General features: G+C 50.5%; 1 protein-coding gene across 1 annotated transcript; it reads right to left on the bottom strand.

Moving 5' to 3' along the window:
- Positions 1-5250: 5250 nt before the first annotated feature.
- On the bottom strand, positions 5251-26040 carry LOC128948354 (acetyl-coenzyme A thioesterase-like). The gene is made up of 15 exons (XM_054293037.1): positions 25737-26040; positions 25348-25417; positions 22927-22987; positions 21871-21972; positions 19193-19325; positions 17234-17384; positions 14463-14582; positions 13691-13847; positions 12525-12580; positions 12106-12166; positions 10737-10826; positions 8813-8946; positions 7021-7149; positions 5452-5578; positions 5251-5271 (listed from the first exon to the last, which is right to left on the bottom strand). Exons 1-15 carry the CDS (start codon positions 26038-26040, stop codon positions 5251-5253), a joined length of 1716 nt encoding a protein of 571 aa, XP_054149012.1.
- Between the last annotated feature and the right edge of the window lie 45219 nt (positions 26041-71259).

The following is a 71259-nucleotide window of genomic DNA, read 5'->3' on the forward strand; positions in this document are numbered from 1 at the left end:
CGGGGCTCTGGGCCCAGCACGGGGCTCTGGGCTTTGGGCTCTGGGCCCAGCACGGGGCTCTGGGCTTTGGGCTTTGGGCTCTGGGCCCAGCACAGGGCTCTGGGCTCTGGGCCCAGCAAGGGGCTCTGAGCCCAGCACGGGGCTCTGGGCCCAGCACGGGGCTCTGGGCTCTGGGCCCAGCAAGGGGCTCTTGACTCTGGGCTCTGGGCTTTGGGCTCTGGGCCCAGCACGGGGCTCTGGGCTTTGGGCTCTGAGCCCAGCACGGGGCTCTGGGCTCTGGGCCCAGCACGGGGCTCTGAGCTTTGGGCTCTGAGCCCAGCACGGGGCTCTGGGCCCAGCAAGGGGCTCTGGGCTCTGGGCCCAGCACGGGCCTCTGGGCTTTGGGCTCTGGGCTCTGAGCCCAGCAAGGGGCTCTGGGCTCTGAGCCCAGCAAGGGGCTTTGGGCTCTGTGCTCTGAGCCCAGCACGAGGCTCTGGGCTCTGGGCCCAGCACGGGGCTCTGAGCTTTGGGCTCTGAGCCCAGCAAGGGGCTCCGGGCCCAGCAAGGGGCTCTGGGCTCTGGGCCCAGCATGGGGCTCTGGGCCCAGCACGGGGCTCTGGGCTTTGGGCTCTGGGCCCAGCACAGGGCTCTGGGCTTTGGGCTCTGGGCTCTGGGCCCAGCAAGGGGCTCTGAGCCCAGCACGGGGCTCTGGGCCCAGCACGGGGCTCTGGGCTCTGGGCTCTGGGCTTTGGGCTCTGGGCCCAGCACGGGGCTCTGGGCTTTGGGCTCTGGGCCCAGCATGGGGCTCTGGGCTCTGGGCTTTGGGCTCTGGGCCCAGCACAGGGCTCTGGGCTTTGGGCTCTGGGCTCTGGGCCCAGCACGGGGCTCTGGGCTCTGGGCTCTGGGCTTTCGGCTCTGGGCCCAGCACGGGGCTCTGGGCTTTGGGCTCTGGGCTCTGGGCCCAGCACAGGGCTCTGGGCTCTGGGCTCTGGGCTTTGGGCTCTGGGCTCTGGGCCCAGCACCGGGCTCTGGGCTCCGGGCTCTGGGCTTTGGGCTCTGGGCCCAGCATGGGGCTCTGGGCTCTGGGCTTTGGGCTCTGGGCCCAGCACAGGGCTCTGGGCTTTGGGCTCTGGGCCCAGCACGGGGCTCTGGGCTCTGGGCCCAGCACGGGGCTCTGGGCTCTGGGCTCTGAGCCCAGCAAGGGGCTCTGGGCCCAGCATGGGGCTCTGGGCCCAGCACGGGGCTCTGGGCTTTGGGCTCTGGGCCCAGCAAGGGGCTCTGGGCTTTGGGCTCTGGGCCCAGCACAGGGCTCTGGGCTCTGGGCCCAGCACGGGGCTCTGGGCTTTGGGCTCTGGGCCCAGCACGGGGCTCTGGGCTCTGGGCCCAGCATGGGGCTCTGGGCTTTGGCCTCTGGGCTTTGGGCTCTGGGCTCTGGGCCCAGCAAGGGGCTCTGGGCTCTGGGCTCTGGGCCCAGCACAGGGCTCTGGGCTTTGGGCTCTGGGCTCTGAGCCCAGCAGGAGGCTCTGGGCTCTGGGCCCAGCATGGGGCTCTGAGCTTTGGGCTCTGAGCCCAGCAAGGGGCTCTGGGCCCAGCAAGGGGCTCTGGGCTCTGGGCCCAGCACGGGGCTCTGGGCCCAGCACGGGGCTCTGGGCTTTGGGCTCTGGGCCCAGCACGGGGCTCTGGGCTTTGGGCTTTGGGCTCTGGGCCCAGCACAGGGCTCTGGGCTCTGAGCTCAGCAAGGGGCTCTGAGCCCAGCACGGGGCTCTGGGCCCAGCACGGGGCTCTGGGCTCTGGGCCCAGCAAGGGGCTCTTGACTCTGGGCTCTGGGCTTTGGGCTCTGGGCTCTGGGCCCAGCACGGGGCTCTGGGCTTTGGGCTCCTGGCTCTGGGCCCAGCACAGGGCTCTGGGCTCTGAGCCCAGCACGGGGCTCTGGGCTCTGGGCCCAGCACGGGGCTCTGAGCTTTGGGCTCTGAGCCCAGCACGGGGCTCTGGGCCCAGCAAGGGGCTCTGGGCTCTGGGCCCAGCACGGGGCTCTGGGCTTTGGGCTCTGGGCTCTGAGCCCAGCAAGGGGCTTTGGGCTCTGTGCTCTGAGCCCAGCACGAGGCTCTGGGCTCTGGGCCCAGCACGGGGCTCTGAGCTTTGGGCTCTGAGCCCAGCAAGGGGCTCCGGGCCCAGCAAGGGGCTCTGGGCTCTGGGCCCAGCATGGGGCTCTGGGCCCAGCACGGGGCTCTGGGCTTTGGGCTCTGGGCCCAGCACAGGGCTCTGGGCTTTGGGCTCTGGGCTCTGGGCCCAGCAAGGGGCTCTGAGCCCAGCACGGGGCTCTGGGCCCAGCACGGGGCTCTGGGCTCTGGGCTCTGGGCTTTGGGCTCTGGGCCCAGCACGGGGCTCTGGGCTTTGGGCTCTGGGCCCAGCATGGGGCTCTGGGCTCTGGGCTTTGGGCTCTGGGCCCAGCACAGGGCTCTGGGCTTTGGGCTCTGGGCTCTGGGCCCAGCACGGGGCTCTGGGCTCTGGGCTCTGGGCTTTCGGCTCTGGGCCCAGCACGGGGCTCTGGGCTTTGGGCTCTGGGCTCTGGGCCCAGCACAGGGCTCTGGGCTCTGGGCTCTGGGCTTTGGGCTCTGGGCTCTGGGCCCAGCACCGGGCTCTGGGCTCCGGGCTCTGGGCTTTGGGCTCTGGGCCCAGCATGGGGCTCTGGGCTCTGGGCTTTGGGCTCTGGGCCCAGCACAGGGCTCTGGGCTTTGGGCTCTGGGCCCAGCACGGGGCTCTGGGCTCTGGGCCCAGCACGGGGCTCTGGGCTCTGGGCTCTGAGCCCAGCAAGGGGCTCTGGGCCCAGCATGGGGCTCTGGGCCCAGCACGGGGCTCTGGGCTTTGGGCTCTGGGCCCAGCAAGGGGCTCTGGGCTTTGGGCTCTGGGCCCAGCACGGGGCTCTGGGCTCTGGGCCCAGCATGGGGCTCTGGGCTTTGGGCTCTGGGCCCAGCAGGGCTCTGGGCTCTAGGCTCTGGGCCCAGCACGGCGCTCTGGGCTTTGGGCTTTGGGCTCTGGGCCCAGCACGGGGCTCTGGGCCTTGGGCTCTGGGCTCTGGGCCCAGCACGGGGCTCTGGGCTTTGGGCTCTGGGCCCAGCACGGGGCTCTGGGCCCAGCAAGGGGCTCTGGGCTCTGGGCCCAGCAAGGGGCTCTGGGCCCAGCACGGGGCTCTGGGCTTTGGGCCCAGCACAGACTTTGGGGTCCCAGCCCTGCCCCACAGCAGCCCCAAGGCTCCTCCAGAGCTATGCAGCTCTGCAGGTGGGGTCTCACCTGGGGACAGTGAAGGGTGACCTGGTAAATCTCCAGCTGTGTTCTCAGAGGAGGCCACTCAGCAGCTGAAATTGTTTATGAGCCAATGTGTGCAGTGCTGGGTGCGCTGCCCTGCTGGGGCTCAGCCCAGGCCGTGCAGGGGGCAGGGCTGGCCTGGCACCGCTCTCCTGTGCCCTGCAGAGCAGGTGACTGTCGGGCACTGGATCCCCGGCCTGAGCGCGGACCACGAGGATGTCATGGCCGCGCCGGCGCCGCAGAGAGCGCGGCCCAAGTGACCCAAGGTTGTCACTTTCTGAAGGCTCCGGCCTCTCAAAGAGTTCTCCTGTGCTGCTGCACTCCAGTGCTGACGACAGAGAGCGGATCCAGAAAATCAAGCGAGCTGCAGAGGAACTGTTGGTTTTCTGTCTCCCCTCATTTTCCCGGTTTGCCTCCCAAACTTGCCTGGTGCACTGTAAAGCTGGGAGCAACAGGAGCACAGCAAGTGGCTGCTTTATTAAAGGAATTGTGGGTGTTTTCTAAAGGCTCTTGTTGGATTCTGGTTTGGTTTTGACTTTTCCTTTTAGGAATAATGAACTTATTCCTCCATATGTTCCAGCTTGAGCAGTCTTGTGAAGCTTCAGATCAGCCCTGTGGGCTGCTGGGCTTGGGGTGCAGTTCCTGATGGTTGTAGTGGTAATTATCTGCGATTAACCTAATTGGTCATGCACACTGGGTCATTTCAGTGTGTTCACTAACAGAATCCAGCCCTTCCTCTGAAACCTCTGGTGAAACACACCCCTAAGGAATTGGAGAGCAAGTGAGAAGCTTTCTTAGTTTACTTACTTATTTTTCAAAGAAAATGCTCAAAAATCTGCAGTGTTTCCATGCCTTGGTGAGCTGGGAGTAAACTTTTCTTTGTAAAAAGAAAAAACCTGGTGGATATTAAACAGAAAAATTAAGAAACCAACTCCAAACAGAGTTCCTGCATCCACCAGTATTACTGGAGAAGTGCACCCTGACCTTCCCTCACATATTTTTCTTGCAGCAAAAAACAAATATGGGAAATTAAATTTTGTGGGGATATTTTATTTTATTTATTTGTACAGGTGATTATTTTTAATAAAATATTGCCAATATAGTGCCAATACAGTGATTAGAGGTCACATTTTAGATTTCTTGGTGCTGCTGTGGAGACTGAGATAAGGGGTGTATGTTCATTTAGTAATAATCAAAGCACATTTTTAAAAGGGGAAGAGGACTGCAGGAATTTCAATCACAATTATATCACACTGCTTAAACGTCCCTTCACAGCTCTTTGCGCCCATTCCTCCAAGTATTTCCCCTCTAAGAACTTGATACAGGCCAACGCAGTGTCTTTGACTGAGCTTGATGCGTCAGTAACCTTATCTGCAGTTAGGAAGGACGTAATTCGTGATGATAACGGAAGGAAGTAGCAGACCTGTTTGTACAAAAGTAAACGAAACAAAAAAGCCTATGGATTGCAAGCTAGCCATTTTTTTGCAGAGCCTGGATGAGTACCATAGCTTTCATGGATGTGAATAGAAGCACACAGTGCTTGTGAAACTGAAGGCAATAATTTGCAAAAAGCATGCCTTTTTACAGCACCCCAGTGATCTGGTTTCCTCTCTGCTCCCAGGCCCTCCAGCATCTGCAGGTAAATGTACAGAGCAGTGCAGCAAGAAACACTTGTGTATAACATATCAAATATGTGTGCTCTGTGAGCAAACCTGCTGCCCCAAAAAAGGAACTGCAGCCACCAAGCGCTGCTGAAAGTTTTCAGAAATGTGTTTTCTTAAATGGAAAAGTTTTAGCCTTCCCATGGCAAAGAAGATTGGCCATGGGTCCAGAGATGGGAATCAGATTGTGAGATTCCTGGCATATGAAAGTGCAAGCGATGAATTTAATTTGAACTAATTCCTTGGCCTCTGTAGTCAGCGGAAAGACAGACACACCGCCAGAGGCCAGTGCAATGCACATCCTCTAGGGGTGTGTTTTAGAAGTCTGGAGGGGTCGGGGTTCAGGGCTCATTTCTAACAGTCAGATTGGCCAAAGCTGGGCAAGGCAGACTCCACACACACCCAGACTGAACTCCTTTTTTGGAGTCTCAGCTCAGGCGAGGTGACAGCCCCAGGGCAGGGGGACAGGGCAGGGGGCACAGCTGGGCCCTGCAGGGTTACTCACAGTGCAGGAGCAGATGCCGGTCCTGTGAATCTGGAATCCAGAACAGACGTCTTGAGCCCTGTTGTACCCTAGGCGTGCGGGCATCGCCTTGTGCGTCACAGACTTCACCGCTACGATGTAGGGCAAGCTGCAGGGCGGGGACAAGCATCACTGTCACCGTGATATTTTCTGAAAAATCCCTTCACCAGGATTTCTTCTCCTGGGAAGATGAGAAACCTCAGTTTCTCCATGTTTTGCTCCTCTGGAATGTAGCTGGAGATTGTTTATCCAAACATGTGAATTGTTTTTAATTAATGACCACTCACCATCAGCTGTGTCAGACTCTCTGAGTCAATCACGAGCTTTCATTATCATTCTTGTCTAGCCTTCTGATGTATCGTTTCTCTTTTTTTAGTATAGTTTTAGTATAGCATTTCCTTTAATATTATGTTAATATTAAATTAATATTAAATTAATATTAATATTAATATTAATATTAATTTAATAATATAATATCATAAAATAATAAATCAGCCTTCTGAGAACATGGAGTCAATTCTCATCTCTCACCTCATCCTGGGGAGACCTCACAACACCACACATCACACCCTTCCTCTTGTTGAAAACATTCATGGGAGTGACAACAACACATCTTTTTCACAGGAGGGCAGAGGAGCTCGGGTGTTTTGCACGATCCTGGCTCAAAGCTGGGCCCCTGCTGAGCCTCAGTGAGGCTTCACACAGAGCCCAGTGCGGGAGACCTCTGTAGCAGCCAGAGAACAATTCCCCACCTTTTCTTTTTAATTTACCCTGCTCTCCTCAGCTCATGTTTACTGCATCAGGGAACAACCCTTACCCAGAGGCTTCACAGTGTGGCCACAGTAAAGGTATCCACACTCATTCAATCCCCTCATGGAGGGGGAAGGCAAGCACAATACAGAGTGCTGCCTTTTAGGGCTAACTGGAAGAATCACTGAATGTGAAAAAGAAACAGAATAGAGGAAGGTAAGATAGACCAAAACGTTCCATTTGCCCATGTTTCACTGTGTAAGAACAAAAGGAGATCTAATAACAATAATAAAACTTTAAAAAGCAGGATATGTTAAACTGAGCAAGGGACTCGGCAGAATTTACAGACACAACAAATGTGTGAGGTTTCAAGAAGTTCCTTGACTAAATAAAAACCCTATAATTACGTGGAATGGGAGTACAAAGTCACTTCAAACAAAGAACAAATAAACTCCCAGCTAGGTGCTTCAGCATACTGACATGCTCTCTGGGACATGAGTTTTTTTCTCCATTTGCCCTTTTGAAATTCTGGCCTATTTGCCCTCCTGGTAGACCACTCCCAAAGAGTCACTGTCAGGGAATCAATACTGGACTATGCTAAAAATTTGTGATGATCTGTATTTATTTCATTGCACCCTAACATTGCAAAGCAAATCTGGCTGTACAAACTCAGGCATCAACCAAGGAATCTCACTCCTTACAAAGCAAAATGCCCTTTTGTCACCCAGTGACAGCTCAAGGTGACAGCACCCCAGACTGCGTCCCCAAAGTGCTCAGAGTTAAAATCAGAGCCATACTCACTCTGCCTGCAACGGCTCCCTTAGGGATACTAGAACGACAAAATCCTTGGGCTGGCGGCCTGCCGTGGGGCCAGACGTGAGATGGTAAATCTTTTCGCTCTGACTCACATCCTCCACGACCTTACACGCCCTGTGAAGACATTTAGCACACACCTCAGGCCCTGTGTGTGCAACTGCAGCTCCTCCAACAAACTCAGTGCAAACAGGCTCATCCTGACACTGGACCGTTCATTTTCATGTTCCAGCAGCAAGGCGGAGAGAGTGAAACATTTAGGTTTTCTGCAACACCTCATCAGCAGGATTTCTTTAGGTTTTGTTTGTTACAAGCTGTAAATTCAGTAGAGTTTGCAGATTTTCAAATATCCCTGAAGTTCCACCCTCAGGTAAAAATCTTTCAGGATGGAATAACTAACTGAAAATGCTTCACCATATCAAATCAGTACAATTTCAATTCAACTGTCTCTAATCACTATTCTACACCATAAAAGGTAAATAAAAAACCCCAAACACCTTTTAGAGCCATTCCAAAACTTGTTTCAAATCATACAAACTTTCAAACATGTTATTTTTTGAAAATATGCATTTTGAAGGACCCCATTTCTTGATTTCTCATTTTGACTGTGAAATTGAGCATCAGTGTCTCCAACAGCACAAACATGAAGGAGTCCAGCTTTTCCCTAATTTTTAAAGCTAGCATGCACAATATATCCACCTCAGTTCTTACTTTAAACTTTTTCTTTTTTTTACTAGTTTTGGGTTTTTGTACAAAAACTTTTAACATACACCTGCCTAGGACTGGAGCAGTGCTTATTTAAGAAAAAGTTGACCTCTGTCCTATCCCTGCCTTTGAATGATACAGAGCATTCAATTCTTTTGAAAAATACAGTGCACTCTGTATTTTGGAACCAGACTAAGCACAAACCAAATTTTACTTCTACACTAAAAAAACCCAAACCCCATATTTTGATTAATAAATGTCTGATGTCAAACTCTTACAACACTTTGTTCCTAACAGGGCAGGGTCTCACAGGATGTGCCTGCGACAGAGGAGAGGAGAGGCCAGGGGGCTCAGAGCCCCACACAAGGGCAGGGTCTCACTGGATGTGCCTGTGACAGAGGAGAGGAGAGGCCAGGGGGCTCAGAGCCCCACACAAGGACAGGGTGTCACTGGATGTGCCTGTGACAGAGGAGAGGAGAGGCCAGGGGGCTCAGAGCCCCACACAGGGGCAGGGTCTCACAGGATGTGCCTGTGACAGAGGAGAGGAGAGGCCAGGGGGCTCAGAGCCCCACACAAGGACAGGGTGTCACTGGATGTGCCTGTGACAGAGGAGAGGAGAGGCCAGGGGGCTCAGAGCCCCACACAGGGGCAGGGTGTCACTGGATGTGCCTGTGACAGAGGAGAGGAGAGGCCAGGGGGCTCAGAGCCCCACACAGGGGCAGGGTGTCACTGGATGTGCCTGTGACAGAGGAGAGGAGAGGCCAGGGGGCTCAGAGCCCCACACAGGGGCAGGGTCTCACAGGATGTGCCTGTGACAGAGGAGAGGAGAGGGGGCTCAGAGCCCCACACAGGGGCAGGGTGTCACTGGATGTGCCTGTGACAGAGGAGAGGAGAGGCCAGGGGGCTCAGAGCCCCACACAGGGGCAGGGTGTCACTGGATGTGCCTGTGACAGAGGAGAGGAGAGGAGAGGGGGCTCAGAGCCCCACACAGGGGCAGGGTGTCACTGGATGTGCCTGTGACAGAGGAGAGGAGAGGAGAGGGGGCTCAGAGCCCCACACAGGGACAGGGTCTCACAGGATGTGTTTGTCCCATGTTGGTCGATGGTTGAAATCCAAGAGTAGAAAGGCGGCCATGTGAAATGGCACGTTGACCTCCATCTCCACCTTCATTAACCGAATATCACCCTCCTCGTCAGTAAAGACTTTTATCTGGGAAAAATAAAGGCAGCATGTATTAGAAACAAAGAATTATTACTGTAAATGTTTAGATACATAAATGTTACATAGTTAGGACTTCAGGCAGATTTTCTCAGGAGTTCCTGGGAAATGCCACACCCTTTTGTCCAGGCAAATCAGCCACACCTTGGCTTAGCCCTCTTGCCCTAGAGTAAACGCCCACTTCCCTTTCCAAAATATCCTTCTTTTTCTCCTTTGCTCTCTTCTGTGAAGCAGAGCACCCAGAACTAATGACACTCTGAATAACTACTTAAAATCACAGTTTTGCATCTCTCGTTCCCCACCTGTACTATCTTGCCTTGATTATTTTGGGTCTATTTCTATTCATAGGCCTAAACCCCAAAACAGAGAATTCAAAGGGAATAACCTGTACATCACAATGCACACACAAGAAGGGTTTGTCACCTCCCACAAACCCCATAAAACGGAAGAGGATGGGTACAACAGAGTGTTTAGAATTAGCGAATTTTACTCCCAAATTCATGTGCTTTATTGCCTCTCAAATCCTGAGAAGTTTAACAGATTTGCATTTCCAAGTGATGCAAAATTCATAAGGTTCATCATCACTTTTGAAGGTTTGTTGTTTTGGTTTTCTTTTTCTGCATCAAAAATGAGCAATGTTTTGTTTCTTCTGCATTTCCGCAACAACACAGATTTTGTATTTCTCTGGATTGTCCTATCTTGGAAGAGGAAATAAACCCCAACTTAATCCAGCAAGCACCTTTCTGAAGTAAAGTTTGGTGTAAAATTAAATGCTTAAGAGCTTTAAAAACCATCTACAGGAGGTCTGCATCAATATTCCTCTATGGCACAGAACAGAAATCATGTTGTTCTAGGAGTCTTCTAGACTTGAGAAATCACAAATAAAAGCAGGAGGTGCAGCTGTCAAAACGCCTCTCTGCTAAGTGAACATTGGCAAGGCTGGATTATCTCTGCAGCCTTACAAGCCTTGTGGCTTTGTGTCAAAGACACAAAGAATGCCATTTTTTACCTTCAAAAACTGTCAAGTCAGCTTGGGGTCATTCCAGTTGCAGGGAAAAGGGAACAGATCTGCACTTTAGGATCATTCCCCCTTGTGCAGTCCCTCTCCAGACTTCTGGTACCTCCCCCTTTAGGTACTGGGAGGTGCTTCAAGGTCTCCCCAAAGCCTCCTCTTCCCCAGGAGGAACAACCCCAGTTGTTGTCTCTGCCTGTCTCCAGGAGCTATTTCAAGCTTGCTTTTCCCAGCTCTAAATACAAATACAGAGTTGCTTGCTGTTTATTTGGCACAGCAGTATTTACTGAAATATTTAACCACTGGAACAACCTACACACAGCACTGGCAGCTTTGCCATCACTCGAATTCCTCATGATTTGTATCTGCCCTTATTAAGTATCCTATTGTCTACATGCAAGAGTCACTAAGCAATGTTCCATAGCCTGCAATGCACAGGAGGTCAGACTAAAATGCTGAAAAAGTCATTTATTGTCCCAAAACACCTCTGGGTTGACACGATCTGGAAGTAAACTGCCAGTCACTAACCCCATTTCAGAAACTCAGCCCTGGCAGACGCCAGGTGTCTCTCCATTTTCTGGAAAACATGCACTGCAACAGGGTTAACACCCTGTTTTCCCTTGCCCGTCTCCTGCTTTTCCTAGCAGCGTCCTCCTCTGCTAGAACTGGTTTACACAGGTGTCCTCACTGATTTTGGGTTTATAACAACCCTTCACAAACAGGGAGGTGCTCTGCTTTCAGATTTCTGTAATTTCTTTTCGGCACTTACATTATCCTCAGAATTGTCCAAGGCTATTTTCCACTTTGTTTTCTCTGCCACGTAGGTCAACGCGGCAATGTTTTTGTAATTCAAGTACGCCTGAAACACAAGACACGTGTCTGTAAATGGAGGGGTAAGGGTACATTTCACTGAACATTGCAGAAATGAGGTGCTCTTTTTCCCCATCATTATGCTTCAACTGCAAACAAATGTTTATTCTCCTTGTAAGGGAAAACACACTTCAGTAGTTTCTGAATTAAAACACTTCCAGTGGCTTCCTGATGCACTCACATGGCTGTTGGCAAAACAATCTTAATTAAAGGACAACAAAACACTATTTTCAGCTTCTCCAGTTATAAAGCTGTGAAGAGCAACTTTGACCACCAGGGAGACAATACAGATAACCTCTCAGACCGCCGAATTAATGGTTTTGTCCATCTTCCTCTTAAGCAATTAGAATCTACTCAAAAATTAACCTCTTCTTTGCTACCAAGCTGGGTCCATCTCGGCAATTGTTTTTCACAGCAGGCTCACAAGCAAAGAAAATGCAAATATAGCCATTCTTTGTGCTTGGCTACAGTGGATGGAGTTCTCATTTAACCACTCCATAAAGGGAATACAGCCTCAGAGTGTTTATGACAGGTTTTGATTTCACAGGAAATAAATCTTAACCAAGCGATTTTTATCATTGTGTGCATATTTACATTTGTTGCTCTGCATAAAAAAAAAAAAAAAAAAAAAAAAAAAAAAAGGAAAAGAAGCTGCTTTAGCTACAAAAACTGGACACTGAAACAGCATTTAATTTATTTATAAATCCACCTAAATTCATCATTCACTACAGGACATGGACACAGTCAGTGGCCCATCATGTCCAAACCAGAGACACTTGGTGCAGGGAATCTGGGAATGAAAATTATTTCCCCTATCTTTCCATTAAGCTATTCCAATGTTCATCTCGCTGGTGCTATCTCTCCCCCCACTTTTAGCACTTACTAAATGGTTTCCAATTTTTCAGACATTCTGTGGCTGGATAAAGACAAAAACCAAAACCCCAAACTACTTCCTCCACAGGAGAATTCAGCTTTTATAACAGCTGGGGATACTGAGGGATAAATCTGCAGGAGACCTTAAGGGACCACTTGTATGCACGCGTTTTAAAGACTATTTTATATCCTTCTATTGAACTCACTCTTAGAGCAGTAGTGAACCATCTACTCCCCCTTTTCAAAAGAGACATTTCACTGTGTTACACATCCATCCATTCCTCACGATTACCACAAAACTTCCGAGGGTCCACCTGTACTGCCACAGCCTGAACAGTTGCTTCACACACCCCAAAAGGTGCACAAATACAGCTTTTTATGCACCTACAGATTACCTTGTTTCTCTCCTCCCACATATCACTGGGCTCTTCTGCTCTGGCGTAAACGATGGACATACTAAAACATAATTAAAAAGAGACAGTAGCATAAACTGGTTCTTTACACATCTGTGTATGCTAGGAAAAATCACTTTCTATAGGTTTAAGTGTCTTTTAAATACAGGTACTTTATCAAGTTTTGGTTTGCAATAACTGCTTTTTCTTTCCAAGAAAGACAGTGAAACACAATAACCTCCAGAGCAAAGCAGCTTTGAGACAAGAAGCCTCTAACAATTTCAGTGCCATTGAAACAAAATTATTTGCAAATGTATGCCATATAACAGTCATATATATGTTAAGGGGAGTTCAATTACTTTATTTAGAGGATTATGAAATTAAGTTTTCAAAATCAAGACCTGCCAGTGACCCAGCTATACCTGCTGAACAGAAATCTCTTCCTCACAGCAGCTTCATAAAATCTTCTCTCATCATCCTGCAGGAAAAGTGAACCAGAGAGCAACAAATCTCATTATTTTAGAACAAAGCCTGAAAAAAGACAACTAAAAATTATTTATTCCAGATGGGCAAATGCCAGAGCAAAAATACAAGCAAATAAAGAGCAATTGTGCAGTGGCCTTTCCACAAGCTAACCCAGAAAACCAGTGGTTTACTTTTTGCCTAAGCAATATTCTCTGAAATTTGAAAAAAAACAATGGGACAGAAGAGTTGTATTATTGCAGCATCCTCCAGGTGCTCTTTGGTCCTAAAGCAGTTGCAGCTGGGCAGTGCACCACACATTCTGCTCTTTCTAAACGTGCCATCCACCAAATAAACTATTAACCTAATTTATCATCATCTGGTGTTCAAAGCACAAAGGGAAATTGTATTTTTCAAAGTCAGTTTCTTCTCTTGGACAGCCTGCAGTGCGCAGTAGTAAACTTACTGCCCCAGTGAGTACATAAGACACCTTGATTAATTTGTCTAGTTCCCATCCTATAAAAAATAAGGTCTCTGATGTTAAAAAATAATTTCATTTCTGCCTACACTGGCTCTCTAAAATTCTTGTAACTGGAGCAGGAGGATTAGTGACAGGTGTTAACACAGCAAATAATTCAACAATAGCAGTCAAACTGCTTCAAGTGCTTCACGAACCACTTTCAGGGAAACATGAACTGAGATCTCCATGTCAAAGCGACTGGAAAGCCCACCCACATCATGGGATTTGATTCCCACAGACTTCTTTATTCACTCTATTTCTCACCTTTGTTAAGGGTTTATAAAAATAACTATTCACCGAATACTTATAAATTTCATCTGGTCAGTGGAACTTGCACGAGAAACAGACAAGTGGAAAAATCTCCTAACACATCAGATTCTTCTTCTCTGTGGTTCTCTCCATCAACCACAGAATCTCTGTCATGAGGATTCTCCACGGAGCCTCTCACTTTTGGAAGACTAAAGCTGACAATAACAAAGCTCGCACTCGAGGGCAAGCACTTCATTTGGAGCTTTTCTCTCCAGCAAGAAGATGCACTGCAGTGCCCTGCTTGGTCCTTGCTTCCCCAGCAAGGCTGTGGTGCCCACCCCACTGCTGAGAGCTCACCCGAGTAGCGGGCCTGACCCTGGGGAAGGTGAATGGCTCCCCTTTTTCGTCCAAAGCAGAGAAAGTGAGGAATGCGCTGCAGATGCGCTGCGGTTCCGGGCGCTCCTGGGCCCACTCCTCAGCGCTGAAAGCCTCCACACGGACACCAACCTCCACACTGCAAGGACAGGTTAAATAAATCATTGAGCTGCTGCCAGTGGTGCAGAATCAGCCCTGAGACATTCTGGAGAGGACTGCAGTGCCTGCAGGTGTGCAGGAAGCCTGACTCAAATACCGTCTGTAGCATAGCAAATCAATTACTCAATCTGGACAGGCACACCTTTGAAATAAAATAAACGATGGCAGTAGCTAAATAGTGCTACCAAAAATAAGCAATAAATAGAATGCAGTCTGTCAATAAATGCCAAGATGGGAAGATCCTGGCAAGAAGCTGGAATCTTCTGAGGAGTCAGATCTCTGGGAGCAACTCAGCCCTTGAAAATCCCTGATTTTCAGAGGAATATTTATTGTCTGAATTTGCAGGAGTGGGATTTGGTGACAAATGATCTTTAAACTGAGAGTCAGAGAACAATTTCTTTAAAAAAACTTCCACTGATAAAAGTGAAACCAAAAAAAGGGCACATATAGGAAGTTACAGATACAGATACATGCCTCCAAGTCCCACCTGAAAAATAACTAATTGACTAATGAAAATCCTACTGATGAAACGTGAAACACACAGTGTAGGCTGGTGCTGGAGATGCCCAGGGAGACGAGAGATGAGGAGCCTTACCTACTCTTGAAAGTGTTGTTAACACTGGCCTTGAACAGCAGGCGGTCATACTCAACGGACTGCCGCCAGAATGTGAACCTGCTAATTTCCTTTAGGAATGGCTGTGACCGACAGAGGCGGCTGAAACAGAAACACAGAGAGACAGACCGAAACACAGCTGTGCTAAAATCACAGCCAGCGTGACTGACCACAGAAACAGGGTTTGCAGGACCTGGAAGGTCACTAAATTACACTGATCTACTCCATGCTAGCACGGTCAGCTCCAAGAGCATGTAACTCGAGCTTCAGCCATCATGATACCACTTATGCCATGCTGTTACATTTCCAGCACGTTTTAGAAACGCCAATTAATTCCCACTGCTTGAGACTGCCCTCTCTCAAAGCCAGACCACGAATCCCTTACCTACAGCGTAACCGCTTACCTCACAGTTTCATTGCTTTCTGCAGGACTGCATGGGGAGCAGGCCCCTGAGCAGTGTAAAAATGCCAGACCTTAAGGCCTTTAAACAATTAAAGAAAACCTGAACAGAAGGCTGAGCACCAGGGACAGTGTCCAAGCAATGCCATGTCAAGTTACCTAGTCTTAATATTAGTACTTTTCGCTTGGTTTTAGATGCTTTCTGCTAGTATGATATGAAATGAGAATTAAAAAACCGTCACATGGCTACCAGATGCATTCTGAGTGAAAAGAATATTGTTTCCAAGCTCTCTGGAGCAGGAAAAAATCAGGTTTCTTCATCAGTTCTGCATGTATTCAAAGCCCCTCACTTTCTACTGGGAAGTCTGCGCATCACAGGAAGAGGGGACAATTTACAATATATGACATTTATTTTTGGCAACACATTGCTCTCAGTAAGGAGCCCACGTGCACATCTAGGATAGACTGTTCCATGGTGAGGTTTCCTAAATTTCAAAATACAGTTTTGTAGCACTTCTAGCTTTTAACTCAACTGCACTTTGAAAACTAATGTACCGGTATTTTTAAATGCACACAATTATCTGCAGCTAATTAACTGGCTGGTACATCTCTTCAATAATACATTGGAATTACTTTGTAATTAAATTAAAATAATTTGCTCCTCTGATTTAAAATGCTAAGCGTTGATTTTATTTACAATGTTCACTCTAAAGATGCAAACACAATAATGATGAGGAGAGGAACAAGCCAGAAATCAGGCTTAAATATTAATTTCTTTCTGGAAAAGTACACCCTGAATGCTTTTATTGAAAATGTAAGGAATAAGAAAGTATCCATCAAGTTCAAGCTAATATTACTAATATTCAAATTGTTTTATTGCTATCTGCACAATTTTATGCATTGACCAAAAAAAGGTGGTGGGGAAGTGAGAAGGAGAGTGAGTAACCTTTAAAACGCCCTTAGAATTTTATTTTTTCAGGCTTATCCCTCCTCTCCTGTTCCTCCATCACTGTTTGTGGCCATAGAAACTCTTACCTGGCACCTTCAGAGGTAGGGTCTGAGTGGCCTCACAAAAGGTTCATAGTGAGAGTAGTTACTTCTCCAGCAAAAACTACAACATCTCTGCTTTCAACCAGCCTCTGACACCAGCTATTACTCCTGAAATTCTCAACATGAGTAATCATGTTTGACATGAATTAGTTCAAAGAAAATTTGTCCAGTACTCCATTTGCTGATGTCTCCGTTCCTTTTTTAAATCTAAATGTGACTCCCACAAGGTAAAACTTATCAGATGAAAACAGGTAAATATTCTGAGTCATATTACGGCAAAAATCTGCAGCAGTCCCTTCAAGCCACTGGAATTGCACACGGGGGTAGGGTCAGTGCACTCTGTTGTTACTAAAACAAGTTGTTTATCCAACTACTACAGAAAATCTGTTGTTATCAGTACAACCACTGGATACAAATCAAAACCACAGGAATAATGAATGGAGAAGTCATTTGATTATTAAAGATAAAAAGGGAAAGCATATCTAACGTCCCTGCAGTGCATTAGGTCACTCGGTATGCAAGGAGAATTCAGACTGAAACTTGAGTGCTGCTTCCAAAGAAGTTTTGTGCAGTGCCCAGGAACAGGAAGGGAGACAAACAAGGGTTGGACTCCAGGGAAGAGGAATTAAGTGATTATGTGCCTGGGTCACACTGGCAGGCAGCGTCACAAAATATATTTTGTTCTCTTCACCTGAAGATGCCCGAGCTCTTTAAACTGCTAAAATTGTTGCAAGCCATAGGATGTGCAACTCAGAGGGACAGAAAGGTCAAGGGACTTGCTGAGGGTTGTGCATCCATTCTGTGCACACACCAACCAAACAGAGCCTGTTTATGTGGGTCCTTTTTCTCTGACTTATTTGTCTTCTGGCATCACGAGGATCTGCAGACTAAGTTCTGGCAGGCTGTTCCTTTTTGGATGCCACTTGATGCAGGGTGAGCATTGGTTTGATCCTGGTTAAACAACTAACTTTGTTTCTAAAGCACTGCACCAGGCACAAGGAGAGCAGGTTTCCGTTCCTGTATCCAATGTTAGCCTTCTGCAAAGATTCCCAGAAAGGTAACACAGCCTCTTTTGCCTTAGGCTCTGTATGTGTAACAGAATAATGCCTGAGTCTCAGTGGCATGGCATGCTGTGGGAGACGGACCACTTAAATAGTTCAAAGGCCTCCTGTCATGTGAGGAGGAAGACAAGTCACAAAGGCCTGGGTCTGTATTCTTCATAAAATAAATCCCTGTGAAACCTTGAACGTTAAAAGCACATCCACTTAGAACCACATGCAGAGACAATGCTGGAGGAAAGTACCTTGCTGAGATGCTTGCCACCATCTGTATCCAATCCATTATCTGTCCAGCAGAGGTGTTCCCTTGTTGGGTTGTGTGCGAAGGCAGGACAAGCTCCATGCTCTGGACATAGGTGTGCTCGGTTGAAATGGCCTGTTCATCTTTAGAAAGATCTGAAACAGAGCAGCAATGAATCAATGAATGCTTTCAGAAGAAAGCACACCCAGTGAAGAGAGCAGCTTGTTCAGACTCAGCAAAAAGACGACAAACAGAAAGGCACAGAAGAGCCTTGTGGTTTGCAAGGGAAGCAATAAGAAGCTGGACGTTTTCTCTGTTCTCCCAGGAGCTGCTACTGCCAGCCCTCAGCGCATGCCCACATCCCTGTACCAGGGGCAGTTCTGTGCCATTTTTGTCAGGGGCAGTTCTGAGTCCCTGTGTCAGGACAGTTCTGTGTCCCTTTGTCAGGGGCAGGTCCTGCAGGGGAGCAGCAGCTGAAGCCCCAGCGTGTGCTGGCTTTCAGGGGCTGTCAGAGCAGTTCAGCACCAACTCAAATGTCTGTCAAAGACTCTGCACTGTGTTTGATGGGCACCCCTACAGGTGTGTTGAATTAAGACTAGAGCAGGACTTATTTCACCTTCTTACAAATTTTTAATTGCCTGAGATAACACCTGCGCGAAATGACTGAAATGAGGATCTGAACCGCCTTGTATTACCCGAACAATTCTGATGTCACTTTCAAGTGTTCAGCCTTGCATCCTCACGCTAATCTCAATTCTTCTCGGTCGTGTTTCACAGGAAAAGATTTAGGCATGAGATTACATCAAGTAATTTTAAAAGTGCCTATCTGTGCTAGGAGCTGCTTGACCTGAATTGTGCTTTTGACTTGTGGCATAATTAGCTAACTTTGTGATTATGTAAGTGTGTGGACACATATGACTGACTTGTACTTTGGACCTACTCAAGGTGTTCCCTAAGATCCACTCGTCAAACAAACCTCACTTTCAGGGTATGATTTGTACATGTGCTGCTCCCTAGCAGCCTTTACACACAATGTTCTCTCCTCTCTTCTCCCACTCTGCTTGTTCTGTCTCCTTAAGGAGGTGAATTAGTGCTACAATATATAATATCCTTCAAAGAAATTTCCAGGAAAGGCAGTGGAGACAAAACCCATCAACCTCTGATTTGTCACTCAGGTTATTAAACTGCAACCCTGTGGGACAGTTACCATGAAGACAAATAGCTTGTTTTCTTGTTCTACGAAGTCTTACTAAATTGTTAAGGTTAGATTTTTGTTTATAACAGGTTTAATCTCTCCTCAGTAAAACCACACAATGCCTGTTATTTATACATGGAGCTACAGCTCAGATTTTCCAAATACCAGCATATTTTCCTAACTGCTTTGAGTAATTTCTTTTGTGAGGGAACACAACAACTTACAAGCACAACTTTCTTTAAGAACAGAAATTACTACCATAAATAACGAGGAACCTGTTTCTTTGTTCAGTTCTTCTAACTTTTTTACCTGTTTTGACCTCCACATAGTGAAACTTCTGCTTGCTGGGAATCATCTCAGGGCATAAACATAGTTCTTACTTTCCTTTCTGGCAAAGACATGGCCATAAGCCTGAATGAATGTCCTGCTTCTGTCCACATCACAACTAGTGTCACAGAAGTTTATTTACTGCTGTAAACCTGTGAAACCTCACACACAGAACCACATGAAGATCTGCATTTCACATCTATTTAATGCACACCTGGCCTTCAACCCTGTGTTTTTACATCTGGACTTTCTGAGAGACAAAGAAATACCACTCTGTTAGAGTAACTGCCTAACACACCTCTGGCACCTCTACCCACAAATCTGGCACAGACTTTTCTACCTGACACCACAACCCCAAGGAGATGCTTTGCCTGCTTTTTTCCTTCCTTCCAGCTGCTCATAAGTGTTTGTTCCACCTTCTGTGCTGAGTAGAAAACTCACCTTCCTTACTGCTCTCCTGCATCACCTTCTGAAGGACCTTCGAATAGTCCCTACGGAATATGCTCCTGTCCAGAGACAGGAAGTACTCCAGGTAGTCTTCTTCAGACCGAAGCTCTATGGGTTTTGGCTCAATCTGTGCAAATGGAGAGGAAAAAAATACAACAATTCTGAATGTCACAATTGTAACAAAGTGCACTTTGAACTTTAAATGGCATCAGCATTTTCTACAGCTTGTTGCGGTGTGTCTTGAGCTTCTGGGTCCCTTTCCCAGGTGTGCCTATACCTCTCTCCCTTCCCCCTTGCCCCCATGCTGAGTGAGTCCTGTCAATCAGGCTCAACATTCCAGTGAGGTGTCCTGTGGTTGGTCAAGTTCAAAAGATGCCCCTATGCCCAGGGGTCATTGGCCAGTCTGGGTGTCGTCCCCCCGCTGAGACCCAGCCCCCCTCATCTGGTTGGGTGGCTCACCTGTACCTCCCCTCCCCCTGTCCCTGAGCTTAAAAGGTTAATGAGACCATGCGGTTCTATTCTGCTGGAGCAGCTGCTGCCGTCCAGACCTCTGTAACCATGGAATAAACTTCTGGACATTGAACCCTGCAGCGGAATCCTCTCCTTTTTCTCTTCACCATCGCCAGAAGCTCTCTCTCCTGAGGTAAACGGAGTTCCTGACAAGCCTGGACTTGCTCAGTGCCCAGCTGCAATCTCCAGCAGCCAAGGTATCTCTGGGGTGATTTACACCACAGTTGCTGCCTTTGGCCCAGCAGCGAGGGTCAGACTGGCCCAGGCACCATCTAACTGATAATATTGGGATTTCTATTCCAATACAGCTTTTTCCTATCAGCTGTCCAAGATGACCAGTTCAATAATACAACTAACATGGGGTATAAAGTTCAAGAGATTCTGCATTATCCTTTCAGAATCATTCATTAAAACTCAATGACAAAGTGCTTTTAGCTTCTAAATACAAACATCCATGACAGCACACAGTGTTGAAGACAGTTCTCATTTAAGAAAAAAAACAAGAAATAAAAAAGACAGGAAAAGATGAACTTAATATGAAGGTTTGAGGATAGAATTTTGGAACCAGAAAATAAATACAGTTGCACTGGTCAGTGGTGTCAGTGCAAATTCCTGTGTATTTCAGTTCAATGACAAACTGCATCCAAAGCAAATGTAGTAATTTAAAGAAAATTACTCCATGTGGATAATTACACCACAGGTGACACTGAACAATCACTTGTGAGATTTGTCTAGAAGGCCTAGCCTCAGAAGCATTAAAATAATGCACAAAGCAGTGCACCACAGACAAATTCAACATTTTGTGTCTTGCAGTGCAGCCACTAATGTTTCTCAGCCTTTGACTCTTCCCTCTAACCCTCTTCCAGATTCGCTGCCTCCTTTCCAGCCCTTTTCAAGAGCTTCCTAGATTCTCCCATGTGGCCCAGTTAAAATATTAAGAGGGTGGTTATATTGACATTCTCTCTGTTCAACCTTAGAAACAGTTGTTTAGAAAAGTGGATTTGAAAAAAATATTCTTCAATGTCTCTGAGATTTTAGTTTGTCATGGAATTTGAACTGAACTCTCAAACTCCCTCTGGGACATTCCTGTCTTAAGCCTAATCTTAGTTAATCATCACCAATTCAATCCTGAATTAATGTCCCCAGAAATTTGGGCAAAAGGTGAACTGGTTTATGTTATGAGTATGATATCAAAGTAGGAACAAACAATTCTTACTTGATAACATTTTAGTGCTATCAGAAATTTAGCCATTAGCCTTTCAGAGACAAGAGCTGGGCTTTAGTTTTAGCAGAACTGCTCCAGTCTGTTTCTTTTCCAAACTGTGGCACATCCTCACAGAAGAGAGAGCAGTAGTGATTGGATGTATTAATTGCTCACGGGATGACTCTGCCAATCTCCAGTGGATGTTTATGACAGCCAGATGTGCTGTCATAACACATGCAGTCAGACAGGAAAGTCAGATCCACGATGTCACATTCAAGAAAGCAGAATTTTAAATGCAAAGGGAGTTTTTTTTTAGGAGAGTCTGAGGAGTGTCTGGCCTTCTCTACAAGAAAATTCTAAAAAGATTGTGCCTGTCTGGCACAGTGATGTGAAGGCCAATGGTACCATGACTGATTTCCAAACACTGGGGAGAAGAAACAACCCTGGTGTGAAAACCAATCAACATAAATGGCAAAGAACCAATTTCGATTGGAAGTGAGCTTAAAAATAATGACTTCTGTCTGAACAACCTCCCCAAGAGGGGAAGTAAAAGATAAAAGAGCCCACTCTGCAATCAACTTCTGAAAAGGAGAGAGACTCACAAGGATCTCCCTTTCACGGCTTGCCTCCGTCAAAACTGCAGGCCTCAAAGATGTCACTTCTATAATGAACAAATGTGCAAAAGGAGATGGAAATAGAAATGGAAACAATAACAATAAAACAATAACAATAATAATAATAATAATAGTAATGACAGCAGCAACAACAACCTAACCATTTCAGAGAAACAAATTAGAAATAAACCCCCAGACTCTATCTGAAAAAGTCTGAACTTAGTGCTTTTTTCCTATCACTGATCAGAATAAACAGTGCTTCTGCTGTGTTACACGACCAGAAAAGGTGGGTTATTTCACAGAAACTCAGTCACTCCAAGCTTAGGAGAAAGCAGGAAAAATACCTTTTCAGCACCAGCTGGTTTGGCCTCATATGTTGCATATGCCATAGTCACAATCTTTTCATACTTCGTTACAACATCCTCTACTGTCACCTCTATGCCAACCTATGAGGAAGAAGGTGGTGGAAGAAGGAGACAAAAGAAGTATTTACATCATAGTCAACTGATTTGAGACAATACAGTGCAGTTTTTATCAGTCCCTTACACCCAAAGCAAAAAGGTAAAAAACCTGCTCTAATCACTAATACATATCTGGCGATCACAATATTCAGTCAACCCTGAAAGGTTTTTTAGTACCACAACTTTTATGTTTGTTTAGCATCACTTGTAGGGTAAAATTACAAGACCAGGAAAGACACTTAAACGTAGTTTTATGGATATTATCTTCCGTTTTCTTCTGTGGCATTCAGAGCCCCCATCTGAATGAGTTTCTAAGGTCTGTACGTGCAAAAAAAGTGTGTTTAGGGGTGCAAAGCAAAATGAAACACTTGCACGTGAAACATTGGATTCGATCCTGTGGCATAGGCCTGACACACACCAAAATTCTGATTTTTTCTAATTTTTAGAAACTTTTGGAATACATTACCTGTGAGATGCATCACTCCCATTCATAACGATGGGAGTGCACAAAAAGCACCCCCAAAGTTCAGTTCTGATTTGAAGTGATCAGGCAAGGCATTGCATACTGCCTGCAGTATGAAGATTAAGATCATGTGTACACCTGAGATACGTACATTTGTATCAAAAGTTTCAAAAATGCTTTGAACTTCACCTATTCTGTGGATCTGGCCTGGACCAACACCACCTCTCCCATCCTGCCCACTCCACCTGCCAAAGGCTTCAATTCTTTGGGGCCCAGCTGCTACTCTGACATGGATCATTTAACAGGAAACACACAACTGTAGCACTCTGAAAGCAGTGCCATTGGGCAGTGTCATTGTTCAGATATCTGCAGATATCTGGAGCAAATAAACCTGGAGCCACGCTGTGCTCCTCTGCTGCTCCCAACTCTGCTCTATTCCTTCAATATCTTTAGAAAAAAGAGTGCTGATCTCTTACCTCTATGCGGGCTTTGACTTGTATGTTCACCTTTGCTCTGATGGCAAGAATTTCTCCAACCCTGTTAAGAAGAGTAAGACCTTATAGCAGGCAAACATGCAGCTTTATAAGGGCTTGAGTTTACCTCTCTGTGTACTCCTAAAAGTGGTGAAGAACATCTCATTAATCAGTCTGTGTCTTCCACACTGCACTGAGAATTCACTGAAGAAAAGTGAATTTTTCACCGTTCAATTCAACACTGTTATTCTCCAGTCAGACTTGGTCAATAAAATTAGAGCCACTGCACAACCTTAATGGCAACATTGCTTCTCTCTGCCGGTGTCTGAACGGCAGCAGGTGTGCTCAGGCACAGCCAGGAGTTCTGGCTTTGCTCACAAGCACATCCTGCAGAAATCACGGAGTCCATACAGCTGCAGGAGCACTCAGACACACTCCACAAGCACCCCTGGCACACAGGGGTGTGCACATGAGTAGATAACTCCAGGGAAAAAGTGCTCTTGGAGGGGGAAAGAATTCATGTTCCAAGTCTTGGCCAAGAACAGGACTGAGGTAAAGGCTTACTTAAATTGCTTATTCCACTGCAGAAGTAGGATGGGAAATGGGAAATGGGAAATGGGAAACAGGAAACCTGCTCTTCCAGAGGACCTGACAGGAACAACAAACTAGACAGCAATTTTCTTTTTCTTGTTCTCACCCAAGAAACCCAAGGTGGAATCCTTTGGGTGCACAGGGCAGGGGAAATGGTCAGTGCAAAGAACCAAGGCCAGCTGCAGGTGCACAGCCCTCATTAGCCTCTGCAGGAGATGCTCAGAAGCAGTTTTTGCATTATTTATTGCAAAGAAAAAGCACAACTCTTAAGGCAATTGTTCCCAACTGCACAGCTAAGGGAGCCACCAGCTCCCTCCCAGATAGGAGAGTGGTCAAAGCTACAGATTTGCAGGGGCAGAAGTCACACAACACCACACTTCCACTTAAAACTATCAGAAATTTACCAGAATGAAGTGACTATCATTCACAGACAGAAGACTAACAACATTTAAATAAATGCAATTTAAAATCAGAGGTATCAATTTAAAATCAGCAGTTCAGTAATACACTGAACTGCTGTGTATTACAGGAGGATGGAGAGGTTATCGTGGTATAAAGATAAGTTTTGAACTATATAGATGTGTGACAATTTCTCTTTACATAATAAACACAGAAGACTTAATCCCTGCAGAAGATTTAGTCACCTGGCTTAGGTAAATAAACCTTCCAGTAAGCCACTTACTTAAACTATTTTATTAATTTACCAGAGAGAGAAGCAAGAGTTCTTTTATTTATGCAAGATGTTTGTATAATGAACTAGATGTGGCAAAATTGAGGAAATTGCACAGTAAACTACATGAAGGATGTTAGGGATGACCTGGCAGAGAAAAATAATTTCTTAAATAATTTCTTTCACAGTTACAAGATTGGTACCTGAAACTCTTATTACAAATGGAACATTGGTATTACAAGTGAGAGAAGAAATAGAAATATTCAGAAACAAATTTGGAAGGAAAAGTAAAAACACAGAGCAAATCAAGACAAGACAAACACTTCAATATTGTGAAACAGACCGAGAAATTCTCTTTTGAGTTCCAGATTTGGTACGATCACGTTCTCTTCTTTGTCACTGGCTTTAGTTCTCATTCTAATGGGCATTGCCCTAACAGTCTCAAGTCTGAGCGGATGCTTATTTTACACTTATGAACAGTTTTTAACTGCCATCAGCCAGCGTTGCTCTTTTCACAGCCACAAAAACTGCATGTGCACTGTCCCCTGCAACCAAGCCTATCCTATCTAACCTCTCCTTAATTCCTAGATTGCCCTGTGTGAAACCACACTAAACCCAGAAAGTAATGGCTTCAGCTTTCTGTAAAGGTATGCGTTAGGAATAAAGGGCCTATTTCCTCTGCCACTGAAAACCATGAGAAATGGTAAAACAAGTTCAGTCCTCTGTTATTTGTAGACTCAGTTAATTCAGTGCTCAGTGAATGTAAAACATTTATCTTTTTTATAAAATAGCTGAAAGAGACAGATGTTAAGTGAACCGAAAGAGACCTTGCAGCAATAAAAACACTGGTAACAGTAAGTTTTATAGGTAGCATTGCTTATTTAACAGAGATAAGCAGAACTGATAAGCCGGAGCCAGATGCTATCAGTTTCTCACCAGGCATCCCAACTGCCAAGTGAAGTTAACAAGAGTTTATTTCTGCCCTGTGAGATGGATCTGCTCTCTGCATGGGTCAGGTTACAGGTAGAAAAGAGCAGTTTTGAGACTCAGCCCTGTGGCTGTCCACGAGTCTGCTGTCTCCCATTTTATAATGCCTCAGTTTATCTCTGCCAAATAAGAGCCTGCAGAAGGGAAACATCTGAGTGCTGTCAGCTGGTTTGTACCTGGCAGTGTCTCCGAACACAATTTCATTCATGGACTCTGTCGTGCAGGGCACACCGGCATGTTTCTCAGCTTCAAAAGAGACACAAGGACACAGTTAGCACTCTGCACCTGCAGCAGGCACTCGCCCCTGCGCTGGTGCCTGACAGGCCAGGCACCAGGTCCGTCTTCTTCGTGTGAGGGACCAATGCAACTCTGCAATGAGACCCTTAGGAAAAAACAGAAGCTAAGTAAGATTAAAGTTTACATTTTTTGTAACGATTCTGTTGTAAAGGGTGTTTGTATTTATGGGTAACATCAGGAGATGAGACTAGACGATAGTGACTAACTCACTCAGTTAGAAAACTGTCATCGAAGGTCTTTCTCTAAAAATGAACTCTCAGACACGTACCTGCCAGCCAGGCGACCTGCTCCATCCACCGCAACAGTGTCCCCGAGTCCAGCTCCCCGTGGCCATCGGTGTCGGCCGCCAGTACCTTGCGGTACACACATAAGGCCGACTTCCACGCCCACCGCCTCAGACGCGGGAGGGAACCCGCGCGCGCGGCCGGCGCGCCACGGCGCCGGGCGGCCGCGCCAGTGAGGAGGGGGTCGCTGCGCACCCGCCGGACGGGGGGCAGGGAGCCGGTTCTCCGGAGGCGGCTGGGGACAAGTGCCGCAACGCTCCGGGCGCCTGGGACCCGCAGCCGCTGCATGACGACAAATGCCGCGGTGCTCCGGGAAGAGGAGAGATGGAGAGTGAGGGGGTGTCCTAAAGTACTCTAAATCACCCCGATTTCCCCCAAAATGACTCCAAAAGTGCCCAAAATCACCCTAGAATCACCTAAAACCCCAAAAATACCCACATTCACCTAAAATAGCCTTAAATCAACTGAAAATCACCCGTCAAAATTCCCAAATGCCCCAAAGCCCCCCCTAAATGCCCCAATGCCCCCAAAAATCCCCAACATCTTCCCGGGACCCCCCAAAATCTCCCAAATACCCCCAGGACTCACCAAAATTCCCTTAAAATCCTCCTAAATCCACCTAAAATTCCCCAATCCCCCCAAAAATCCTTCCAAAACCCCCCAGGACCCCTCAAAACGCCCCAAATAACCCAAAATCCCCCCAGAATTCCCACTGCTACCTGTAGGAATCTTTTTTCAGCAGAAGTTAGGGAAATAATATTCCCTGTCTCCAAGAAGTCTCGCACACCGCTGGCTGCCCGTACGGGGCTGTTGAAATCGCCTGATGGCCTTGGAAAAAAAAAGAGTCCTCAGTTCTCAGTTCCTCAGTGTTATCAATTCTTATCTACAGTGTTGTCTCCCGGCCCGACAGAGATTCGCTAAGCACGCAGCCAAGGGCACTGACTGCACTTGCTAGGGGTAGTTTTGGGAAATTTTTTAGGGTTTTTTTGGGGAGATTTTTGGGGGAATTTTTTAGGGTTTTTCTGGGCACTTTTGGGGAATTTTTCTGGATTTTTTTGGAATTTTCTTGTGAATAGAGTTATTAGGAAGCTAGAAGTGTCAGAAGACAAAAAAGCAAGAAATTTCAATAGGAAGATATTTTTAAATCATCTAAAAGGCCAAGGCATAAAAAAACAAACAAAAACCCCAGAAACAAAAACTGAAATAGATTTCTAACTATTCTAAATAATAGACATTCAAGCCCCTATCTAAATTTTTAGAATTTTGGGGAAGAATTAATTACTCAGAGAAAGCCTGTATTTGATGAGTTGTCTAATAACATGCCAAAATAATTTCTAAAGGGGTTATTTTTTACCTCCTATCATTAATTCAATTGCAGCTGAATTAATCCTTGCCTAAGGATATCTCCTTTGTAATATTCAAGCTCTAATGTTTTCCTTTAAATTCTATGTTTATAGGGATGACTTTTGTTTTCAGGAATATTGTCTCATTTGTGAGAAGAAAAGAGAATATATCCAAGAATTTTCTGTTCATGCATAGCACATCAATCTTTCCTTGTTTTATGGTTACTACTTCTGCTTCCAGAAAGTAAACCATTACTAGACATTTCAGAATTAAAATATCATTTATGTTTTAAATCATTGCCAAAATGTCTTTCAGTCATCAAGTTTTGTCTTCATAAAAGGCTTGCAGGTTTACTGAAAAATTAAAATTTCACATCATTCAGTGCTTTTGAGAAAGACAATATCCTGAAGGTATAAATTCACTTACATAGTTTCCATGAAATTAGTATAGATAAAGTTATTTTGATTCCTGCAGGGATAATTTTTTACTTTTCTGAAAAAGGAAAAACATGATTTTTGGGGGATTTTTTGTCTTTTGGGGGATTTGAGATTTCTTGGTGTGATTTGGGATTTTTTTGCAAACTTTGTGATTTTGTGGGATTTTGAAATTTTTTGAGGGATTTGGGATTCTCTTTGTGTCATTTTTGGGATTTTCTTCGTGGAATTTGGGTTTTTTATGGGGTTTTGAATTGTTTGGATGGGATTTGGGATTTTTTATAGAATTTGGGATTTTTTTTGTGGGATTTTGGGGATTCTTTGGTGGCATTTGGAGGTGCTTTCTTTGCAGGATTGGGAATTTTTTTGTGGGATTTGGGATTGATTTTTTGGTGAGATTTTGGAATTTATTGTGGGATTTTTTTGTGAAATTTGGGATTTTGTTGTTGATTTAGGATTTTTTTGGTGGGATTTGGGGTTTTCTGTGGGGTTTTGAAAATCTTTTGTGGGATTTGGGACTTTTTTGGTGGAATTTGAGATTTTTTGTGGGATTTTTCTTGGTGGGATTTGGGATTTTTTTTATGGGATTTAGGATTTTTTGTGGAATTTTTTGCCTGGGATTTGGGGGGTTTTATTCAGGATTTGGGGTTTTTTTGGTGGGATTTTTTTTGTGGGAATTTTTCTGTGGGATTTAGGATTTCTTTTTGGGAGTTTTGGGATTTCTTGGTGGAATTTGAGATTTTTTTGTGGCGTTTTTGGGATTTTTTTTCCCTGGGATTTGAGATTTTGGACTTTTTTTGGCATTTGGGATTTTTTGGGGGATGGATTTGAGGTTTTGGGGGGATTTTGGATTGATTTTGTGGGGGACTTTTGGGTTCTTTTGGGATTTTTTGGATGGGATTTGGGATTTTTGGTGGAATTTTTGCAATTTTTGGGGGTGGGATTTGGGATTTTGTGGCATATTTGGTTTTTTTTCTGGAATTTGGGATTGATTTTTTGTGGGATTTTTCTGGTGGGATTTGGGGGTTTTTTGGTGAATTTGGGGGTTTTTCTGTGGGATTTGGGATTTTTTGGGTGGGATTTGGCTTTTTTTTTGTTGTTCCCGCTCCTGGTTTTCCCCGCCGCTCCCGCTCCCGCCGCTCCCGCTCCCGCCGGCTCCGCTCCCGCCGCAGCCGCGCCATGTGCGGTACGGGAGGGCACCGGAACCGGGACACAACCCGGGACAAACTCCGCCAGAAACCCGGGACAGAAGCGGGATAAGAGCCGGGATAACGGCGGCGGCGAAGGCGATGGGGGCGGGAGCTGCGGGAACGGGAGCGTTCCGTGAAGACAAAACAATCCTGTTCTAGCTGGAGACTCAAGGATGATCTCTTCAAACTTCAGCCCCAAAGCATAAACAACGTGAAAAGATGACAGCAGGCAAGCAAGCAAGGAGGATGAAACTTCATCATTTGAAGTTATTAATTGGGCTGTTAACTCCTATATGCAAATGGACTAAAACTTATAAAAATGTGAGATCTCGTGACTCTCTTTTGCTCCCATCCTGGGGCCATCTAGGCGGAGCCACAACTGTGGCTCCGGTACTGCCAGGGTGTGGCATTTGAAAGCACTTCAATAAAAATCAAATTTATTCCTTTTAATTCTGTCTGGGCTGTGTTCCAGCTCCTTAAGGCATCACAACAGTCCAGGAGCCGGAATGGTGAGGAGTGAGCGCAGTATCTGAAAACGAACTGCTGCTCTTCCTCCTCCCCTTCGCTCTCAGAACCGGCCTGAAAGGTGCAGAACTCATTTCTGGGCTAAACACACCGATGGGGTACGAGCATCCTGAAGTCACCCCAGGACACGCCCCTGTCAGGGTCAGGGATCCCGTCCCCGCCTCATCTCCGGGCTGCCGGGGGTGCCCCAGCTCCGGTATCGCCCCTTCCCCTCTCCCTGCCCCGGGGGTCCCCCGTTCCACAGCCCCGGCTCTCACGGGGATCCCCAAAACCAATGTCCCGCCCCGTCGGTACCGGGCCATGCCCACGTGGACCCCCGGGACCCTCCGAGGGGCGATCGCGGCTGCTCTCCCCCTAAAAAGCTCCTCTGAGGGAGCCCGGCGATACCCGGGGCTCGAGTCCGGGATCTGCCGGCTCCGAACACTCTCCAGAAAAACCCTCCCGGAGACCCCGGGCTGGAGCCGGGGCGAGCTCGGCCTCCGCCCTCCCCTGCGGCTCGGGGCTGGGGGCGATGCTCCCGGGGCAGGGGGTGCTGCAGGCTCGGCGTGCGGGCGCTGCGAGCGCCGCGCTTCTCCCGCTCCCGCTTCTGCTCCTCCTCTCGCTCCTCTTCCTCCCGCATTCCCTCCGCTCCAGCCCGGACCCCCCTTTCCCACCGCTCGGCCCCGCAGCACCGGCTGCTGGGTGGGGGAGCCCCCGATCGGCCCCAGGGCTGGGCAGGGGGCTCGGGGACCCCCCCGGGGCGGATCCGTCCCCCGGCCCGAGCCCCAAATTCCGCTCCGGGGCCGCCGGGCTCTGGGGGTCCGCCTGGCAACCGGTGAGTCATCGGCGGGAAAAGCTCTGGTTGGCTGGAAATTGGTTAGCGCCTCCTCTGATTGGCTGGAATTGTAAAAGGCGCTGCGCCCTCGGGTGACCCTGGGAGCTGCGGAGTCCGGGCCGGAGCATTTGTTACTTCTTTCTCTCCCTCTGAGACCATTTCAGATTTCTTTCTCTCCCTCTGAGACCTCGTCCCTATTCTTTTTCTCACCCACGAGACGTCTTTCCTATTTCTTTCTGTCCCTTTATTACCTCTTTCCTATTTCTTTCTCTCTCTGAGACCTCTTCCAGATTTTTCTCCCCCTTTCTCCTCCCCATTTCTTGTTCAGTTTGTTATATTTGCCCAATTATCCCATCATCAAAAAACCAAACAATATTAGAGGTAGCAGGAATTTTAATTGAATAGCTTAAAATATATAAAATCGGATACACTTGAAATATTGACAATATAATTTGGTTTAAATGTGGGATAATTTGGTTCCAATAATAGCACATAAGCAAAAAAATAACCACGCGGGGTAAGGAGTGCAGGATCCTTGGACACCTGCCACCTCACACACGAGCTTGCCAAATGAAAATTCCCTCCTTCTGTGCCGTGTGTCAATGGCATCTCCTCCCATTTTCGATACACCCCACTTCTACCTGCGCCCTCATCATCACCTTTACCGCGCATGCTCCACCACCCTGAGTGACCCCACGTGACCCCTGAGTGACCTCTGACCTTTGGCCTCCAGCAGCAGCTGCAGCTCCTCCTGAGAGCCAAAATTCCACGGAAATTACCCCAAAATTCATATAAAAATTCACCCCAAAAATGGGGAAAATCAGCCCAAAATTAATTCAAAATTCACTCAAAATTGACCCTAAAAATGGGGAAGTTTTACTCAAAATAAGCCCAAAATTCAACCAAAAATTTACCCCAAAAATGTGGAAATTTAACCCCAAATTCAATTAAAATCAGATTAAAATTCATTTAAAATGAACCTAAAATTACCGAAAAATTCACCCCAGAAATGGAGAAAATTAGCCCAAAATTAAATTAAAACGAACTTAAAATTCACCTAAAATTTACCCCAAAATGGGGGAAATTTAACCCAAAATTAACTTAAAATTAACACAAAATTCATTAGAAATTAACACCAAAAATGAACCCAAATTTCACTGAAAATTAACACCAAAAAAGGGGAAAATAGCACAAAATTCAATTAAAATTCACCCAAAATTCAATTCGAATTAACACAAAATTCATTAAAAATTGACTCAAAATTAAACCCAAAATTTACCAAAAAATTGACCCAAAATTCAATTAAAATTCCCTTAAAATCAACCCAAAATCAACCCAAAATTCACTGAAAATCATCTTAAAATGAACCCAAAATTGACATAAAAATAGAGAAAATTTGCCCAAAATTCACTAAAAATTTGCCCCAAAGAAATCCAAAATTAACTAAAAATTAAACCAAAATTCAGTGAAAATCAGCCCAACATTCACCTAGAATTCACCTAAAATTCCCACCGAAAATCAACAAAACTTACAAAAAATTCACCTAAAATGAACCCAAAATTAACATCAAAAATGGGGAAAATTCACCCAAAATATACCCAAAATTAACTCTAAATTGACACCAAAAATGGGGAAAATTCTCTCAAAACTCACTCAAAATAAACAACAAAAATGGGGAAAATTCACCCAAAATTCACCCACAAATGAGCAAAATTCTCTCAAAATTAACACCAAAAATGGGGAAAACTCAATTCCAAAAAAAAGACAGAATCAACCCAAAATTCACCTTTTTCCCCTTTTCCCCCCAATTTTCCCCCTTCTTTTGGTCATTTTCCCCCTTTTTTTCATTTTTTTCTCCCCACTTCTTTCCTCCCATTTTTCCCTTTACAACCTAACTAAGCCTGCCAGTTAGATGATCCCATTTTCAGCTGGTGACAGCTCAGCACTTACTGCAGCCCTCCAGCACACAGAAATCCATACCTCTGGACACTAGGCTACAGTCTGATCAGTCAATAAGAAATTGTATCAATAGACGCTCTCCCCCTTTGGCATTAGCAGCAAACTAATACATGGAGAGTCTGGCAGCTCAGGGGGAGCAGCTGTTTAGTTTAGGAACTCAAGTCTCCAAAATTGAGCTTAAAAACTCCAGTCTCCAAATTGAGTTTAAGAACTCAAGTCTCCAAAATGTCTCTGAGTGACACTGTCAGGCAAGAGGTTTTCAGTAGTCCAGTCTATCACAGCTGTCCTAAAGGAAATTAGGAATTTCCCGCAATAGCAAACCTCACAAGCACACTGGGGTTCCGAAGTCAAGCTCTTGGACGCTGAGAAATGCCAGACTTATCGAGTTGACAGTGTAAATTGAATTCTCTCCTTGCTGCACATGTCTACACATTGTGGCACAATTTTCATTACTCCTTGGATACTGTTTTTTTCCCAGGACATCACTCAGCCCCCCAGCTTAATGCAGAAAGGAGCTGAATTAATATTGCACCAACAGCCATAAAAATGGCATTTTCCACTTGCAGGTGCTTGGCTTTGCAACAAAGTTACATTCTTTTGACACAAATCTGAATAAAATTTGAATTATATAAAACCACAGATTTGAAGGAATAATACAAGAAGAATGGGATGAATTATTTATATATGACCAGCATCAATGTGATTAATAAAAACAGCAGGAGGTGTTAATATCTACATGGTTGAACATGCTTTACAAACACAAAGTCACCACTGTAATTTAGATATTTGAAAACATTTCACAAACCTACAACATTATTATTTGTGACCTTAAGCCTTCCAAGATAATCTGCAGAAGCTGCTGTATAAGATAATGAAGACCAAAACAGAAAGCTGGTACACAATAAAATGTGCTGATTATTCTTCAATTTTAGAAAAATCTGAAAGGGGAAAATATCTATCCTTTTGTAAAAAGTGAGTGGATGTCTTTCTAAGATGCACTGGGGTCTTACTGTCATTAGTTTTACAAAAATATATGTATATAAAAGATGTAACTGAAAAAGAACCAGAAACTGACCCAAGAGAGACACTAACGTCACAAGCTCCAGCCCTATGGCATAGTCAGTCATCTGGAAAATTGAGGCTATATTTCGTTCACATTTTCATGCTTTTATTAGCAAAAATCCACTATAGCTAAAACAATCCAGGCTAAATTTGTTATTTCAGAATAAATGAGTTTTTTACACAATACTTGCTCGTTTATGCACAGCAGTGAGTCCAATGTTTTCCACAATTTACAAATCTCCTCTGAATTCAAACCCATATACCTGATGTCACATCAAAGGGGTAGTTCCTTTTGTCTCATTACTTTGCTATGATGCATCATGATGTTATTAACTGCACTACCATATTATAAAATCATGAAAATGTAAATAAAAAGGCTCTCGTTTGGAAAACAACTCCTCACCGTTCTGAGGACTAGTTCGGCAGCTCTAGGGAAAACGCCTCTCTGAATAAAATAATCCTCTTTCTGCTAGAAGGCCACACAAAGAGGTACGGTAGCCACAAACAGAACAGCTTTACAATTTGTAGCTTTACAATTATTTTTTGAACACTTAGACAGGAAACTATCACCCATGGGTAAAGTATTCTTGAATTAGAGATGAGAACAAAAGTCTTCCAGAAGGGATTCTTCTGAAAGAATGAAAGAGAGCTTTTCTCGTGCCTTAAATAACATCTTACATAAACAAATAAACTGGCAGTTCATTTCCAAACTTAAATGAAGTCCAAGTAAAACTCTGGGGCTCTAAAGGAGACTGCAATAGAGGCCCTGGGCTGAAAAACAAAAGAGGAAAGGCAGCAGGGCTGGAAGTGTTTGAAAGATCACCTAGGAGCAAAGGCTTTCTCCTCCTATCCTGCTAGAGACCGTGACTATAGTGTGGTAGACAGGGAAAGGCACTGCGGAAGATCTCGCGATGTCACGGAAAGCCAGGACCCTCAGATCCCCTCAGATAAGACCATCTGCTTCCCATAGATAAGAAACTAACATAGGAATGTAACCCTCCTAACCAAATTCCAGTAACTTTCCATCCCCTACCCAGTAACAGTCCACCTCTTACTAACCATAGATGGTAAAGACAGACCCATGCTGACGTAGAGACCCCTTAGACTATAAAAACCCAAGAGATGAGACAATAAACGCCTTTTGACCGTCCATCACATTGATGTCTGCGTGTGTCATTGGCCCGAGTGGCCCTAGTGAGAGGGCTGCCGTGCCGTTTCCTCAGAACCAGGTCGCCTGCCTTGCTTCAGAAGGCAACATACTGGTGCCAAACCCGGGACTGCTGCAGCGCCCGGGGAACGGGAATTCTCCTGGTCAGAGGGCGGCGGCTGTAGCGGCGGGTCCGACTACAGCGGGAGGGACGCCTCCGGACCAGCGTGGACCATGGAATCCACAGCGAAGGTCGTAAGTCAGGCTCATGAGCAATGGGGAATTAAAGGTGAGCTCAGGAACTCTAATCTTGCTATTGCAAGGCTCCTAGAGCTGGGGACGATCGGACGTCCGGTAAAAATATTATATTCGGGAGCGCGGGAGAAGTGCACTGCCGCCTCAGCAGAGGACTCTAAGTCCGCAGGCAGAGGTAAAAACCTCAGAGCGTGGGGGAAAGTAGAAGAGACCCTACGCGAGACGTTAGAAGAACAGGAGACGCGGAAAGCCGCGTGTACAGGTTTATTAGCCACACCAAAGCTGGGGTGGGGGCCGCGACACAAACCGCCTCAGAGAGCGATCGGATTGAAGGCGGGAACATGCGGGGGCCGGGCGCGTTCCATCCCTTTCCGAGCCCGAGCCCAGACCCCCCGGAGCCCCCAGGAGACCCCCCGGAACCCCCAGGGGACCCCCCGACCTTCCCACGGAGCCCGCCGGGTCCTAGCCCCCCCGCGGAACCATCCGAGAAAACCGCAGTTTCTCTATCCGTCCCTTCCCCGCCGGTCGCCGATCCAGCAGAAGAGGCAGAGCAGCGCGCGCGATGCTTCTGGCAGGGACCCGCGGAGAAGGCGCGGAACGCGGCCGGATGGTCGGACCCTGCCGGGATCGGTAAAAACTCACCCCCGCCATGTGCGTTTAAAAATGGCGCCGAACCACATGGCGAGGGCGGAAAGGGAGGAGGAGAAGGGCGGAAATGCCGTCAGGCTGCTTAACAACGCATGCGCGGGCGAGCGGGGAGGGGGGGCGGTCCCCGCGGTAGAGTGTCAGACCAACCAGAGCGCTCTATTCAAATTAGGTCCTTATAGGGCAAGGACCTCCCCCGGCAGGAGGCGGGGGGACCCCAGGGGGAGGGAGCGGCACCACCCCCAAAGGGAGGAGCGGGGTCGGAGCCGCACAAAACGGCACGGAGCGCCGGAAGGGTACCGGCAGTCAGCTTCCGGCTCAGAGTCAAGTAACAGCTGCTCAGACAGCTCGGAAGTGCCGACCGAGCCCGGCTGGGACTCGGAAACCGAGAGAGCAGAATTAATGCGGTTTCGAGCGAAACCGAATAAAGCTTTAAACAATATCGGGAAACAATCGCAACACAAACTCACCGATGGGGGAAAAATAAAAGCAGCCTGTAGGGACCGGGCACCGGCAGCCTCCATGCACGCTTTCCCAGGGGGGGTTGCCGGAGCGCGGGGGAACCAACAAAGGGCATATACCCCAGTTAACCCAAAAGAAGCCAAAGGGATTTCAGAAATAGGGACCAACTCAGTTGTAGTACCCACTCCTGAGGACGGCCTTTCTAGCAATAACGATCTGCTCAATTTTGATGCACCCCTCTTCTCTCACAGGAACTTCCATCGAAACCAGCATAAAATCCCTAGATTTCGGGCACGCACCGATTACAACAGGACGGTCTTGCAGCCAGATCACCCTAGCTGGGCCACAGGCAGAACGTGGACAGTGGTCCTTCAAGGGTCAATAGAGAGGGGGAACGTGCAAATTATCAGGCTTCAACCGTCAGCACCCCGAGCAGTCGGACCCAACAAAGCGATTAAAAGCGTGCCGAAAGGGAGAAACATAACCTACCCCAAAACCTTACCCACAGGGGTCAGCAATGTCCCGACCGGTCAAGCGGAGACCTTTCAGATGAGCCGCTTAACCGAGCCAGACTCAGACCCAATCCTTCGCATGTTAGAAGCTACCTTTGTATCCCCGAACGAATCCAACCCTAACCTAACCGAATCCTGCAGGCTTTGTTACGATGTCAAACCCCCCTTTTTCGAAGGAGTCGCCTTAAACACTCCCTTCAGTTACTCCTCAGCCGACGCCCCTCACCAGTGCAGATGGGACACCCCTCGCAAAGGAATCACCCGGAGTCAAGTCACAGGCCGAGGCAGACGCTTTGGCAATGCAACCCTAGCTAAGCGGGGAGGCAACATCTGCACCAAAATCGTCAAGCCTAACAGGAAAAACAATAAGTGGGCAGTCCCATCCGCATCTGGGAGGTGGGTTTGCCAGCGATCCGGAGTGAGTCCTTGTGAGTTCCTTGCCAAATTCAATGACTCTAACGACTTCTGTGTCCAAGTTCAGATTGTTCCTAGGGTCCTGTACCACTCAGACGAAGAAGTGCACCATCTTCTTGAGGGACCCAGCCAGATCCACAAAAGAGAAATATAGACAGGTTTCTAACAGTCACCTTCGGACCATGCCTGCTGAACAAGCTGGTCTCGTTCGTTCAGACCCGCCTGGAACGGACCAACATCATGTACCTAGACCGACAACAATTGCTGTGAATTCAACCGGAGAATTCAACCAGAGAATTCAACCAGGGAACACCGTCAGTCACAAGATCCTCCGAACTTGTCTGGCAAAAGCTTACTCAAGTTTCCCAAGACTCCTTTCCCTTGTCCAGTTACAACCTCATACCTCACTTCAGTACCTATGTATACGACTACCTCATTCATTTGTGAAAAGGGGGGGGGGAGATGTGGTAGATAGGGAAAGGCACTGCGGAAGATCTCGCGATGTCACGGAAAGCCAGGACCCTCAGATCCCCTCAGATAAGACCATCTGCTTCCCATAGATAAGAAACTAACATAGGAATGTAACCCTCCTAACCAAATTCCAGTAACTTTCCATCCCCTACCCAGTAACAGTCCACCTCTTACTAACCATAGATGGTAAAGACAGACCCATGCTGACGTAGAGACCCCTTAGACTATAAAAACCCAAGAGATGAGACAATAAACGCCTTTTGACCGTCCATCACATTGATGTCTGCGTGTGTCATTGGCCCGAGTGGCCCTAGTGAGAGGGCTGCCGTGCCGTTTCCTCAGAACCAGGTCGCCTGCCTTGCTTCAGAAGGCAACATACTGGTGCCAAACCCGGGACTGCTGCAGCGCCCGGGGAACGGGAATTCTCCTGGTCAGAGGGCGGCGGCTGTAGCGGCGGGTCCGACTACAGCGGGAGGGACGCCTCCGGACCAGCGTGGACCATGGAATCCACAGCGAAGGTCGTAAGTCAGGCTCATGAGCAATGGGGAATTAAAGGTGAGCTCAGGAACTCTAATCTTGCTATTGCAAGGCTCCTAGAGCTGGGGACGATCGGACGTCCGGTAAAAATATTATATTCGGGAGCGCGGGAGAAGTGCACTGCCGCCTTAGCAGAGGACTCTAAGTCCGCAGGCAGAGGTAAAAACCTCAGAGCGTGGGGGAAAGTAGAAGAGACCCTACGCGAGACGTTAGAAGAACAGGAGACGCGGAAAGCCGCGTGTACAGGTTTATTAGCCACACCAAAGCTGGGGTGGGGGCCGCGACACAAACCGCCTCAGAGAGCGATCGGATTGAAGGCGGGAACATGCGGGGGCCGGGCGCGTTCCATCCCTTTCCGAGCCCGAGCCCAGACCCCCCGGAGCCCCCAGGAGACCCCCCGGAACCCCCAGGGGACCCCCCGACCTTCCCACGGAGCCCGCCGGGTCCTAGCCCCCCCGCGGAACCATCCGAGAAAACCGCAGTTTCTCTATCCGTCCCTTCCCCGCCGGTCGCCGATCCAGCAGAAGAGGCAGAGCAGCGCGCGCGATGCTTCTGGCAGGGACCCGCGGAGAAGGCGCGGAACGCGGCCGGATGGTCGGACCCTGCCGGGATCGGTAAAAACTCACCCCCGCCATGTGCGTTTAAAAATGGCGCCGAACCACATGGCGAGGGCGGAAAGATAGGAGGAGAAGGGCGGAAATGCCGTCAGGCTGCTTAACAACGCATGCGCGGGCGAGCGGGGAGGGGGGGCGGTCCCCGCGGTAGAGTGTCAGACCAACCAGAGCGCTCTATTCAAATTAGGTCCTTATAGGGCAAGGACCTCCCCCGGCAGGAGGCGGGGGGACCCCAGGGGGAGGGAGCGGCACCACCCCCAAAGGGAGGAGCGGGGTCGGAGCCGCACAAAACGGCACGGAGCGCCGGAAGGGTACCGGCAGTCAGCTTCCGGCTCAGAGTCAAGTAACAGCTGCTCAGACAGCTCGGAAGTGCCGACCGAGCCCGGCTGGGACTCGGAAACCGAGAGAGCAGAATTAATGCGGTTTCGAGCGAAACCGAATAAAGCTTTAAACAATATCGGGAAACAATCGCAACACAAACTCACCGATGGGGGAAAAATAAAAGCAGCCTGTAGGGACCGGGCACCGGCAGCCTCCATGCACGCTTTCCCAGGGGGGGTTGCCGGAGCGCGGGGGAACCAACAAAGGGCATATACCCCAGTTAACCCAAAAGAAGCCAAAGGGATTTCAGAAATAGGGACCAACTCAGTTGTAGTACCCACTCCTGAGGACGGCCTTTCTAGCAATAACGATCTGCTCAATTTTGATGCACCCCTCTTCTCTCACAGGAACTTCCATCGAAACCAGCATAAAATCCCTAGATTTCGGGCACGCACCGATTACAACAGGACGGTCTTGCAGCCAGATCACCCTAGCTGGGCCACAGGCAGAACGTGGACAGTGGTCCTTCAAGGGTCAATAGAGAGGGGGAACGTGCAAATTATCAGGCTTCAACCGTCAGCACCCCGAGCAGTCGGACCCAACAAAGCGATTAAAAGCGTGCCGAAAGGGAGAAACATAACCTACCCCAAAACCTTACCCACAGGGGTCAGCAATGTCCCGACCGGTCAAGCGGAGACCTTTCAGATGAGCCGCTTAACCGAGCCAGACTCAGACCCAATCCTTCGCATGTTAGAAGCTACCTTTGTATCCCCGAACGAATCCAACCCTAACCTAACCGAATCCTGCAGGCTTTGTTACGATGTCAAACCCCCCTTTTTCGAAGGAGTCGCCTTAAACACTCCCTTCAGTTACTCCTCAGCCGACGCCCCTCACCAGTGCAGATGGGACACCCCTCGCAAAGGAATCACCCGGAGTCAAGTCACAGGCCGAGGCAGACGCTTTGGCAATGCAACCCTAGCTAAGCGGGGAGGCAACATCTGCACCAAAATCGTCAAGCCTAACAGGAAAAACAATAAGTGGGCAGTCCCATCCGCATCTGGGAGGTGGGTTTGCCAGCAATCCGGAGTGAGTCCTTGTGAGTTCCTTGCCAAATTCAATGACTCTAACGACTTCTGTGTCCAAGTTCAGATTGTTCCTAGGGTCCTGTACCACTCAGACGAAGAAGTGCACCATCTTCTTGAGGGACCCAGCCAGATCCACAAAAGAGAAATATAGACAGGTTTCTAACAGTCACCTTCGGACCATGCCTGCTGAACAAGCTGGTCTCGTTCGTTCAGACCCGCCTGGAACGGACCAACATCATGTACCTAGACCGACAACAATTGCTGTGAATTCAACCGGAGAATTCAACCAGAGAATTCAACCAGGGAACACCGTCAGTCACAAGATCCTCCGAACTTGTCTGGCAAAAGCTTACTCAAGTTTCCCAAGACTCCTTTCCCTTGTCCAGTTACAACCTCATACCTCACTTCAGTACCTATGTATACGACTACCTCATTCATTTGTGAAAAGGGGGGGGGGAGATGTGGTAGATAGGGAAAGGCACTGCGGAAGATCTCGCGATGTCACGGAAAGCCAGGACCCTCAGATCCCCTCAGATAAGACCATCTGCTTCCCATAGATAAGAAACTAACATAGGAATGTAACCCTCCTAACCAAATTCCAGTAACTTTCCATCCCCTACCCAGTAACAGTCCACCTCTTACTAACCATAGATGGTAAAGACAGACCCATGCTGACGTAGAGACCCCTTAGACTATAAAAACCCAAGAGATGAGACAATAAACGCCTTTTGACCGTCCATCACATTGATGTCTGCGTGTGTCATTGGCCCGAGTGGCCCTAGTGAGAGGGCTGCCGTGCCGTTTCCTCAGAACCAGGTCGCCTGCCTTGCTTCAGAAGGCAACATACTGGTGCCAAACCCGGGACTGCTGCAGCGCCCGGGGAACGGGAATTCTCCTGGTCAGAGGGCGGCGGCTGTAGCGGCGGGTCCGACTACAGCGGGAGGGACGCCTCCGGACCAGCGTGGACCATGGAATCCACAGCGAAGGTCGTAAGTCAGGCTCATGAGCAATGGGGAATTAAAGGTGAGCTCAGGAACTCTAATCTTGCTATTGCAAGGCTCCTAGAGCTGGGGACGATCGGACGTCCGGTAAAAATATTATATTCGGGAGCGCGGGAGAAGTGCACTGCCGCCTCAGCAGAGGACTCTAAGTCCGCAGGCAGAGGTAAAAACCTCAGAGCGTGGGGGAAAGTAGAAGAGACCCTACGCGAGACGTTAGAAGAACAGGAGACGCGGAAAGCCGCGTGTACAGGTTTATTAGCCACACCAAAGCTGGGGTGGGGGCCGCGACACAAACCGCCTCAGAGAGCGATCGGATTGAAGGCGGGAACATGCGGGGGCCGGGCGCGTTCCATCCCTTTCCGAGCCCGAGCCCAGACCCCCCGGAGGCCCCAGGAGACCCCCCGGAACCCCCAGGGGACCCCCCGACCTTCCCACGGAGCCCGCCGGGTCCTAGCCCCCCCGCGGAACCATCCGAGAAAACCGCAGTTTCTCTATCCGTCCCTTCCCCGCCGGTCGCCGATCCAGCAGAAGAGGCAGAGCAGCGCGCGCGATGCTTCTGGCAGGGACCCGCGGAGAAGGCGCGGAACGCGGCCGGATGGTCGGACCCTGCCGGGATCGGTAAAAACTCACCCCCGCCATGTGCGTTTAAAAATGGCGCCGAACCACATGGCGAGGGCGGAAAGGGAGGAGGAGAAGGGCGGAAATGCCGTCAGGCTGCTTAACAACGCATGCGCGGGCGAGCGGGGAGGGGGGGCGGTCCCCGCGATAGAGTGTCAGACCAACCAGAGCGCTCTATTCAAATTAGGTCTTTATAGGGCAAGGACCTCCCCCGGCAGGAGGCGGGGGGACCCCAGGGGGAGGGAGCGGCACCACCCCCAAAGGGAGGAGCGGGGTCGGAGCCGCACAAAACGGCACGGAGCGCCGGAAGGGTACTGGCAGTCAGCTTCCGGCTCAGAGTCAAGTAACAGCTGCTCAGACAGCTCGGAAGTGCCGACCGAGCCCGGCTGGGACTCGGAAACCGAGAGAGCAGAATTAATGCGGTTTCGAGCGAAACCGAATAAAGCTTTAAACAATATCGGGAAACAATCGCAACACAAACTCACCGATGGGGGAAAAATAAAAGCAGCCTGTAGGGACCGGGCACCGGCAGCCTCCATGCACGCTTTCCCAGGGGGGGTTGCCGGAGCGCGGGGGAACCAACAAAGGGCATATACCCCAGTTAACCCAAAAGAAGCCAAAGGGATTTCAGAAATAGGGACCAACTCAGTTGTAGTACCCACTCCTGAGGACGGCCTTTCTAGCAATAACGATCTGCTCAATTTTGATGCACCCCTCTTCTCTCACAGGAACTTCCATCGAAACCAGCATAAAATCCCTAGATTTCGGGCACGCACCGATTACAACAGGACGGTCTTGCAGCCAGATCACCCTAGCTGGGCCACAGGCAGAACGTGGACAGTGGTCCTTCAAGGGTCAATAGAGAGGGGGAACGTGCAAATTATCAGGCTTCAACCGTCAGCACCCCGAGCAGTCGGACCCAACAAAGCGATTAAAAGCGTGCCGAAAGGGAGAAACATAACCTACCCCAAAACCTTACCCACAGGGGTCAGCAATGTCCCGACCGGTCAAGCGGAGACCTTTCAGATGAGCCGCTTAACCGAGCCAGACTCAGACCCAATCCTTCGCATGTTAGAAGCTACCTTTGTATCCCCGAACGAATCCAACCCTAACCTAACCGAATCCTGCAGGCTTTGTTATGATGTCAAACCCCCCTTTTTCGAAGGAGTCGCCTTAAACACTCCCTTCAGTTACTCCTCAGCCGACGCCCCTCACCAGTGCAGATGGGACACCCCTCGCAAAGGAATCACCCGGAGTCAAGTCACAGGCCGAGGCAGACGCTTTGGCAATGCAACCCTAGCTAAGCGGGGAGGCAACATCTGCACCAAAATCGTCAAGCCTAACAGGAAAAACAATAAGTGGGCAGTCCCATCCGCATCTGGGAGGTGGGTTTGCCAGCAATCCGGAGTGAGTCCTTGTGAGTTCCTTGCCAAATTCAATGACTCTAACGACTTCTGTGTCCAAGTTCAGATTGTTCCTAGGGTCCTGTACCACTCAGACGAAGAAGTGCACCATCTTCTTGAGGGACCCAGCCAGATCCACAAAAGAGAAATATAGACAGGTTTCTAACAGTCACCTTCGGACCATGCCTGCTGAACAAGCTGGTCTCGTTCGTTCAGACCCGCCTGGAACGGACCAACATCATGTACCTAGACCGACAACAATTGCTGTGAATTCAACCGGAGAATTCAACCAGAGAATTCAACCAGGGAACACCGTCAGTCACAAGATCCTCCGAACTTGTCTGGCAAAAGCTTACTCAAGTTTCCCAAGACTCCTTTCCCTTGTCCAGTTACAACCTCATACCTCACTTCAGTACCTATGTATACGACTACCTCATTCATTTGTGAAAAGGGGGGGGTGTCGCCTTCTCATACAAGGCGAGGCGACCTGGCTCTGAGGAAACGGCACGGCAACCCAAACTCTCCAGGGTCACTCGGGCCAAGAACACACGCTAGCACCAGTATGGTGGACGGTTCAAGACCTTTATTGTCCCGTCTCGTCGAGTTTTATACTCTGCAAGTTTTTTCTCTACGTCAGGGGGTCTTACCTTACTGTAATTGGTTAGCAAGGAGTAAAAGTTACTAATGTTAGGGGGGAACTACATTCTTGGGTGATCCCTTATCACTAGAAGTTAGGGGGAGAGGAGCCCTGCTGCTTTCCGTGACATCGCGAGATTTTCCGAGCGCCTCCCCCTGTCTACTACATCTCCCCCCCCTTTTTCACAAATGAACGAGGTAGTCATATACATAGGTACCGAGACGAGGTATGAGGTTGTTGACAAAGAAAGAGGTTTGGTAAACTTGGGTAGAAAATCTTGTGACTGGCAGTGTTCTCTGGTTGAATTCACAGGAGTTGTTGTCGGCCTATGAACAGGATGTTGGCCCGTTCCAGGCGGGTCTGAATGAACGAGACCAGCTTGTTCAGCAGGCACGGTCCGAAGGTGACTGCCAAAAGCAGTAATGCCAATGGACCTATTAGGGTAGAAATCAGAGTGGTTAGCCATGGTGATCGGTTGAACCAGGATTCAAACCAACCCTGTTGGGCTTCCCTGTCTTTCTGTCTCTGAGCCGGTCTGTTTCGGAGTTCCGCCATGGAGTCTCTCACGACTCCCATGTGGTCTGCATAGAAGCAGCACTCCTCCTTCAAGGCGGCACACAAACCCCCTTGCTGCATGAACAGGAGGTCTAGACCTCGCCTGTTCTGCAAGACCACTTCTGAGAGTGAGGAGACTGACTTCTCTAGAAAGGAGATGGATTTCTCGATCCTTTGCAGGTCCTCGTCAATCGTTGCTTGCAGCTGGGACAGTCCTTGGTGCTGAGTCGCCAAGGCTGAGACTCCCGTGGCCGTTCCGGCTGCTCCTAGGCCCAGCAGCATTGCGATGGTTATACCTGTTACTATTTCTCTTTTGCGAAGCCGGGTGGGTTCCTCAAAAAGGGGGTATACTTCTCCATCTGTGCGGTACAGGATTCTAGGAACAATCAGAACTTGGACACAAAAGTCGTTAGAGTCATCGAATTTGGCAAGGAACACACAAGGACTCACTCCTGATCGCTGGCAAACCCACATCCCAGATGTGGATGGGACTACCCACTTATTGTTTTTCCCATCGGGTTTGACGACTTCGGTGCAGACGTTGCCTTTCCGCCTAGCTAGGGTTGCATTGCCAAAGCATCTGCCCTGGCCTGTGACTTGACTCAAGGTGATTCCTCTGCGGGGGGTGTCCCATCTACATTGGTTGGGTGCATCTGCTGTGGAGTAACTGAAGGGAGTGTTTAGAGCAACTCCTTCGTAAAAGGGAGGTTCGACATCGTAACAAAGCCAGCAGGATTCGGTTAGGTTAGGGTTAGATTCGTTCAGGGATAGGAAGGTAGCTTCTAACATACGAAGGATTGGGTCTAAATCTGACTTGGCTAAACGGTTTACCTGAAAGGCTTCTACATGGCCGGTCGGGATATCAGCGACCCTTGTGGGTAAGGCTTTGGGGCGGGTCGCGTTGCTCCCTTTCGGCACACTTTTAATCACTTTGTTGGGTCCAACCGCTCGGGGTGTCGACGGTTGGAGCCTAATAATTCGCACGTTCACCTTTTCTTTTGACCCTTGAAGGACTACTGTCCATGTTTTGCCTGTTGTCCAGCTAGGGTGATGAGGCTGTAAAACTGTCATGTTGTAATCTGTGCATTTCCGAAATCTGGGGATTTTATGGCGATATCGATGGAAGTTTCCAGGTATGAGGATGGGTGTTTTGCAACCAGTGGGTGCCCAAGTGAACTGTAAGAATTTGTCGGGCTCTTGTGGATCCCACCCAGGCCCCGACGGTCTGGCATCTGTGACAATGGTTTCGCAGCCCCAGTGTCCACAGTGTCCCCACCCTGGGTGGTTGCAGTAGCTTTTCCCAGGGTTAGAAGCTGGGCACCAGTAAGATAGGTACATGTGTGTGGCGTGTGGGGAATTGGGGTCTACCTTTGGTCGTCCTGGAAACAGGTCGGTGATGTGGAGCACGAAGGATGGAGTGTTTGGTGTGGTGATTTCTCTGAGCACCTTGTCACTACTAAGGTGTTGCATGACCCACCTGAATGGCCGATGGGGGTAGTGATCCGGGCTGGCTTGCCCTCTGGCAACAAGCCCCAACAGCAAAATCACACAAAAACACCGTTGATGCTTGGGTCTCACCCGCGCGGGTCTCTCGGGCGCTGCCTGACGGCTTGGTGGTCTGTCGCTTACCTCTGGAATGGGGATGTACGCGTCACGAGGACGTCCCACGAGCATGTCCTGTAAACAGAAACTCGCAACTCTCATCAGTCTCATTCTGCTCGCTATGGAGGTCCGGCTTAATTGACTTAAGTGGACACCACCTAGTTTTGCCGTCCTTTTTGACAGCTGCGTACCCTCGCCCCGTGAGCATCAACCTCCAGCCCCGTTCCCATTCGCCTAGCTCGTTTCTGATTACAACCTGCGGGCCCTCCTCTAGCGTTCGAGTGACCCAGTGTTTTTGAACGGGACTGTTTGTTTCATCTCCCCTGGGGAATTGGTTCAATGCCAGCAGAGCGGTTGCCAGTATACGTGCCTGATCTCCTGGGGGAATGGCATTGGCAAAGCCCTCTGCTTCCACCAACACTTCTATCTTGGTTTTCAGGGTCTGATTTGCTCTCTCGACTATGGCCTGTCCGGTACTGTTATACGGGATACCTCGCACTAATGTGATGCCCCATTTCGAAGCGAACTCTTGTACCGGTTTAGAAATGAAACTGGAACCGTTGTCAGTTTTGATCTGTTTGGGGATACCAAGCCAGATCATGGCTGTCAGCCAGTGCTGAATGGTGGCCTTGGAGTTTGTTTTGGCGTGCTGTGTGGCTATGATCATTCCGCTATAAGTGTCTACTGTCACTGCAAGCCATGCTCGGGGCCTCAGCAGTTCGCACCAAGTGAAGTCCGACTGCCAGATTTCTGAGGGCTTGAGGCCTCTCGGGTTGACCCCGTAGGTCCACAGGGGTGACTTCCGGCAATGAGGGCAGGTGGCTACCACATGTTTCGCGTCCGCTGTCGGGATTCCGCATCTCTTTGCCAGTGCTTTGGCTCCGATGTGGAGCGACTCGTGCAGTTGACGAGCTTCCTGCAACGTCCAGACGCCTTTCGCTGCGGCGTCCGCTTTGTCGTTGCCGATCTGGAAGTAACCTTTGATTGGGTCGTGGCTGTTGATGTGGATGACTGACACAGTGCCCTGTCGCGAGGAGAGTGCTTCTTCCAGCATTAGGGCTGCTGCAGATGTTGACACACCTGGTCCTGCCATGGCTAGGCAAAGCCTCGCCACGAATATAGAGTCTGTTACAATGTTGAGGTGTTCTTCTTGGAAGAGTCCGCACGCCAAGACCACTGCTGCTGCCTCCAGCTGTTGCACCGACAGTGTGGGGTCACACGCTTTGACGCAATGCCATTGCTCTCCTGTCTGCCACACTGCTGCTGCGGTTGAGGTCATGGAGGAAGCGTCTGTGAAGACCGTTGGTCCTGGCTGCGGTCGACCCATGACCTTTGGCGGCGTGTCCATGTCGACTATGGTCAGTAGCTTAGTCCAGGGTGGCTTGGAGGAGTAGGAGATTTCCCCTCCGAAGCCGGTGAGAGCAAGGGCTAGGTGCTCCGATATTATGGCTGACTCCAAGGTCGGTTGCTTACGGAAAGGGAGGTGGATGCTTGTCGGCTCTGTTCCCAGGTGTCTCAAAGCGAGTTTCCTGCCCTTCATGATGAGGTTAGCAATGCATTCTATTCCCGGGGAAAACGCACGGGCAGGTCTTCCGAGCACCACCCATTGGATGGGTCGGGCCTTTTCGGAAAGTCCTTGAGCCAGTGCTCCCACTCCCCCCTTCGGTGTAAAGTGGACGTATAAGTCCAGGGGCATGGCTGGGTTCCACCTGGCAAGTGTGCCAGTGGCCATCTGGCTTTCGATGAAGTCGAGGGAGCTCCTTGCCTGTGGTGTCAGCTTCTTGGGATCCCAAGGGTTCTTTCCTTTCAGGAGGTCATATAGAGGGTCCATGACCTCGGGGGGAACTAGGAGGATGTTGCGAACCCACTGCAGCGATCCCACCAGGCGTTGCACGTCGTGGAGCGTCTCGATGTCTCGACGGACTTTTGCTTTGGGGGGTGTCACGTAGGAGCTTGTGATTCCCACTCCCAGGAAGGTCACGCAGGGTCCTCTCTTGATCTTTGCGCTCGCGATCTCGAAGCCGTTGGCCTGAAGGGTTTCCGTGATTGTGGACACCAGGTGATCCACTTTGCTTGCTGATGGTGCTGCGACCAAGATGTCATCCATGTACTGGATGATGGTTGCATCGGGATGGGAGTGTCGGACTGGCATCAGTGCTTTGTCCACGGTGATTTGGCATATGACAGGGCTGTCAACAAGACCTTGTGGGAGTACTCTCCATTGGAAGCGAAGGTTGGGCCGCTCGCCGTTCCGAAACACCACGGAAAAGGCGAATCGCTCTCGGTCCTCAGGGTGCAGGGGTATCGAAAAGAAACAGTCTTTGATGTCCAGCACTGCGCACGGCTGCCCTTCGGGGATGGCTGAGTTCGCGGGGAGCAGTGTCTGGACTGGACCCATGGGTCGGATCGTCTTGTTTACTTCTCTCAGGTCGTGGACGAGGCGATAACCTTCTCCGGACCTTTTGGGGATCACGAATACAGGGGTGTTCCATGGGCTGATGGAGGGTTCTATGTGACCCTTTTGCAGTTCGCGGTTGACCAGTTCCAGCAAGGCTGCCATTCGAGGCTCTGTCAGGGGCCACTGCTCGACCCATACAGGGTCTGATGATTTCCAAGTTAATTTGATTGGCAGCGGGGGGTGCACAGCAGTGGCCCTTAGGATAAATTTGTGATCCGGAATCCTAGCAAGGAAAGAACATCCCTTCCCAACAGGGGTGGAGAATTTTGCAAAATGTAGGGGTAAATTGCTACTGTCTGTTCTGGTCCCTCTTTTGTATGAAGTGTTAAAGCCACCAGCTGGGTGCTTTTCCATGCCCGGGACTGCCCTCCCACTCCGTTCACTGGAGGGACTTCTTTGAATTGCTAATGCCCGGGCCAATGCGCTTGGGGAATAATTGTGCAGTCTGATCCCGTGTCGGCCCAGAACTGAAACCTTATGATGTGGGGATCCCGACCGCCGTAAAGGCGACATGTCCCCCACACCATCAAGGGTTCTTTCCCTATTCTCATGGCCAGGGCCACCCAGGGATCCCGCGCTGAGGTGTCCCCTGTTGGTCCTGTGAGACCGGCGTGGCTTGTGGTGGTGGGGGGTGTGAAAGCATTACTGGTGGTGTTGTGCAATTCTGCCATTGCGTTGTAGGTGGGGATGTAAAATTGATTGCTCCTTGCGGGGGCATGGGACATGAGGGTCCCCACTGGGGGTTGCTGTGGCTGGGCCGCTGCATATTCCAGGCGGGAGGGGGCTGAGCACGGCCCGGCCACCCCCTCCCTCTGCCGTTTCCCTGAAGCCTGGATCTGCATTCCTTAGCTAAATGCCCCTTCTTCCCACATGCCCAGCACGGTCCCCTAAGTTCTCCCTGGCGTGGTGGAGCAGCTGCTGATCGGCGCCTTGGCTGGGGGCAGTTTACTGCCATGTGGCCTGCCTGGCCACACTTAAGGCACGCCATCACACTGGTTATTGCAGTGTGGACTGCTGCTTGGATGGGAGCAAGGTGTTCCTCCTTTGCGACGTGTCTGATCATGTCTGCTATGGTGGCCCCAGGTGGCAGTGATCTTAGAATGTCCTTAGTGGCTGAGTTGCATTGCTGGCGTAGGCAGTCTGCCAGCACGGGACCCTTAGCCTCTGGGGGCAATGAGGAGGAGTCTAACGCCGCCTGAAGTCTGTCCACAAACTGAGTGAAGCTCTCACTTTCACTCTGTCTTATGGTAGACCATTGTGAGGGTTTGGCTACTACTTTGGCAGTAGCACGGATGGCTTCCCGGGCAGCACGAGTGGTTGTCATAACTTCATGGGCCCTTAATCCCTCAGCCTGAGCCTGGGGGGTGATCATCGTGGGGTCTCTCCCCATCAATCTCTGTATATTGGAGCCGTGCAGTGGATGGTCAGGCCCCGTTATCTGGGCTAGCTCCTTTGCGCATTGATCCTCCCACTCTTGTTTAAAAACAATCATCCCCGCGCCATCGAAAATCATCCTACATGTCTGTTTGATGTCAAAGGGAAGCATGTCATCCCCCCCAAAAACGCCATCAATGAGTGTGGTAACCATGGCAGAATTAATTCCCTTGTCTGCAATCGCTTTAATAATTGCCTGTACCTCTTTTGGATTCACTGGAGAATAGGTCCTTCTTTGGTTTTCGCCTGCCCCCCCCACACGGACAGGGAACACTAGCTTGGCTGAAGGGGTGTACTCGGCGCAGGCTATCTTTATTTTTCGCCAATCTGTAAGAGGGGTCCGGTCTTTCTCTGATAACCCCTTCACCCATGCGGGAGCGCTGTGACTAGAGACTTTGTGTGCTGCTGCTCTCCCTCTGTTAGGGCTAGTATCCGAACCGGAGCTCCCCGACTCCCTCTCGGACTCGTCCCGGCTCGAGTCTGAGTCGGAGTCGGAAGTCGACTGATCGAGCACTTCCGGGCTGCTCTGCCTTTTTCTCGGGCTCCGACCCCGCCCCCTCCTGCGGGGGGCGGACCATTCCCTCCTCCTGGGGTCTCCCCGCCTCCTGCTGGGGGAGGTCCTTGCCTTATACGGGCTTAATTTGAATAGAGCGCTCTGATTGGTCTCACCCCTCACCGCAGGGACCGTCCCCCCTCCCCGCTCTCCCGCGCATGCGATGTTAAGCGGGCTGATCCCACTTCCGCCCTTTGTCCCCTCTTCTCTTCCGCCCTGACCATGCGGCCGGCCGCCATCTTCGAGCCCATACGGCGGCGGAGAGATGTTATCGATCCGGGCGGTTCCTGACCGTCCCGCCGCTTCCCGCGCCTCCTCCGTCAGCCCCCCCCAAAAACGCCGCGCACGTTGCTCTGCCTCTTCCGTCTGGTCGGCTATTGGCGGTGGGGGGACGGGTAGAGGGGCCGCGGTTTTGTCGAGAGGCTCCGAGGGGGGGCTGGGATCTGGCGGGCTCCGCGGGGGGGCTGGGGGGGTCTCCCGGGGGTTTTGGGCTCGGGCTCGAGGGGAGGTGGGACGCGCCTAGCCCCCGCACATCCCCATCTGCAATCTGATCGCTTTCCGAGGTGGTCTGTGTCGCTGCCCCCACCCCTAACTGCGGAGTGGCTATTAAACAGCTTCTGGCAGCTTTCCAGGTTTCTTGCTCTTGTCGAGCCTTTTGCAGAGCCCGGATGACTCTGCCCCACGATTTTAGGGCTTTCCCCGAGCCAGAACACATGGTATCCTCGGCCAGGGTTTTCGTACAATTATCCCACACCTCCGGGTGTAAAATATCCACGGGGCTCTCTATAGCCCCCAGCTTAATCAATCTCGGCAATGCGAGAGTCATATCCTTGAGCTTACAATCGATTCCCCATTGTGCATGCATTTCACTTGCTACCTTTGCGATCGCTTCCATGATTCGAGGGCGTCCCCTCCGCTGCACAAGGCCAGCTGTGCAGCCGCCGTCCTCTCTCCAGGTGATCCCCGTTCCCCGGGCACTGGTTCGATCCCGGGTTTCCGGCACCACTTGTCGCCTTCTGATACAAGGCGAGGCGACCTGGCTCTGAGGAAACGGCACGGCAACCCAAACTCTCCAGGGTCACTCGGGCCAAGAACACACGCTAGCACCAGTATGGTGGACGGTTCAAGACCTTTATTGTCCCGTCTCATCGGGTTTTATACTCTGCAAGTTTTTTCTCTACGTCAGGGGGTCTTACCTTACTGTAATTGGTTAGCAAGGAGTAAAAGTTACTAATGTTAGGGGGGAACTACATTCTTGGGTGATCCCTTATCACTAGAAGTTAGGGGGAGAGGAGCCCTGCTGCTTTCCGTGACATCGCGAGATTTTCCGAGCGCCTCTCCCTGTCTACTACAGGGGGGGGAGATGTGGTAGATAGGGAAAGGCACTGCGGAAGATCTCGCGATGTCACGGAAAGCCAGGACCCTCAGATCCCCTCAGATAAGACCATCTGCTTCCCATAGATAAGAAACTAACATAGGAATGTAACCCTCCTAACCAAATTCCAGTAACTTTCCATCCCCTACCCAGTAACAGTCCACCTCTTACTAACCATAGATGGTAAAGACAGACCCATGCTGACGTAGAGACCCCTTAGACTATAAAAACCCAAGAGATGAGACAATAAACGCCTTTTGACCGTCCATCACATTGATGTCTGCGTGTGTCATTGGCCCGAGTGGCCCTAGTGAGAGGGCTGCCGTGCCGTTTCCTCAGAACCAGGTCGCCTGCCTTGCTTCAGAAGGCAACATACTGGTGCCAAACCCGGGACTGCTGCAGCGCCCGGGGAACGGGAATTCTCCTGGTCAGAGGGCGGCGGCTGTAGCGGCGGGTCCGACTACAGCGGGAGGGACGCCTCCGGACCAGCGTGGACCATGGAATCCACAGCGAAGGTCGTAAGTCAGGCTCATGAGCAATGGGGAATTAAAGGTGAGCTCAGGAACTCTAATCTTGCTATTGCAAGGCTCCTAGAGCTGGGGACGATCGGACGTCCGGTAAAAATATTATATTCGGGAGCGCGGGAGAAGTGCACTGCCGCCTCAGCAGAGGACTCTAAGTCCGCAGGCAGAGGTAAAAACCTCAGAGCGTGGGGGAAAGTAGAAGAGACCCTACGCGAGACGTTAGAAGAACAGGAGACGCGGAAAGCCGCGTGTACAGGTTTATTAGCCACACCAAAGCTGGGGTGGGGGCCGCGACACAAACCGCCTCAGAGAGCGATCGGATTGAAGGCGGGAACATGCGGGGGCCGGGCGCGTTCCATCCCTTTCCGAGCCCGAGCCCAGACCCCCCGGAGCCCCCAGGAGACCCCCCGGAACCCCCAGGGGACCCCCCGACCTTCCCACGGAGCCCGCCGGGTCCTAGCCCCCCCGCGGAACCATCCGAGAAAACCGCAGTTTCTCTATCCGTCCCTTCCCCGCCGGTCGCCGATCCAGCAGAAGAGGCAGAGCAGCGCGCGCGATGCTTCTGGCAGGGACCCGCGGAGAAGGCGCGGAACGCGGCCGGATGGTCGGACCCTGCCGGGATCGGTAAAAACTCACCCCCGCCATGTGCGTTTAAAAATGGCGCCGAACCACATGGCGAGGGCGGAAAGGGAGGAGGAGAAGGGCGGAAATGCCGTCAGGCTGCTTAACAACGCATGCGCGGGCGAGCGGGGAGGGGGGGCGGTCCCCGCGGTAGAGTGTCAGACCAACCAGAGCGCTCTATTCAAATTAGGTCTTTATAGGGCAAGGACCTCCCCCGGCAGGAGGCGGGGGGACCCCAGGGGGAGGGAGCGGCACCACCCCCAAAGGGAGGAGCGGGGTCGGAGCCGCACAAAACGGCACGGAGCGCCGGAAGTGTACCGGCAGTCAGCTTCCGGCTCAGAGTCAAGTAACAGCTGCTCAGACAGCTCGGAAGTGCCGACCGAGCCCGGCTGGGACTCGGAAACCGAGAGAGCAGAATTAATGCGGTTTCGAGCGAAACCGAATAAAGCTTTAAACAATATCGGGAAACAATCGCAACACAAACTCACCGATGGGGGAAAAATAAAAGCAGCCTGTAGGGACCGGGCACCGGCAGCCTCCATGCACGCTTTCCCAGGGGGGGTTGCCGGAGCGCGGGGGAACCAACAAAGGGCATATACCCCAGTTAACCCAAAAGAAGCCAAAGGGATTTCAGAAATAGGGACCAACTCAGTTGTAGTACCCACTCCTGAGGACGGCCTTTCTAGCAATAACGATCTGCTCAATTTTGATATTACGCAAATAAGCCGCATGCTTTTTGATGGGGCGGGGCGGATTGCATTTAAGCAGGAATGGCAAGACGACCGTGTTAGCCCAGGCTTCCGGGGAAGGACAGCTAGTCAGCGAGCACAGCTTTCCCTGGCAGCACCCTCACTCCAAGCATCCCGGCCCCGGGGAAACGGGAGAGGGAGGGGGCGCGCGGGCCACACTCAGCCTCCTCCCGCTGCAAATGCGAGACGGCCCAGCTACAGCAACCCCCAGTGGGGCAGGGGACCCTCAACCCCTATGCCCCCACAGGGAGCAGTCAATTTTGCAGAATTCTCCACCCCTGTTAGGAAGGGACGTTCTCTCCTTGCTTGGATTTCGGATCACAAATTTACCACGAGGGCCACTGCTGTACACCCCCCGCTGCCAATCAAATTGACTTGGAAATCATCAGACCCTGTATGGGTTGAGCAGAGGCCCCTGACAGAGCCTCGAATGGCAGCCTTGCTGGAACAGGTCGATCGAGAACTGCAAAAGGGTCACATAGAACCCTCCACCAGCCCTTGGAACACCCCGGTATTCGTGGTCCCCAAAAGGCCCGGACAAGGCTATCGTCTCGTCCGCGACCTGAGAGAAGTGAACAAGATGATCAGACCCATGGGTCCAGTCCAGACACTGCTACCCACGAACTCAGCCATCCCCGAAGGGCAGCCGTGTGCAGTACTGGATATCAAGGACTGCTTCTTTTCAATACCTCTGCACCCTGAGGACAGAGAGCAATTCGCCTTTTCGGGGGCATTTCGGAACGGCGAGCGGCCCAACCTTCGCTTCCAATGGAGAGTACTTCCGCAAGGCCTGGTCGACAGTCCCACCATATGCCAAATCACCGTGGACAAAGCACTGACGCCAGTCCGACACTCCTACCCCACCGCAACCATCATCCAGTACAAGGGCGACATCCTGGTCGCAGCACCATCGACAAGCCAAGTAGATCACCTGGTGACCACAGTCACGGAAACCCTTCAAGCCAACAGCTTCGAGATCGCGAGCGCAAAGATCAAGAGAGGACCCTGCGTGACCTTCCTGGGAGTGGGGATCACAAGCTCCTACGTGACCCCCCCAAAATGAAGATCAACCGAGACACCGAGACGCTCCACGACGTGCAACGCCTGGTGGGATCGCTGCAGTGGCTTCGCAACATCGTCCTGATTCCTCCCGAGGTCATGGACCCTCTGTACGACCTCCTGAAAGGAAAGAACCCCTGGGAACCCAAGGAGCTGACACCGCAAGCAACGAGCTCCCTCGACTTCATCGAAAACCAAATGGCCACTGGCACGCTTGCCAGGTGGAACCCAGCCGTGCCACTGGACCTGTACGTCCACTTTACACCGAAGGGGGGAGTGGGAGCACTCGCCCAAGGACTTGCAGAAAAGGCCCGACCGATCCAATGGGTGGTCCTCGGAAGACCCGCTCGTGCATTTTCCCCAGGAATCGAGTGCATCGCCAACCTCATCATGAAAGGCAGGAGACTCGCCTTGAAACACCTAGGGACGGAGCCGACAAGCATCCACCTTCCATTTCGCAAGCAGCCGACCATAGAGTCAGCCGCAAAATCAGAGTACCTGGCCCTTGCTCTCTCCGGCTTCAGAGGAGAAATCTCCTACTCCTCCAAGCCACCCTGGACTAAGCTGCTGACCATAGTCGACATGGGCATGCCGCCGAAGGTCAAGGACAGACCGCAGCCGGGACCAACGGTCTTCACAGACGCTTCCTCCACGACCTCAACCGCAGCAGCAGTGTGGCAGGCAGGAGAGCAATGGCACTGCGTCAAAGCGTGTGACCCCACGCGGTCAGTGCAACAACTGGAAGCAGCAGCAGTGGTTTTGGCGTGCGGACTCTTCCAAGACGAACACCTCAACATCGTAACGGACTCCATATTTGTGGCAAGGCTCAGCCTAGCCATGGCAGGACCAGGAGTGTCAACATCAGCAGCAGCCCTAATGCTGGAAGAAGCACTCTCCTCGCGACAGGGCACCGCGTCAGTCATCCACATCAACAGCCATGACCCAATCAAAGGTTACTTCCAGATCGGCAACGACAAAGCGGACGCCGCAGCAAAAGGCGTTGGGACCTTGCAAAGAGCCCGTCAACTGCACGAGTCGCTCCACATCGGAGTCAAAGCACTGGCGAAGAGATGCGGAATCTCGACGGCGGACGCCAGACATGTGGTAGCCACCTGCCCTCATTGCCAGAAGTCACCCCTTTGGACCTACGGAGTCAACCCGAGAGGTCTCAAGCCCTCAGAAATCTGGCAGTCGGACTTCACCTTAAGTCAACTGCTGAAGCCCCGAGCATGGCTTGCAGTGACAGTAGACACTCATAGCGGAGTGATCATAGCCACACAGCACCCCAAAACTAACTCCAAAGCCACAATTCAGCACTGGCTGACAGCCATGGCTTGGCTAGGCATCCCCAAGCAGATCAAAACGGACAACGGCTCCAACTTCAAATCCAAACAAGTACAGGAATTCGCCTCGAAATGGGGTATCACGCTAGTGCAAGGCATCCCATATAACAGTACCGGACAGGCCATAGTTGAGAGAGCAAACCAGACCATGAAAGCCAAGATAGAAGTGTTGGCAAAAGCAGAAGGCTTTGCCAATGCCATTCCCCCAGGAGATCAGGCACGTATGCTGGCAACCGCCTTGCTGGCACTGAATCAATTCCCTAGGGGAGATGAAACAAACAGTCCCGTTCAAAAACACTGGGTCACTCGAACGCTAGAAGAGGGCCCACAGGTGGTAATCAGAAACGAGCTAGGCGAGTGGGAACGGGGTTTGAGGCTGGTGCTCACGGGGCGAGGGTACGCAGCGGTCAAAAAGGACGGCAAAATCAGGTGGTGTCCACTTAAGTCGATTAAATCGGACCTTCAGGGCGAGCAGAATGAGACTGACGAGAATTGCGAGTATTTGTTTACAGGACCTGCTCGTGGGACGCCCTCGTGATGCGTACTTCCCGGTTCCGGACGAAAGCGACAGACCACCAAGCCGCCAGGCAGCACCCGAGAGACCCGCATGGGTGAGACCCAAGCACCAAGGGAGTTTCTGTGGGATTTTGCTGTTGGGGCTAGTTGCCAGAGGGCAAGCCAGCCCAGATCACTACCCCCATCAGCCCTTCAGGTGGGTCATGCGACACCTTAGTAGGGGCAAAGCACTCAGAGAAATCGCCACACCGTGCTCCGCATCACCGACGGGTTTCCAGGACAGCCAAAGGTACACCCCTATTCCCCACACGTCAAACACTCGTACCTATCCTACTGGTGCCCAGCTTCAAACCCTGGGAAAAATTACTGCAATCACCCAGGGTGGGGACACTGTGGGCACTGGGGCTGCGAAACCATAGTTACAGATGCCAGGCCATCGGGGCCTGGGTGGGATCCACAAGAGCCACACAAATTCTTACAGTTCACCAGGGCACCCATCGGTTGCAAAGCACCCCTCTTCTCTCACAGGAACTTCCATCGAAACCAGCATAAAATCCCTAGATTTCGGGCACGCACCGATTACAACAGGACGGTCTTGCAGCCAGATCACCCTAGCTGGGCCACAGGCAGAACGTGGACAGTGGTCCTTCAAGGGTCAATAGAGAGGGGGAACGTGCAAATTATCAGGCTTCAACCGTCAGCACCCCGAGCAGTCGGACCCAACAAAGCGATTAAAAGCGTGCCGAAAGGGAGAAACATAACCTACCCCAAAACCTTACCCACAGGGGTCAGCAATGTCCCGACCGGTCAAGCGGAGACCTTTCAGATGAGCCGCTTAACCGAGCCAGACTCAGACCCAATCCTTCGCATGTTAGAAGCTACCTTTGTATCCCCGAACGAATCCAACCCTAACCTAACCGAATCCTGCAGGCTTTGTTACGATGTCAAACCCCCCTTTTTCGAAGGAGTCGCCTTAAACACTCCCTTCAGTTACTCCTCAGCCGACGCCCCTCACCAGTGCAGATGGGACACCCCTCGCAAAGGAATCACCCGGAGTCAAGTCACAGGCCGAGGCAGACGCTTTGGCAATGCAACCCTAGCTAAGCGGGGAGGCAACATCTGCACCAAAATCGTCAAGCCTAACAGGAAAAACAATAAGTGGGCAGTCCCATCCGCATCTGGGAGGTGGGTTTGCCAGCGATCCGGAGTGAGTCCTTGTGAGTTCCTTGCCAAATTCAATGACTCTAACGACTTCTGTGTCCAAGTTCAGATTGTTCCTAGGGTCCTGTACCACTCAGACGAAGAAGTGCACCATCTTCTTGAGGGACCCAGCCAGATCCACAAAAGAGAAATATAGACAGGTTTCTAACAGTCACCTTCGGACCATGCCTGCTGAACAAGCTGGTCTCGTTCGTTCAGACCCGCCTGGAACGGACCAACATCATGTACCTAGACCGACAACAATTGCTGTGAATTCAACCGGAGAATTCAACCAGAGAATTCAACCAGGGAACACCGTCAGTCACAAGATCCTCCGAACTTGTCTGGCAAAAGCTTACTCAAGTTTCCCAAGACTCCTTTCCCTTGTCCAGTTACAACCTCATACCTCACTTCAGTACCTATGTATACGACTACCTCATTCATTTGTGAAAAGGGGGGGGGGAGATGTGGTAGATAGGGAAAGGCACTGCGGAAGATCTCGCGATGTCACGGAAAGCCAGGACCCTCAGATCCCCTCAGATAAGACCATCTGCTTCCCATAGATAAGAAACTAACATAGGAATGTAACCCTCCTAACCAAATTCCAGTAACTTTCCATCCCCTACCCAGTAACAGTCCACCTCTTACTAACCATAGATGGTAAAGACAGACCCATGCTGACGTAGAGACCCCTTAGACTATAAAAACCCAAGAGATGAGACAATAAACGCCTTTTGACCGTCCATCACATTGATGTCTGCGTGTGTCATTGGCCCGAGTGGCCCTAGTGAGAGGGCTGCCGTGCTGTTCGTCTGAACCAGGTCGCCTGCCTTGCTTCAGAAGGCAACACTATAGATTCAAACAGCTGGTACATGAAGGATGTAAGGACTAGATTAGCGTGCTACAGTAGAACTGGGTCCTTTATTGCCAGGGCAGGGAAGAAATGCACAGAAGAGGAGCCTCCAACCAAATCCTTAATGGAGCTTAGCCTTAAAAAATAATAAATTCATCACGTATACATGGTATGTAGATACAGCTGGAAAACTGCCAGCCTATTTTCCAGACTATTCCCATTTGAGTTGTCCTATGTTTTGGATTTGTGCAAAACACAGGGTTAACAAGAGAGAGACGTTTTTGTTATTGCTGATCAGAGCTTACACAGAGTCTATCAGCTATCCTGATCCCTGCATCTTTCCAAGAATTTTCTCATGAGAGTCTGCTTCACTGGAACGGCTGCTTGGAAGTAGCCATCACTCCAAATGTCCTTCACCTTCTCCTTCTTCTCCCCCCTTGTTTTTCTGAGCATGATGCCTTGTGGCCAGGAATATCCCTTTGGTGGGTTTGGGTCACCAAACTGTCTGTAAACAAACACTTTAAAAAGCATCACCATAACTGAAGAAATAATAACTGAAGAAAACCATGAAACTGGCAATCTGGATTTAAAAGAAACCCAAAAAACATGAGTAGTTAAGAAACAAAAAGACAAGATTCTGAAGAGACACGTCTCTTGTAGATGATCACACAGAGACAGTGAAACACATGAAAGCTGGCTGTAAATATTACAACAAGACCTTGATCATAATTCTTATAAATTCTGAGAATTCTCCTTATAAAATCAACTTCTCAACAGGAAGTGTTTGAAGGGGTTATGACAACTTTTTTAAAGTATTAATATAGGTTTAGTAACAATCCTCATTTATCAGTATCACCTATAAAATCCAAAAGTAACAAAGGTTACAAACTCAATACCAACAAAACTCTGGACCACTGGAGAATCAGCTGGTGACCCCACAGATAGGATTTGACTTATATTTCTCAAATGCTCTGTCTTCAGAGACATTTCAGGTAATTGAATCATTACTAATACTTCTATCCTTCTACGGTGGTTTCCCTCCCTGAGAGGCATTTTTCACAATAGAAGATTTCCATCTACCTCATATTTGGAATACCACTGATTTGCACTGGTTTCCCCTTTTTTTCTGTATCTTGGGAAAAAGCCTGTGTGCTTTCTCACTTTACACTGATTTTGGACAGCTTTTTCACGTGTCCATCTTTTGCATCTGAAGCCTGATCATCTGGTAAATGCTGTTTCCGTCACTCCTGTGGGACCGGGCTGTTGCGGAGTTCGGTGCGCCTCACACAACATGCGCTGCACCCGCGAAAAATCTCCCGCTGGAGATTCTGATGGAGGCTGAAACTGTGTGCCGGCTGCCGGGGCTGGCTGCGTGCCCGCTGCCGCGGGACCGGAGCAGGGCCGGTCCCTCGGGCACCCCCTGCACCCAGACCGCCCCGGTGCCTTCACGGGAGTGCGGCTGCCCCCGCCCCGACCGCGCCTCCCCGGCGCTTCTCTCGGCGCAGGCGCGGTCTGGGGAACGCCCCCTGTGCCCGTGACCGACACCGGCGCTGCCCCGCTCCCCGCTCGGCCGCGTCCGAGCCGCGTCTGCGCACTGGGAAAAACCCGCCCCGCTCCGGCTGCCGGGTTTGTGCGTCATCAGCGGGCGCCTGCCGCGCTCCGCGGCGGTCGCAGGGACGCTGCAGCCGTCCCGTCCCGTCCCGTCCGCCTCAGTCCCGCCCGGCGCGGCTGCCGCGGCCCGTGCGCGTTCCCCGGGTGCCGCCGCCATCGCAGCCGCGTGGGTTCTGCCCTTCGCGCGCGGCTTTGGCACCCCCTGCGCGAAACCGCCGCTGCCGCCAGCCCCGCGCCTCCCGCTCCCGCGCTCCGCCCGGCCCGGGCCCGCTCGGCGCTGCCCCCGCAGCCGCCGGCCGTGCCCCGCACGCTGCCGACCGCCCGCTGCTGCCATCGCGGGCACCGCCGTGCGCGTTATAGCCTCCGCCGCTGCTGTGCCTGCGACTGCCCCGCTGCCCCCGTGGGCCCCCGCCGGCCTCCGCAGCCCCCACGGCCGCCGCTGCGGCCCCCCCGGGCTGCTCCCGGCCGGCGCCGCCGTGGCACGGGTTCGCCAGTCGCCGAGAAGCGGCTCTGCCCCGGGTTCCCCGACCCTCTCCGCCCTCCTCTCCCTGAGAGTTCTGGGGACCCATGGGACCCTGGGCACTCTGGAGATGATGCCAGTTCCTCCCACACCTGTTTGCTAGGGATTACCATTACCCCTCCCTGGTCGGTAAGGGCAACTGCCGCCTGCTGATGGCAGGATGACTTCCCCCATCCTCGAGAGAATACTGCTGCCTGCTGATAGCTGGCAGCCCCCGCGGAATTCCACGAAATTGCCTCTCACATTACCCTTGCTGGGGATAAAGGCCTCAAGGCCGTTTATCTTTTTTCAGAGATTTTCACAGGGTGTGTGGCTGCCACGCCCTGTAGGGCTGACAAGATGCTGGGTTGTTCCTGGGAGCATGTCTCCCCCCATGTTCTCAGTTTTGACTTTTCTTACCAAAGGCTGAATCGGTCGGTCCAGAGTTTGCCCTGGTCACCGTCCAGCAGCTCGCAGGTGAGGGTTTCCAGGAGCGCTTCTGGTCCTCCTCTTTCCGGGTCGAGCTTGAAATGGATCTCAGCAGAGGTCGAGATGCTCTTTCTGGACTTTTCCCTTGAGAGTGCCTGTTTCCTTTCCTTCTCGGGCTGGCTTTCAGCAGCTGATGGCTGTGGTGTGGCTGCTTGCCAAGAGCCCACCTGGGTGCCCTCTTGGAGCCCACCAGGGATGCCAATGTTTCAGGATCTCTTGCTGCTCAGAGTGACCCCAAGAAAAGTTCAAAGTCTCTTTTCCCAGCCCGGCGCTTGAAGAAGGAGTCAGGGCTCTTAATTTCTCAGTCTCTAGGTTCTTTATTTTATCTTATCTATAAAAAATTTTCTCCTGCCCTGCCGAGGTCAGCTCAGCAGGACAGTCCAGGCACTCTGCCTGCCCCCAGGGCGCTGTTATGTCTTTATACTAAAAACTACGTGTACAATGTTTACAATTACTTTCCAATACCTATCACCTGTGTTAGACAGTGACCTTCTACTCTAAACCAATCTGTAAGTGCCAACATCACAGCAGAAGATGGAGGCCAAGAAGAAGAAGGAGAAAGGCTGGACACACCCAGTTCCCTCCATCTTGCCTCCTGTAGCCTCATACCAAAAACCCCAAAATCTACTTTTCCACCCCTTCACTAATATTCTACCTAAACTGTTGTGGCCTGCTGATCTTCATATAAGGTTTGTAATTTGCTCTACGGGTCATAATCAAATCCACCGGTGTTTTGGGCTCCGTGCCAGGGCTCCTGAGCCCCCTGGCAGGGGTCCTGGCCATCCTGGACTGCCAGAGGGATGTTCTGGGTTCCCACAGGTCTCTTCTTCGGTGTTCTACTGGTTGGTTTTTTGTTTCCTCTCCTGGTTGTGCTGGGAAAAAGCCCCTGCTGGGACATCTCTGCACCCTGGCATCCTGGACATCTGCACAGGGATGGGCAATGTAACAAAGGACTGGCTGGAGGCCTTTGGAAATGGGAATTTATGGACAGGTGGCATTGCTCAATCTGACTGCACTGGGCCCTCATGCAGGACAGAGCTCTGGATCTCTTTCCTGCTTGCCTGGATTCCGTTTCCAGGCAGCGTGGGCAAGGACTGGCACTCACCTGCACAGAAAGGCTTCTGCCTTTTGTCCCTGTAGCTAAGCCCAGGGCGAGATTCCTCCTTTAGTGCTCAAAGAAAGGAAAGGAAATCCCAGAAGGGATGTGCTGTGTCTTTGAAACCATTACCAACTCTGAGGAACACCCCTGCTGGAGTAGAACATGTCCCTGTCAAAGGAGGTCACCCCTCTGACCAAACTGATGCCAGCCCAAAGGCCAGGCCTTCTGCTGGGCTCTGGAAGGGGTTCTGCAGGCAACGTGCTCAGGGGAGAGATCTCCACTGGCCTCACTTCTCCCAGGGATAACACATCCCATCCCATCCCATCCCATCCCAAGGGTTCCCAGGATGGCCACAGACACAAGCAGTGGGATCCAGCACACTTACTCAGCTCTTTGAATAGCGCTTCTACACCTTTCTGAGCCAGACAGCCAGCAGCCACAGACACTGGACATCAGGTGCACATGAAAATAAAATCAAAGACAGGATATTTAACAAGGACCTTTCCCCAAGGAACTGCAGGGCTGCACTGAGCAGGTTCTGGGGCAGAACACATCCCACAGCTGGCCCAGGAGCCCCATGCAGTGCTGGGGGTCCCTGACCCTCGGGCCCACTGAGGCTCTCCTGGGCCAGGGAGCTGCCTCAGCTGCCACAGCACTCAGGCACCACACAGGTGCCCCAGTCCCACCAGAGCACAGCCACCCACGAGAGGGTGAGACCCTTCTGCCTCACACCAGGAGTGGAGAGGAACCTCCCAGGCCCCTTCACTGTCCCTTGGCACATTCATTTCAGCCTGACCCTCAAAGCCCTGCTCAGCAACAGCCCCCGCTAGAGTAGGATGTGTCCCTGGTCAAAGGAGGTCACCCCTCTGACCAAACTGATGCCAGCCCAAAGGCCAGGCCTTCTGCTGGGCTCTGGAAGGGGTTCTGCAGGCAACGTGCTCAGGGGAGAGATCTCCACTGGCCTCACTTCTCCCAGGGTTAACACATCCCATCCAAGGTTCCCAAGGACGGGCACAGGCAAGAGCAATGGGAGCCATGAGTCCACACTTACTTATGGACTCAAATTGGCCTCCTTGGTCTTGCTGCCATGAACTCCCTTTTTTTGTGGCCATTAGGTTCACCTGAAAAGAAAAAGAAAAATGAACAAGAGGAAGCTTCACTATGATATTTCCCCTTAGGTTTTAAAAAATGCATTTAAGAGCTCTTTTGTGACACATATATCCCTCAAAATATACTACTCAAACCTCTGATCTCTTCAGGGTTTCTTAATTTACTGATTTTCCTTTCCATCACTGTCCAAACAGAATACAGCTCTTTCCAAGATATTCAGTCCTTACTTCTGGTCTCCCGTATCATTTTCTCTACGTTCGCTCTGCAATGCAAGGGAAAAGAGGGGCAAAATCTCTGTGGTTACAACATCTCAGCACTAGAGAAGATAAGGCAGTTGATAAGATGTTCTGTTGCACTCCCAGCTGGTCCCTAACCCATCTTGTCTGCCCTGGAGCTCTGAGAATTCTCACAGACACACACTTCATCTTCCTTGGTAAAAATTAAGACCTTCTGCTTTTGCAGAGCGCAGAACCTGGTGTTCAACCCCAGTCATATTTTCCTCAGAGGCAAGGGACCATTTTCCATTCCTTCAGACTCAAATCCCGGAGGTTATCTTGACCAGCTATGAAGAAATCTATGGTGAAAGGACAAGTGACCTTGGCTGGAGTCGACGCAGGAGGTGTCCTGACCAGAGAGTAATTACCACTCATTCCGTGATGCAGAAGGCATGAAAGACACTTTATTATTTGTGTATAGTATTAAGAAATATACAGTTCCTATAGGAACAGTAGTGGACCTAAGACCTGATTGGTCTTAAGGTGAAAACCTCTCACACTAGTGATGCATTATGATTAGTACACTCTAGCAAACCATTTTGATAAACAACGGTTATAGAAAGAGAGATAATAATTGTTTGATTTTTTTTTTCTAGGATTGTTAGGTTCTGTTTGTGAGAAATTGTCTCTGTTCATTCTTTGACTGAACTGAGAATATTTACAGGCTGGCTGCCAAATATCCATCAAACTTCTCTCACTCCCCCTCCTCAACTGGATAGGAGGAAAAAATACAACTGAAGAGCTCACACAAAGCCTGGGACATCCCTCTCCAGCTGCCACCATGGGCAAACCAGACTCGACTTAGGGACGATTGCTTTGCTTTCTCAGCAATTCCCAATAGAGCAGCAAGCCGGGTAACAAAGACAAAACTGAAACCACCTCACTCCCACTCTCCCCTCTCCTGGCTGTGAACACACCTGGCGCAGGTGGCTGGGGCAGCTGCAGTGCCTGATGCAAGCTGAGCTCCAGGTGGGAGCCCCAGACAGGAGCTCGTGAATGGCCAACAGAGCCCAACAAAGGGCGCCAAGAGCGGTGGCACCGCTGGGGAAGGGGCACCGAGAGACCCAGCAGGAGCTGAGGGCCCGGGAGGAAGAGCCAGACTCGAGCCTCGGGCATGCAGACTGAGGGGATAAAACTGAGGGGCTTGGAGGAACAGCTCAGGCTGTTGGAGGAACAGCTCAGGCTGTTCCTGTGTCACTGCACTGGGATTAAATGGCTTTATGGAATCACACAGCCGAGACTGCTCTGGGAAACCTGGGCTGGAAACAGGGAGGACACAGGGGCTGGGTGTGGGGAGTCCAGCAGGGCCCACTGGGGCACTGCAGCCCCTGCTGTGGAGGGGCTCCTCCCAACACTGAACACCTCTGGTGGCTGGAGTGTGACGGCCAGAGAGCCTTGGGAAGGGTCAGACTGGGAAGTTTCCCACATATCCTCTTCTGCACAGCTGGCTGCAGAAAGCAGGGCCCTGCTGACCCTTCCAACAAAGCCGCCTGTCCCTTCTGAGCACATCCATCAGAGCAGCAGGGACGAGGTGAAGGCAGAAACAGGGACTGCTCAGGAGTGAGGAAAGGTCTGCTCAGGGCACAGCTCGCTGCTGTGCTCTGCTCTCCCTCTCCTTGCACTCCATTTCCCTGGGCTGTCTGCTCCTCGGGACTTTCTGTTTGCTTTGGCCACGTTCCAGAGAAGGAGGAGGACCTGGACTGAATTAAGGGGCCCCTTGCCAAAAGCTGCTGCATGTGCAGAAAGCTTTCCTGGTGTTCAAGGAGAGGATAGACCCAGGTGAGGAAAAGAGGGGAGGATCAGAAATAGAGAAATGCCGGCAGGGACCCAAGAGAAGTCACAGCCCCAGGGCCCATGGCTGTCCCACGGCTCTAACTGAAGGCATCAGACAGGAAACGCCAGGGGTGATTTCCCAGGCATGAACCCTGCTCCATCTCCTCCCACTACATTTTGCTGTTTTGCTCTGGTCTGAACGGAGGGAAAGCATATAAATGGCAAAAAATGCTCAGAGTTTGAGGAGTTTTCTCCTAAAGCAGAGCAATAGCGTGATGGCTTCTCAAACAGGAACCATGAGTAGATGATGTGCACGTGGAGCTGTCCTGGATGTGCCTCTGCCATTGATCCCTGATGAGCACAGACATTAGCTCAGATCACCGCTCATGGAAAGATGGTTGTGCTTCCAGGGATGGGTCACCCCACTTCTCACAGTCAGAGACACATTGTCCTCTCTGTCTCTCATATTTGGAAGGAGCCCTGACAGCTGCTTTAGACAGGAGAATTATTTTATGCAGGGCCAGATCTGCACTCTTGAGCCAAAGCTGAAGCTTTGAGGGGGAAAAAGAAAAGGAAGGGGGAAGGACAGGAGAAGAGAGGAGAATAAAAAAGAAAAGGGGGGCGGGGCGGGGGTAAGAGAAGACAGAAAAAATATGGAAAAAAAAAAGAAATAAATGAAACAAAAAAAGAAGAAACTCTCTCTGCCACATTGTCAGTGATGGCTTTGTTGCCCAGAGACCAAGAGAGTCTGGTCTGCCAACAAGATGCCCAATAAATTAGACATTTTGAATTATGCATTGAGTGCAATAAAACATTATTACTAGCATGTCAGTTAAATCCAGGAGGATTGTATGAGTGGTGGTGAAATCTCATTATGCTTTTTCTGGTGTGCTAAGGTGAGCTAATAATATTACATATAAAAATTAAAATAAGTTCTAGTCACTCCATGAAATAATTATTCATTCTATATTAGGACTAAAAATTTTTCCAATCATCCAAGATCAAAGCAACAAACAATTATCCATAATGTATTCATGGCAACCAGGCTGTGCCCAATCAATATGCTACTTACTTTTTACTTTTTTCCCATTTAATGTGTAGCAAGAGTCATGGTAACAATTTTTGCTATCAGAAAAAAACCCATGAAATAAATAAGTAAAGCCTGAATTGACCATTTTTTCTCTATGTAGGAATGAATTAGGAACTGGGTTAGTGTCTGTAGACAGAGGGCAGGAAGGGACAATCGACTTTGAATGGGAATTCTATGAAATATTAACTTCGTGGTCCCCCTCCAACCCTTCCTGACTGGTCCCCCACCCTCTGCAGCACAGCTGGGCCTTGATGAGGCAAAGACACTGAAAGCCCTGGGGGCCCTGGAGGGCAGCAGGGCTCCTTCAGGCCTCAGCAAAACCCAGTGAAGGCCGCAGGACAGTCCAGGGAGCTTTTCCCACTCAATCCCCTCTGGCAGAACTGGACTCAGCACTTGAGCCCTTTCCCTGGCTGGGCTCCTGCTCACACAGCCCCGGGTGCTGCTGCCTTGTTTGGCTGCTGGCCCGTGTGCTCCCCCTCCCAAGCGCTGCCTTTTCACCTGGAGCTCGCTCAGTTCAGCCGAGAGCCTCAGGAGAGGAGTGCTTTACTCCTGGCTCTTGGAGAGACCATTCCTGCCCTCAGAAGAGGCTGCCCTGGAAAGCTCGGCATGTTTCCTGACAGGCATTTATGGGAAATCAGTATCGAACGGAGAAAGGAGGTGCTGGGGGGGAGGGAGGAGCCCGTGGGGGTGGGAACCCTCCGCAGCCGCTGGTTCAGCCCAACAAAGCCTTCTCCTCTGGAGCCCCAGCTGTGTGCTCTGCTGCCGGCCTCAGTCCCTGCCCCTCGGTGCCTGGACCCCGCTATTTCCCGGCTGTGCCAGCCCAGGCTGGCACTGGGGAGCTCATCCCTGTGCGGGGCAGGAGCAGCTCCCCGTGAGCACCCCCCATCCACGCACCGGGCAGCTCTGCTGAGCCATCGCTCCCGGATCCCCGCGCTGCTGGGGCCCTTCGCTTGGCCTGGCCACGGATGCCAGGGCAGCTGCCATTCCCATGGGAACCCGCTCACTGGCCTGAGACCGCTCCAGGCTGCCCCCAGAGCTCTCCTGCCCACTCTCCCTGACGATCAGGGGGTTTCTGAGCTGCCAAGGCAGCGCCCCCCTTTCTGACCCTTCCACTGCTCACTCACACAGGTCAACTTAACCTCTGCCCATCCTGTTGAGGATGTCCAGGTATCCCAGCTGCTCTTCACACCTCCCATCCTCATCCTCCCTGACACTCCTCTGGCAGAGCCTCTCCCCTTCCACTGCATTCCACCAGCACTCAGGCACAGCCTTCCAAACCATCCAGGGATGGGTTTGGCTCTGAACAAAAATGATGTAGGCAGCTTCTGAGATCAAAACCAGCAATTTTGGGTTCTCAGGGGTTCAGAAACTCCCACTCAGGAGCATTTGGACTAAGAAACTGCAAGTTTGGGAGCTCTGGGGTCCCAAACACTGATTTAGAAAGATTTTGGGCTCTGAACAAGCCTCAACTTTAGGCAGCATTGGGGCTGAGAAACACCAATTTAGGGAGCATTTGACTAAAAACCACTGACTGGGGGAACTTTTGGCCTCAGAAAGTCCCCTCTAGGCAGCTTTTCAGCTCAAAAGTCCAATTTAGGGAGCTCTTGGGCTCAGAAGCACATGTTTAAGGAACTGCAGTACTCAAAATGGGATCTCAGGAAGCTTTGCAGGTCAGGAAAAGCAACTTGGGGAGCTTCAGGGCTAAGAAACATCAATTTAATGAGCTTTGGGGCTCAGAAAACTCAGTGTCCAGAGACTTGGGGCATAAAAGCAGTAATTGAGGATACTTTGGGGCTCAGCAATGCCATTTCAGGACACTTTTGGCCTCAAAAATTGGCATTTGGGGAACTTCACAGCTGAGAATACAGGAGTCTCAGGAGCATTGGGGCTCACCCACCTGGGGATGTTTTTGGGACCTGAAACAGCATTTGGGCTCAGAAATACTGATTTAGGGAGCACTGGGGCTCTTAAACACCAATTTAGGGACACACAGGCCTATGAAACCCTGATTTGGGGAGTTCAAGGCTGAGAAAAAATCATGTTGGGAGGTTTGGGAATCAGGGAGTGATTTGGGGATATTTTCAGAGCAAAAAGAACAATTTAGTGAGCTTTTGGGCTCCAAAACAACCAATTTAAGCCGATTTTGGGCTCTGTAGTCCCTCTTTAGGGAACTTTGGAGCTCCAAAACAGCGACTTAGGGAACTTTTGGGCTGAGAAACATCAACTTCGGGAGCAGAAGGAGCAAGCCCTGAGGAAACCCGGGAGCAAGGGGCAGGCACTTACCTGGGGCAGGTCTGGGAAGGAGCCGCTCTGCGCTGGGGCGCGAGCACGGCTTCAAAACCGGGATAGATAACAGCTCACTAGCTCACTGTGCCCGACCCGTTCCCGCCCCCACGGGCTCCTCCCTCTCTCCCCGCAGCTCCTTTCCCGGTTTTACACCGATTTCCCCTAAATGAGGTTTCCCCGCTCCGGTCAGGGAGCGGTTCCTTGGCTGGGGGTGGGAAATGGGCACAGCCAGCGCTCCCCGCCCATCGCTCCCGGAGCCTCCCAGGCTGGGATGAACCCCAGGGGCTGATGGCACACCGGGCACAGGGCGTGAGTGAGGGGCATCAGGGCTCTGGAACACTGATCTGGGAACTTCATGGCTTAGAAACCCCTGTGTCAGCAGCTTCGGAGCCAGAACGGTGAGCTCAGGAGCTTTGGGGCCGAGAATGAGCAATTCTGGGGGCTTTGGGGCTCCAGAACACTGAATTTGGGAGGTTTTTGGCTCGGGGAAAAAAAATATTTAGGGAGCTCGGAGTCTCAACGAAAGCAATTTAGGGCTATTTTTAGCTCAGAAGCAGCAATTTAGAGAGATTTTGGGCTGAGAAACATCAATTTAAGGATATTTTGGTGTCTGAAATACCAGTTTAGGGAGCTAAGAAACACTCATGTAGGAAGGATTTAGGCTCAGAAATATCAAATAAAGAGTTTTTGACTTCCCAAATAAAAAATCTTTTTGGGGAGGATTTTGCTCCTGAGGGCTGGAATATAAGTGTGGGGAGTCCTGGCAGACTGACTATACCCCAAACCCACGACGGCAAGTGCTGTGTGCCTGTGGTGGCGAGAACAACCCCTGGATGACTGCAAACAGACCCTGTGTCCCATGTCACTGCCTGGAACTCTGTCCTGAGCTTGGAAATGGGTGCTATGGGCACAGGTGCCCCATGAAAGAATTTAATCAGAGTGTGGTACTCATTGCCAAAGCAACCTTACAGACACCTAGGGAAGAAGCAGGCACCGAGTGGATTTAGGACATCCCCTGTGATGGACCAGCCTCTGGAATGATGGAAAGGGCTGGTGAGGATGACAGCGAGCAGCGGGTCCTTTCGGGACTACAGCTCCCATCATGCACCGCGGCATCCACTGAGCGCCATTACAGCCGAGACTTCATCTCCCGTGATGCTCTGCGCACCGTAGAGCGTCTTTGTAGCCGGACCACCATCTTCAATATGCCCCGCGACCCCAGAGCCCCGACATAACCCGTTCCGGCCGTACAAGTCCCGTCATGTTCCGTGCCCCAAAGGGAACGACTCTCCAGGTGTCCCCAAGGGCTTCCCGGCACCATAGGTTCCCCGCAGGTGCCCCCTGAGGACCCGAAGTGGCCGCCCGCACCCACAACTGGCTCCCCGGACCCCCAAGTGCTGCAGTGGAGCTACTTCCGGGACTACAGCTCCCATCATGCTCCGCGGCGCTCGTGGCGTTTGAATGCAGCCGGGACTTCATTTCCCGTCACCCCCGCGCTCTGCGGGGCGCCATTAGCGCTCTGCCTTCACCCCCGCGCCCAGAGAGCCCCGTTAGAGCTCCCCAAGGGCCCGCCCGGACCCCGAAGGGCCCCAAATTCCCCTCCCTCATCTCCAAGGGCCCCCCCGCATCGCCAAGGGGTCCCCTGGACACCGAATTGTCCCTCAGAATCCCTGAGTGCTTTCCCCCCACCCCGTTTCCCACCCGGCTCCCCCAAGTGTTCTCCCGATGCTCAGGTTCTCTCTGAATTCCCCCCGCAGACCCAAAACTGCCCCAAATGTGCCCCAAAATGATCTCCGTGTAAGCCCAAGTGCCCCCTTGAGCCATGTGTGAGAAAAACATGACTAAAAAGATTACAAAAGGACTAAACATAGGGCGAATTAGCATAGAGGAAAAATTAATAACCAATAGAGGTGAATTAGTGAATGAAGGGAATTGTGATACTTAGAACCAGTTACCATTAATTTTATTGGTTGTTAAACACGGATAGATTTTTGATATAAATATAAAATTAGGTAATAAAAACGAAACAACTATTATTACAAATAAGAAATAAATACAATAAATATATTTAATTGAAAAAATATTAAAAGTAAATAATAAATTGCACTAATTTTTTTTATATTTTTGGATGTTAGTTGCAGGTGGACGATGTCAGACATGGTGAGGCTGGGGATGAGGAGCAGGTTGTCCAAACAGAGTCAGCTTGTAAGGGTGTCATTCTTCTCTGTGCCCAGACCTCCTAAGGAGACATTCAGCATCAAAATCACTTGGGGAATACGTCTATCAGCTCTTCAATGAACCGAAAAATAAAAAACAATACTCATGATTAAAAAACTAAAAATCATGAGGTGCACTTTGAAATTATCCTCCTGAACAGAACTCCAAACTGACTCTAATCACTGCGCAAGCCCTGGAGACTCAAAGACAATGGAAGGGAGACAAAGAGCCCCCGAGGGCATTCTGTATTTTCATGATCCCCATGGTGGGTTTGGAGCTGGCTCCAGGAGCCTCAGGCACGGAGAGAAGGATGAAGAAGCTGCTCAAGGAGTCAGCAGCAAAACTCCAAGTGCCTTGGAGCATGGCTGGGCCCCAGTGAGGGCGGGAGTGCCCAAGGCTGCCCAGGGCCTGCTGAGAGCAGATCCTCGAGGCCAGGATTGCAGGGAGCCCAAGGCTCTGAGCAGGGAACTGCAGTGCTGAGCAAGGCCTGGCTTGGCTGCAGGAAGCAGAAAGGCCAAGCCCTGAGCCCAGCCTGGAACAGCAGGGCCTGTCCCTCAGGGCTGCCTCGGGGCTGTTTGTGGGCCAGGGGGATGTGAGGGGCAGCAAGGACAAATGCCATAAACCTGTGTGACACTCCAGATCCTCAGGGAACTGAGGGGCCAGTGGGACACTGTGGGAAGTTGTGGAACCAAGAGGATCACTGTGGCACTGTTGGGGCCCATGGAACCAAGGGGCCAGTGTGACACTGAGGGGCCTCATGGAAACA

This window comes from Melozone crissalis, unplaced genomic scaffold (assembly GCF_028551555.1).
Source record: "Melozone crissalis strain CALT ecotype California unplaced genomic scaffold, PUWL_Pcris_2 ptg000123l_1, whole genome shotgun sequence".
In the NCBI taxonomy this organism is placed as follows: domain Eukaryota; kingdom Metazoa; phylum Chordata; class Aves; order Passeriformes; family Passerellidae; genus Melozone; species Melozone crissalis.

Excerpts from the sequence above, each read along its gene's own strand:
- LOC128948354 (XM_054293037.1), bottom strand. The coding sequence starts at position 26,040 with ATGCAGCGGCTGCGGGTCCCAGGCGCCCGGAGCGTTGCGGCACTTGTC. Across the intron at positions 25,418-25,736 it reads GCAGGTCGCCTGGCTGGCAG|CTGAGAAACATGCCGGTGTG; the intron begins GTACGTGTCTGA and ends TCTCTTTTGAAG. Across the intron at positions 12,167-12,524 it reads AAGAGATTTCTGTTCAGCAG|TATGTCCATCGTTTACGCCA; the intron begins GTATAGCTGGGT and ends ATTATGTTTTAG.